Source organism: Moschus berezovskii, chromosome 17, assembly GCF_049115385.1.
Source record: "Moschus berezovskii isolate FMDL1 chromosome 17, NW_MosBer_1.0, whole genome shotgun sequence".
NCBI lineage: Eukaryota > Metazoa > Chordata > Mammalia > Artiodactyla > Moschidae > Moschus > Moschus berezovskii.
Genome location: NC_142476.1, coordinates 21,090,319 through 21,162,001, shown reverse-complemented (window position 1 = coordinate 21,162,001; position 71,683 = coordinate 21,090,319). Strand labels below are relative to the sequence as shown.

Below are 71,683 nucleotides of genomic sequence, written 5' to 3'. Positions count from 1 at the left end.
TCCCATGGACGGAGGAGCCTGGTAGACTACAGTCCGTGGGGTCGCTAAGAGTCGGACACGACTGAGCGACTTCACTTTCACTTTTCCTTTCATGCATTGGAGAAGGAAATGGCAACCCACTCCAGTACTCTTGCCTGGAGAATCCCAGGGACGGGGGAGCCTGGTAGGCTGCCATCTATGGGGTCACACAGAGTCAGACAGAACTGAAGTGACTTAGCAGCAGCAGCAGCAGCAGCAGAAAGAAAGAGAGAAAATGGATACCCATGAGCAGTAGAAAGTTCTGCCAAAACCATTCATCAGCTGTGTGACCTTAGACAAATGCCTTGAACTTTTAACCTTAGTTTCCTCATCTGTACAATGGGAGTGATACATGTCCCCTGGGACAGTTGAAGACTTAAAAGATGCACATGCTTGATACACAGTGTGCCCTTCCCTTTTAAATATATGGAAGAGCATGTTTTCTTTTCTCTGAGTAACCCCAAATACTGAATGGTTGAAAGCTGGCCTTCAACAAACTTCCTCCCTAGTTAGGAACACACAGAGAACACAGCTCCTCCCTCCTGGAGTGGAGGGTTCAGTTTGGATTATCTCCTCTCAGGGAAGCAGTGAGGTGGTCCCGGGATCTTGGGAAAGTTTATTTTAAGGTCTTTTCACAACGTGTGTTAAGAGTTTGCTGGAGTATTACCTTACAACCAGAAGCATCTGTACTCTAATTACCTGGAGGAAAGAACCAGAAGAAAATGACTTCTATGGCAGCATCAAACAGTTATGTTAATATACGGGAAAATATTCTCATGAAGCTTAGTGGACTGGTGGAAAGATTTTGGAAAAAAATCTTTTCTTGAAATCTTCAAGAAGTCAGTTTTTACCTTTTGGAGTTACTCAGCACATCCCAGCCTAGGGACAGAAGAATGGAAGCTGTTGCTTCTGGGGCCACTTTCTTCTCTCTTGTCCTTTCTTGGAGGGGTCTCCCTCTCCCTGTAAATGAGGTACCTAAGGCTTTGTGCCTGAGTTGACCTATCCCAGAGCTGTCCTCTGAGGCCCTTTTTGTAGGAACATCCAGACTGCTGCCTAACACCCCTGGCCAGATTCCAGAACATTCTGTTCACTTGACCAGCCATACCCAACGAGGACAAGTAGAAGAGGGTCAATGTAGGAGATGCAAGAAGAAAGGAGAATATCAGAGTGTTGTCAGGGGGAGTGGAACATAAATAACGACTCATTTCAAAGATGCTGTAAAGCCCTCCAGCATCGAGTGGTTTTGGCAGGCATGGGGCTGAACCAGAGCTCGCAGCCAAGAGAGGAGAGGGGAGGAAGGCTTGGCAGCTAGATGCTTTCTCTTCCTCTGACTTTTTCTCTTCCTCTGCTGGGTCACTTAGTAACGACATAGAACTCAGACTGCTCCTTCCTCCGAATGACTTCCAGCCACACCCCGCTCCAAACCCCAACTCAGGACACTCTATTTTTAAATTTCTCTTGGGAAGTAGATGCCAAAATTTCCCTACAGTCTTCTTGTCTTCTCGTCAGGGAGCCGCTGATTTCCAGTAAATCTGGGGTCACATAGCTTTCTATATTCATTTGCATTCAGTTTGCATAAATTAGCATGCCACCAAAAGCAACCCAAGGCATTAATGCAGAAGGACTCCCGCTCTGGAGTGGAGAAGGGCAAAGGCAGTCACCTCCCCTGAGAGAGTGCACCAGCCCTGACTTGTAGAGGGAAGTCCTGTCATCCAGCAGGTCTGCAGATCCTCATCTTGGGCCCATTGAGAGCTCTATCAGTGTTTTTCTTGTTTCCTGGACCTTGAAGCTTCATCCTCAAATGTGTTGGCACCCAAGGGAGGGGATTCAAATCACATAAGCAGGGTGGCTGGCCAATGGGAGGAGGGATTCTCAGATATGAGTAAAGGCAGAGGGGAACAAAGCTGGAGGCAGGAGTTGGGAGCAGAGAGACAAAGAGATGGAGCCAGCCCACAGGGAGGGGACGAAGAGGAGAGGAAGAAGGAGCAAGAGTGGGTGAGTGAATGCAGGCAGGTTGGTGGCAAATACTGCCCGGCCAGTCAGAACGGTGCATAGCGGACATTTGTTATGTAGCAAGTGAATGGTCCTAAGAGAATGTGGCCGGGCGGCTTTCCCAGGGTCCATTTCCATCCTCTCTTGCTAGAAAGGTGTTCAGTTCAGTTCATTTCAGTTGCTCAGTCGTGCCTAACTCTTTGTGACCCCATGGACTGCAGCACACCAGGCCTCCCTGTCCATCACCAACTCTCGGAGCTTGCTCAAACTCATGTCCATTGAGTCGTTGATGCCATCCAACCATCTCACCCTCTGTCATCCGATTCTTCCGCCTTCAATCTTTCCCAGCATCACGGTCTTTTCCAATGAGTCAGTTCTTCACATCAGGTGGCCAAAGTATTGGAGTTTCAGCTTCAGCATCAGTCCTTGCAATGAATATTCAGGACCGATTTCCTTTAGGATTGGCTGGTTGGATCTCCTTGCAGTTCAAGGGACTACCAAGAGTCTTCTCATTGGACTGGGGTTTCTTGTTGGGGTCTGGAAAGTCATCCCTTGAATGTCGGAGGTATCACAGCCTGAAAATGCAGATGGCAGCAGGACAGGACTTTGGGTTGTTTTTCTAGAAGAAGGAACATGCTATCCCACCCACTCACTTCCCTAGTGGCCCCAACTCTCCTGAGCCTGAGTGAAGGGTGCTGCCTGTGGCAGAGGAACGAGGGAGATGAAGTGTTCCCAAAGCCTGGGGGAGGTTGGTCCCTGGTGTAGTACCCACTGTTCTAAGCACCAGGGATGGTTCTAAGCCACAGAACTCATTGACTGTTGGCTCTAGGCTGGCCACTCCACAGTGGAGGGTCTGGTATCTTCTAAGGCCATACAGTCCATGGAGTTAACGTATGGTGGAGTCCAGGATCAGACCCTTGGGGATTTAAGCCTGGCTCCACCACTGGGGGTCTTGGGTAAGTTATTTGAACTCATCTGTGCTTCAGTTTCTTCATCTGAAAAATGGGAATAATATTGCCTACTTCAAAGAGTTGTGGATAAAGAACTAAACACAATAATCCCTAGAGTCCTTCGAACAGCAGCTGCCTGAGAGGAAGGACTCAAGCGATCCTACCACTATTATCTGTGGAAGTCCCAAGTAAGATGCAACGAGAAAGATTGCAGAACTTGCAGGGAAACATGGAGTGGGTTCCCAATTTCTTGGCCCTATGCCCAGGGCAGCAGCTGCTCCTAAAAGTTCTACCCAGCCACAGCAGCAGACCGTGTGGATGCGGGCCAGTCACAGGCTCTGGTCAACCACGGGCCTGGAAATGACACTGTTAGCTGATGGTGGTTCCTTTTTTCTCTCTCCAGGAGGTGGGTATGGAGGAAAGGAAACTGTTCCTTTATTTGTTTGGCAAGAAGGAGACATGGACTGGAGAAAGGGACCCCAGCAAAGAAGAAAGACACGGGACCTTCCCAGACTTGCGTCTACCACTCTTAGTAGAGGGCCCCGGGGGAGGGTCTGGCATCGCCGGCAGACACCACAGTATTAGTGGCGTCTCTCCATGTCCTGGGCTTCCCATCAGTGAGAGCTGGTAGAGAGCCGCTGGGAGGAAGGTGGAGGGACTATGCAAGGCCACTGTTGCGCTTGGATGCAGGAAAATAATGAATGATTTTAAACTGTGGTGCTGGAGAAGACTCTTGAGAGTCCCTTGGACAACAAGGAAGTCCAACCAGTCCATCCTAAAGGAAATCAGTCCTGAATATTCACTGGAAGAACTGATGCTGAAGCTGAAGCTCCAATACTTTGGCCACCTGATGCGAAGAGCTGAATCATTGGAAAAGACCCTGATCCTGGGGAAGATTGAAGGCGGGAGGAGAAGGGGACGACAGAGGATGAGATGGCTGGATGGCGTCACTGACTCAGTGGACATGAGTCTGAGCAACCTCTGGTAGATGATGAAGGAGAGGGAAGCCTGGCGTGCTGCAAAGAGCTGGACATGACTGGGTGACTGAACAACAACAATAAATGGACTGACTGGTGACTGTAAATCATTATAACAAACAGCTCTGGAGCCCTTCATATGAGCCAAGCCCTGTGCTGTACCTGGGGACCAAGAAACAGTAAGACTGGCCACTCCCCTAAATAGGCTGTACCAGTTAAAAGAATTAGTTCAATCCCTTCTTCTCAAGGGGCTTCCCTGGTGGTTCAGACACTAAAGAATCTGCCTGGAATGTGGGAGACCCAGGTTTGACTCTTAAGTTGAGAAGTTCCCCTGGAGAAGAAAATGGCAACCCACTCCAGTATTCTTGCCTGGAGAATTCCATAGACGGAGGAGCCTGGTGGGCTACCGTCCATGGGGTTGCAAAGAGTCGGACACGACTGCGCGACTGACACTTCTTGACAGACTACTGCACGGATACCATTTCTCCCTCCGTTCGAGGCACACCGATGGCCTTGGGGGTGACTCACTGTTGACCTAAAGTGACTTAGGTCACGAGGTGCTGCCTAAGGTGGCATCCCTGACAGCACAGCCATCCTCCCTCTCAGTTTCTCACCGACTCACAGAGCTGCTCTCTGTGGCTGAAAGCACTGGACTGGTGGGTCACAGAAAGGCCCCAGCTGGCTGTTCTTCGTGTCATTACTATCCAGAACCCAGAGCAGTGTGCCAGCCCCTTTTCTTTCCAGCTCTTGCTCTTCTCTCGATATCCAGCTGCTAATATGCTATGGGATGTCTGGTGGTCCTGCCTGGGATCTGTACTCCAGGCCCCAGACTCCTCTTGTTTGCCATGAACAGAGGAAATTGACTTTAATGTAACAGAGTTGCTATCTTTCGGGCCTGGCCTTAAGAGTTGAGTCTTCTTGTTTTATGTAATTTCTGATTTATCCTCAGCCTGACTTCAGTCATCGTCAGCCTAAGTTAGATCCTGGGTGGCTAGAAAATTTCAAAACTGGCTGCTAGTTGATTCTTGAATTCAGGGAATTCTTGGATTTGGGGATTAAAGGGGGCTACTTATGTCTGAAGTACGAGGTGGTGTTTGGAGGGAGGCTGGTTGTGTGGATCCCAACACGCTGTATCTGTGATCCCCCTTCCCCATTCATCTCTAAAGACTGAGACCCAGGCCAGGGCTGGGACAGGTTTCTCTGGGCACAGAAGCCTGCCAGCATTGGTTTCACTCCTGAGCCAAGAGGCCAAAAGGACATTGTGATGGTAAGGACATTCTGAATGTGAAACAGAAACCAGTGACTTTAGTTTCAGGAAGTCTGAAATGGAAAGCAAGTGTTGCCGTTCTTTGAGACCCATTGTAGGCTATCTTTTGTGCTGTGCTAGCCAGAACTCTGCTATTTACTTGAAGTTGGATCTTGGGAAAGTCCCTTTCCTCTGTAGGCCTCAACTTCCTCATCTGTAAAGTGCACATGGGATTAGCCAAGATCCTTCTGGGCTTGACCTGCTGTGGTTCTAGGTGTTCCAGTAATCTGTCCCTCAGAGGTCAAAGAGCTTGAAGTATGTGAAGAGAGATAGGGAGGAAGGGATGAAGAAAGGTCCAGCAGGAGCCCTTGTGAGTTTCATTAACCGAAAGGCGAAAGGAAGAGAGGGGAGTAAGACAGTAAAGTGAAAATGGGGTGGGGCGAGCATAAGAGGAGCGGACAGGCGCCCTCACCACAGTTACCTCAGGGCTCCTCGCAGGATGTGCCCGAGGAGCAGGCTTACTCTGTTAGGATGGGCGTGGGGTGGGAGTGGCAGACTCTAATTTCCAAAGAGGGCCATGGTGATATTGCCACCCCCATGTTCTTTTTCACTATCTTCCCATTTCCCTATCAAGAGGTGGAGTCTAGTTGCTCTCCCTTTAAATCTGGCCTGGCCTTATGACTTGGTTGTAACCACAGAATGTAGTAGAAGTTAGGCTGGGTTGTTTCTGAGGCTCATTCAGAAGTAGCTACCACTTGGTTATCTCGGGCACTTGATCTGAAGGAAGCCATTTGACTACCTGAGACCATCGTGCTGGAGAGGCCACATGTAGGCATTCCCATTGACCAGTTTCAGCTGAGTCCCACCTTCCAGCGTATCCCTCAAGTCACCAGACTTGTGAATGGTGCTACCTTTGACTCTCCAGGCCAGACTACTTGTCAACCTCGCTTGATACCACAAGGAGTGGAAGATTCACCCTGCTGAGCCCTGCCCATATTACTCAGGTAGAAGAATCTATGAGATATAAGAAAATGACTGTTGTTTCAAGCCGCAAAGATTTGGGGTAGTTTGTCATAAGGCAAAAGGTACTAGAATGAGATGATAGAAGATGTTTAAAAATGCAAACTCCCGGACTTCCCTGGTGGTCCAGTGGTTAAGAATCCACCTGCCAATGCATGGGACATAGGCTCAATCCCTGGTTCAGGAAGATGCCACGTGCCATGGAGCAGCTAAGTGTGTGCACCACAGCTATCGAGCCAGCAGACTGCAACTTCTGAGCCCACGGGTCACAACTACTGAAGCCCCTGCACCCTAGAGCCTATGCTCTGCAACAAGAGAAGCCACCACAATGAGAAGAGTAGCTGCACCACAGTGACGAGTAGCCCTGCTTGCTGCAACTAGAGAAAGCCCACAAGCGGCAATGAAGACCCAGCACAGCCAAATGCAAGCAAATAGATAATAAATAAACCCCCCAATGAAAAATCTTTTGAGAAAAACCCTTTTAAATGTTTAAACAAGACTCTTAAGAGTCCAGAGATGTGTGAAATTTCAAACTTAATTTGTAAACCAACTTCGAATTTTGCCTATTAAGGACATTACAACAAAACTACCATTTTCTGTAGGTCACCATATTATATATTTTAAAGTACATTTTTATCATGAAAAAGGGAGAAAAGGCATTATATTCCACCTGAATGGCTAAAATGAAAGCAATAAAAAGTATCCAATATTGGCAAGGATATGGAACAACCATGATTTTCATACATTTCTGGTGGAAATTGTTATTTTCATAGTCATTTTGGAAGGAAAATAGCTTGGCAGTATAATCAAAAGCTGAACGCATGCATACATTCAATTCCATTCCTAAGTTTATGCCCAGCAGAAGTTTATATTTTTACCAAAAGATCTGTATATAAATGTTCATAGTAGCACTATTTTCAATAGCTCAAAACTAATCATAACTCAAATCAACACAAAATGAGTAAATTATGGTCACACAATGGAATACTGTATAGCAGTGAAAATAAATGGATGATTGCCATCAAAGTCATGGACAAACCTCATAAATATGATCTGAAGGGAAGGAAACCAGAATCAAAGAGTACACAGTATGTGATTCTACTCATGTAAAGTTGAAAAGCAAGTGACATTCATCTATGGTGTTAGAAGCTAGGGTAGTGGTTACCTTGAGTGACTGCAAGGTAGCATGTCCAGGGTTAGGGAGATGCTCTGATTCTTCACCAGGGGCTAGTTTCATGGGATTGTTCATCTGTGAAGCCTCATCCAGTGGAATGCTTACGATGACACACGTTTTTGTATGAATGTTATAAATTGATCCTTGAACAATAGGGGTTAGGAATCCCACTCTCCCTTTCCAGGTGAAAATCCGCATATAACTTTACAGTCAGCTGCCTCTGAATCCACAGTTACAACATATCTGCGGGTTCAACCAACTGTGGATTGGGTTGTACTATAGTATGCATTCAGTAAAAAATTGAGTTGACCCTGGCAATTCAAACTCATGTGTAAAGCTCAACTGCACTTCAAAATAAAATGTTAAAAAATAAGGAGGCAGGACATGATCTCAAAGCAAAGGATAGATCTTCAAAAAGCTAATTTAGCTTTATAAGTTTTATGAAAAGCAGTGTATTTGTTCTTGTTTTTCTAATTTCTCCTTGAACCAGCATCTATTGTATTATGGCAGGGTCCTGGGAATGTGACAGTGTCGGTAGGAAGAAGAAAGAGGGGTGACATGGTGAACATCAATCAAAGCTGTGGGGAGCAGGCCAGCTCTCAGGGAAGGTACATCTCAGCAGCTCCTGGCTGCTGCACTCACAGTCCACACTCAAGCTGTATCACTTACATGTGCGTGCTTATCTAGAAAGATGTCTCCCAGTCTTTCACAGGCCACGTGCAGAAGATGACAACATTGGAATGGCACACTGGGGTAGCAGGTGGGGCTCCTGGTGGCTGAAGCCAACTGGCCTGGTCCTCCACGTGCTCCCAGGAGGAGGGATATCAATACCTCAGCACACCTGCGGGAGGCAACATCCTCTAGAGAGTGTGTGGGAAGCCATCAGCTTCCATTATTCATTTCACATGCTCTGAGCTGGCAAAGGGGGAGAGTCTGGGCTTCCATGGCCCTCTGCTCCTGGAGAAACCAGCTCTGCATGCCCTCACCCCTGCACTTCAGGTCCCATTTGCAGTGATGAATATCACGGGGTTCAGAGGGGTTGAGCGACATTCTGGGTTCTCCTCCACGCTGTGACCTCACTTCTATTTCCAGCCTCATTTCCCACTGCACCCTCGTCCCACACCTCACTCTCTCCCAAGCACATCACACCCTGGGCATGCTGTCCTTGTCTGTCATCTGTGAACATCTCCTCAGTCCTCCTCTCTCGGTTCAGTTCAATCGTTCAGGCGTGTCCGACTCTTTCTGACCCCATGGACTGCAGCGCGCCAGGCTTCCCTGTCCATCACCAACTCCAGGAGCCTACTCAAATTCATGTCATCATGTCGGTGATGCCATCCAACCATCTCATCCTCTGTCATCCCCTTCTTCTCCCGCCTTCAATCTTTCCCAGCATCAGGGTCTTTTCCAGTGAGTTGGTTCTTCACATCAGGTGGCCAAAGTATTGGAATTTCAGCTTCAGCATGAATATTCAGGACAGATTTCCTTTAGGATTCTTTCTCTCCATCACACTATTCCCTCCACCAGTGTGCTCAGCCTGTCATCTCTCTGCTAAGTCCTCCCCTTCTCTATGAAGCCTCTTTCTTTCATTCTTTTTTTAAAAAAATTTTTATTGGAGTACAGTTGCCCTGATGCTAGGAAAGATGGAAGGCAGGAGGAGAAGGGGATGAGAGAGAAGGAGATGGTTGGTTGGCATCACCGACTTGATGCACATGAGTTTGAGCAAGCTCTGGGAGTTGGTGATGGACAGGGAAGCTTGGGATGCTGCAGTCCATGGGGTGGCAAAGAGTCGGACACGACTGAGCGGCTGAACTGATGCTTGCTTTACAATGTTGTGTTAGTTTCTGCTGTACAGCGAAGTGAATCACCTATACCCATACATGTATCCCCTCTTCTTTGGATGTCCTTCCCCTTTAGGTAGCCACAGAACTTTGAGTAGAGGTCCCTGTGCTATACAGTAGTTTATCATAAAGCCTTTTTCTATACATTGAGGCCACTACCATACTGTGATTTGTGTTTATAAGTGTGTGTGCGTCTTTGTGAACATCCTTGTGGTCTCTGATTTTCTATTCTGCCCACAGAAGGTGATCAACAATTATTTCTCAAATGACTTCCAGGCTGCAGAGGGACCCTGACACTAACTCCACCCCTGTTTTTGGTGGTCACTCATTGTCCCCATGAGTCCAAATCCCCAGCTTCTCAGACCTATCTTCCAGCCATTTCACACTCTGCCGCTCCACTGGGCTTCCCTGGTAGCTCAGCTGGTAAAGAATCCACCTGCAATACAGGAGACCCCAGGTTGACTCCTGGGTCAGGAAGATCCCCTGGAGAAGGGATAGGCTACCCTCTCCAGTATTCTTGGGCTTCCCTGGTGGCTCAGACGGTAAAGAATCTGCCTGGAGTGTGGGAGACCTGGGTTCAATCCTTGGGTTGGGAAGGTTCCCTGGAGAAAGGGAATGGCAACCCACTCCACTATTCTTGCCTGGAGAATCCCATGGACAGCGGAGCCTGGCGGGCTACAGTCCATCAGGTTGCAAAGAGTCGGACATGACTAAGTGACCAAGCATACAGCAGAGCCCCTCCACTGCCAGGGGCCTGGAGCCATGCCGCCTGGATGAGACACACCTTCATTGTTCAGGCCCCCTCACTTCCTCAGCTCACAGCTCTGGGATTGGCATTAGGCTAATTGTGTTGTACAAAGGGAAAGGGTCAGCCTCAGTCCTGGCTCCGCTCATTCAAGAGCCAGCCTGCAGTACCAGCAGGTGACCACAAGGGGATCTCTGGAGGTGCCTCTTTGCCCAGGGGAGGAGGTCACTCGCGGGCAGCTCTGCCCTGATGAAGCCTTAGGGGGTCTCCGGGCTCCAGGGTCTCCAAATGCTGAAGCCCCATCATCCCTCTTGGCGGCCTCATCCTGCTGTTTTACCCGTAGCCATCTGTAGGCTGTTGTTTTTATCTTAACCCAGTACTCTCCGCTTTCCCGTGAGCCTCTCTTCTGGGCACCCCTCTACTCATCGCGCCCACAGGGGTAAGTCACCTCCATTTTGGTCAGTTCCTCTTCCTTTAAATGAGGGCCGGACCTGCACCATGAGCTCCCTGTCTTTCAGGATGTGGGCTAGGAAATTGTCCTGTTCCGTCTCTTCAGCACCTCCTGCCTGCCCACTTCTTCCCACATGGCCCGCTTCTGCCCCCAAGTTCGGGGCTCCCCGACTCTGGCCAAGATGAATGCAGTGGCTTCCTGGGGGATTTCCTGTCTCCAGACTGCTCCTCTGCCCATCCATTTTCCACCCTGGAGCCAGAGAGATCTAACTCTCACCAGGCCCTGAGTGGTTCCCCAAGTCCTGGCCACTCAGTACCCCAGGGCTTCCCAAGACCCAGCGGCCCGATTCTCCAGCCTCACCGCCCTCCTCTCTCGCCCTCCAGCCAGCTGCACCGAAATACTTGCAGCTGCTCAACACAAGTGACGTTACAAGACTTTGTACTTTGCCCGCAGTCTTTCCCGTGGCCTGATGGTCTACCCACCTCTCCCCCAGCCTCCCCCACCTTTACCTTTGCTCCTCATCTGTCTTCCACCTGGCAGAGCCCTGTTCATCCTCAAAGCCGCCAGTGCCCCTGCGAGGCCTGCCCTGAGCCCCAGCTCCTTCCCATGCCCCAGCACCCCTCCTCCGAATAGGTCCTGTCCCCCAAACACACATCTCTCGTCATGTCTGTCGCTCAGAGTTGTGATAATTCCTTGTAGCTTGTCCGGCCTCCTTCCCAGTCTCTGGACCTCCCTATGGGACTGGGGTGGCACACTGACTGAGAGCTGTTGCACCTGTAGCTGGCTCTCTGCACCATCACCTCCCACCTTGAACAAGTCCTTTAAATGCTCCTGAACTTCCCCCACTGCTGATCTGCAAAATGAAGAGATGTGAGCTTCAGAAGGGGCACGTAGTGAAAGAACCTAATAAACAGTTAAGGGCTATGCACGTGATTTTGTTGCATTTTCTTCCTCCCGACTAGTGTTTACCTGCACTTGCCTGTGTGGAAATCATAAGATCAAAGGAATGTGGATGTGATCTTTTTTGTAGTTTCTGCACCTTGAGTCCAGGGGAAAGCTGGTGAAGGGTAAACCATTAATTCTGTCCCCTCCAGCAGCTCCTAGTCTTCTCAGAAGCCCTGGGTTAATGATTCCGAGGTTGTTTTCCTCACAGGGTCAGCTTGTATCTAATCTTTGGCATGGCATGTCCTTTCTTTCTTAAGAAAAACTTGACTCACCCTGGGGTCAGGAAACTTGTTTTGCCGGGGAACGCAGTGCGTGTGTGTAGGTCTCAGGCTGTCTCCCTGTCTCATCGGCGGCCCCTCCATCACCAAGAGCCCACCATCCCCCCGCAAACAGAAGAGACCTCTCCTCTCCCCGCTCCCCATGCTGAGATCTGTGGAAGTCACAGGCTGAAGGTCCAGTCAACAAGGAAGCTGTCACCTAACAAATAATCTCCCTCATATGAGCTTTAAGGATTTGGTGTTGGAACCCCAGGAAGAAAAAAGTCCCTGAAGCTTGTGTATGAAGAAACCCTTCTGAGTCTGGCATTCAAGAGTTTAATTAGCAGCTCAGAAGGACTGGATTGCAGAAAAAGGCAGCTCCATTCAGGAGTGGGCCCTGGAATTCCAGGCAGGAGCCTGTTTATGGCTGCAACGCAGGTCACGCCAGAGGCTAGAAGCTTGGGAGCCAGACACAGCTGTGGAGATAAGGCCAGCTGTGGGTTTGCTGAAGTTCAAACACTGATTCACAGTGTGTCCCCAGCCCCCACTTCTCAATCCAGTGAAACTGATGCTCCTTTCCGTGGTTTTGGGACACGGTGGTAAGAATGCTGTCTAAGGCTTGTTTGCTTGCCTCCTTCCCACACTTCAGACAGCACTTTGCATAAAAAAGTGGCTGGTAGATCACTGTTCTGCAAAGATCCTGTTGTGAGACTGGAGCAGGTTACCTTCTCCGAGCCTCGGTGTCCTCATCTGTAAAATAGGCATATTGTTCCTTCTTTTCCTAATAACCAGAGTTCTTGTAATTTACTTTAAATAAATGCAATGTGAAGAGACCAGGTATTTCAGACAGGTCACTTTTGTGCATATATAAAAGTGAAAACATGAGGGAAAGGCATTGGCAATAATTTCACAACTGCCACAGCAATTGCAGGACCATCCGACTTCAGAGATAGTACAATGTGAAAAACACACCTGTGTGCCCACTGTCTTGCTTAAGACAGAACAGTTCCCAGCAACACTGACAGCCTTGGACCCACCTCCTTGATCTAGCCTGTCCACCCTAGAGAAAACTCTCCTGAATTTTGCGTTTACTAGTCCCTCACTTTTGGTACAGTTTTATGAAACCTACCCCCTATGCAATACATTGATCTTATTTCTGAATGGTTCTGTAAGTAGATTACATCCCATTCTTTGATGTCTTTAAAAATCATGAGAAGTTGATCTGTGATAATGTGTATAGCTCCATTTCTCACTATTGAATATCCCACTCTTCCTATCCTACTGTATTAATCCTGTTGATGGAAATTTGGGCTGTTTCCAGTGTTTTGCTATTAAATTCCTTTGCAATGAACATGCTCATAGTTGTTTCTTCAAACACGTGTGTTTCTCCTGGGTATATACCTGGGAGGGGAATGGCTAAGTCTAAATGAGAGTGCTTGCTGTTCTGTCTGCCAACAAACACTGCTGCACCTTATTCTGTCCACTGAACAGCCAGAGGGGATGGGAGTTCTGTTCTCAGTTTGTTTACAGACCTGCAGGGGTAATAAACATTTATAGAAAGGATAGGGAGATGGTGAAGGAGAGTTCCCCAGGCTACAGTCAGACTTTCAGCCTCGGCCCTGAGCAGCAAAGCCAGAAAGGAGTGGAGGCCGGATGGGGGCACCGCTGTTGGCACTGGGCATGTGTGTGAGGTGGGGCTGCCCTCGACTGGATCAGTCTCAGGCTGAGGCTCAGCTGACATCACAGAATCCACTGTGACGTCATGGCCGGGCTTCGGGACCTGGAAATGCAGAGAGAACGCTGCAGGCCATTCTCAGGTTGTCTGGTTCTTTTATTTAAACTGCAGTGAGGAAGCTGGCATATGCTCACCAGGGATATTTCCCTGAGCCCTGGTCCCCTTTGCAGCTTCCAGCTCTAGGTCCTTTTGATGAGCTGCAATGTCTCTGTGGCCTCGGATGTCACACTCCCAGCGATTTCCAGCCCCTGGCCACTCTCTGCCATCTCCATGATGGCCTCCATTCTTTTCGTTTCCACCGCCTCCGCCAAGATGTCCACATCTTTATCGTGTGACACGGCCACTGTCTTTGTAGTGAGATTGGCTCGGACATTCCTTAAGAAAGAGCTGATCCTGCTGAGTCTCTTGGTGGTGGAAAGTGGACTCCCGGTAGACAAGCTCCTGGCCGATTTGTGCGAGGTCCTGGACTCCTTGGTGATGGGAGCGTGGCTGATGCCTTTGTGCACAGTGCCCCGCTTGCTGTCCCCTGGGCTGCTGTGGCCTTTCTCCTTTTTGTCATCCCTTGTGGCTCTCCGGCCGCCTGAGGACCGGCCAGCTGTCTTCCGGATCGTCTTGTCCCCCACTGTCTTGTGGCGGCCTTCAGCTGACCCGCGGGGACGCGAGCCCCTGAGACCGCGCTCCTTCTCCCGGTGTTCCCTCCTCTCCCTTCGTCCCCTGTGGGCCTGGGACACTCTCCGGGGCCTGTCTTCCTGTTCACTCTCTTGGTCTTCCTGTGGCAAGGCTGAGATGAGGGTCCCCTCGTCCTCCTGATCGGCTTTTCCTTTGGCGGTCTTCCCGGTGGCCTCCACTTCAACCATAGTCATGCTGGCTTCGGGGGAGAGGCTGGTGGACGTGCTGGAAGAGTACTGCAAGTTTTTGGCAGCATGTGCCAAGGCCATTTTCCTGGTCCTTAGGGAGGTTTTGGCAGCGCCTGCCACGGCTATGTTGCTTTTGCTTCCTCCTGGGCCCTTGGAAACCGTGACTTCAATGGCCATGCTCCGCTCTTCAGAGGCATGGGACTTGGTCACATTCAGATCACCCTCTGTGGCATCTGCTGTGCCCACCAGCGTCATTGCCCCTGCTGCTGACTCTTCGTCAAGCTCCCTGGGTTTGGTGTTTGCCTTGGCCCCGTCGGGCACAGGATCGGGATTGTAGAAGTCCAGCTGGAGGCCCTCCCCGCCGGCAAAAGCTGCAGAGGTGGCCCCGGCCACCTCAGAGCCTGCGTGGAGGCTCCTGACACTTACCTGGTCCTGATCGCCCCGGCCTTGGAAATCCATGGCCGTCGGGCTCCTCCTGTCCTCCTCGAACATGGGTATGCAGATCATGTCCCCGGCTGGAATGGCGTAGGTGCTGCTCTGACTGTCCACCGGCGGCCGCAAGAGGTAGATGAGCTTCTCCCAGTAGGCGAACAGGTCTTCCCGCGAGTCCAGCGGAGGGCACAGATGCAGGTAGCAGGAGCGACCGGTGGCGAACTTCAGCCGCAGCTGTTGTTTCTCGCGGTCGTGAATGGAGATCCTCACGAACTTCAAGGGAAGGAGCCTGGTGAGTTCTAAGGCCTTTGCAGCCTTGCGGCTCTTGGCCTTCGTGGTCTGGCCGCGCCCCGCATGGTCGTCGCAGCCGGCAGCTGGCCGGGCCAGCAGCATGACATCTGGGAGGGGGAGGAGGGGGCTGGTGGACGCGATGCCCACGGTCACCATGCGGACGCGGTTGTGCACGTCAATCACTTCTCCCCTCTTGGTGATCTGGATGAAGTCGCTCTCAAAGATCGGAGCATACTTGAATATGTCATACTCACCCTTGTGCAGTTGCCGCTGCAGTTTGCCCATGGTGGTGTTGAACAGGCCCGCTCCGGCGCCACTCTGGGCCGTGTGATACGGTAGCAGATTCTCCCGGCTCATGGCTGGCTGTGATCACGACAAGCCAGGCGGACCCCTGGGTCTTCCTTTCCTTGGCCTCCTTGGTAGAAGAGGGAGCCGCGGTCTCCTGTGTCACACAGGCAGCTCCACGGCACGTCCCCCAACCCCACCACACCCCACAGAGCCTCCCAGAGGCAGGGGTGGGGGTAAGGGTGCGGGTGATCACCGTGAGGATGCTGCAGGGCGCCTGGACCCCAGGCTGTCTCTTCAAGGGTGTTGCAGAGGTATGGTAGGCTCCCCCTCAGCCTCACCTCGCTTCTACTTCTGGCTTTTTGTCTCTGCGAGAGGCTGTGAAACTGCAGTCCTAGTGAAAGAAGTGACCACTCTCTCAACCTAAACCCCCTGTGCAGCCATATTTATCCTTGCTGCCCTTTATGACCTGTCACATATGCCTTTGTCCCATCCCCCAGCCACCCCCTCCAGGCAGGGCCACCCCATTGCCCCGCACAGAGGACAGGTCCACCCTGCCAGGGACTCAGGCAGGTACCAAAATAAAAATGTCTACAAATGGGAAAGTTTTGTCTGGTTCTCTTTTACCCTCCCCCAAATTCAGCAACTGGATGGAGCCTATAGGAATGTCACAGGATGGGATGCATTTGAGCCATTCGACCTCATGGTTTAATTGTATCGAACAATGTAGAATTGGCAGTCTCAGTCCTTAGTCTGTCCATTTATAAAATCTCAGTAAATGTTGATGGTGATTTTAACAATAACATTAACAATTGCTTCTCCAAACCCATGCAGTGTTCTTCACGTCTGCTCGTAATAGTCCACTGAGTTTGGTACTGTTGCTCCTGTTCCCAGTTCACAGGTGAAGAAACTGATATGCCATCTCTTAGATCTGCTGCTAGCAGAGGCAGTATTTGAATGCAGGTCTACCTGATTCTGAACGTTGTTTAGAATCTTTGTTCTGAATGCTACAGTACTTAGCCTCACAAAGAATGCTTGGGCCTGCCAAATGTATTCACACTAGACTGATTTAACTACCTTTACGAGAAGACCTGTTTTTAGAGTTTGCATAATTCTGTGTGTACATATATTATGGAGAGAACCCAAGGCAGCACATGGGCTGGTTTGGGGATTGAATTATCTGAGAGATCCTCCCCACTTTCAGTTTAGTCACTCAGTCGTATCCGACTCTTTGTGACCCCATGGACTGCAGCAAGTCAGGCTTCCCTGTCCATCACCAACTCCCAGAGCTAACTCAAACTCATGCCCATAGAGTCAATGATGCCATCCAACCATCTCACCCTCTGTCGTCCCCTTCTCCTCCCGCCTTCAATCTTTCCCAGCATCAGGGTCTTTTCCAGTGAGTCAGTTCTTCACATCAGGCGACCAAAGTATTGGGTTTTCTGCTTCAGCATCAGTCCTTCCAATGAATATTCAGGACTGATTTCCTTGAGGATTGACCAGTTTGATCTCCTTGAAGTCCAAGCGACTCTCAAGAGTCTTTTCCAACACCACAGTTCAAAAGCATCAATTCTTCGGTGCTCAGCTTTCTTTGTAGTCCAACTCTCACATCTATACATGACCACTGGAAAAACCATAGCTTTGACTAGATGAACATTTGTTGGCAAAGTAATGTCTCTGCTTTTTAACATACTGTCTAGCTTGGTCATATCTTTTCTTCTAAGGAGCAAGTGTCTTTTAATTTCATGGCTGCAGTCCCCCTCTACAGTGATTTTGGAGCCCCCCAAAATAAAGTCTGACACTGTTTCCATGGTTTCCCCATCTATTTGCCATGAAGTGATAGGACTGGATGCCATGACCTTAGTTTTTTGAATGTTGAGTTTTAAGCCAGCTTTTTTACTCTCCGCTTTCACCCTCATCAAGAGGCTCTTGAGTTCCTCTTTACTGTCTGCTATTAGAATGTATCCTTTGTATATCTGAGGTGATTGATATTTCTCCCGGCAATCTTGATTCCAGTCTGTGCTTCATCCAGCCTGGAATTTCTCATGATGTACTCTGCATATAAGTCAATAAGCAGGGTGACAATATACAGCCTTGACGTACTCCTTTTCCAATTTGGAACCAGTCTGTTGTTCTATGTCTAGTTCTAACTGTTGCTTCTTGATGTGCATACAGATTTCTCAGGAGGCAGGTATTGTGGTCTGGTATTCCCATCTCTTGAAAAATTTTCCACAGTTTGTTGTGATCTACACAGTTAAGGGTTTTGGCATAATCAATAAAGCAGATGTTTTTCTGGAATTTTCTTGCTTTTTCGATGATCCAACGGATGTTGGCAATTTGATCTTTGGTTCCTCTGCCTTTTCTAAATCCAGCTTGAACATCAGGAAGTTCACGGTTCACGTAATGTTGAAGCCTGGCTTAGAGAATTTTGAGCATTACTTTGCTAGCGTGTGAGATGAGTGCCATTGTGCAGGAATTTGAACATTCTTTGGCATTGCCCTTCTTCTTTATGCTTGTGCAAACAGCCCCTGCGTGGAAACCTACCTCTTTGCACACGTCCTCCCATGGTGAGTTGGGGGATGGGTAGCCTGAAATGTAAGCTCCAGTTCCAAGAGTCTGCTAGGCGCCCTCCTGGAGGGTAATATCTCTCTACTGGGCAGAAATTGTTTGAAAGCCTTGACACCTACAGGGAACACGTACTGTTAGACACCCTGCCTCACTGCCTCCAAGAGTCTGCTAGGCGCCCTCCTGGAGGGTAATATCTCTCTACTGGGCAGAAATTGTTTGGAAGCCTTGACACCTACAGAGAACACGTACTGTTAGACACCCTGCCTCACTGCCACTCTCACAGAGCTAATCACAGAATAAGTGATTTCTAAATTGTGACTTGAAAGTTCTGAGAAAGGTTCCTGCTCCCAACTCTCTTATCCAAAGTTTGATGCAATGCCTGAACTCCCACCTTAGGGAGTCATACCTTGAGGATAAGGGCTATCTTTCCATTAAAATACACACAGATGCCCATCAACAGATGATTGGATAAACAAAATATCTATGCCATGAAATACTATTCAGCCAAAGAAAGGAATGAAGTGCTGATACATCTTATGACACGGATGAACCTTGAAAACATGCTCAGTGAAAGAGATCACGTATTATAATGATTCTATTTCTGTGACCTATCCAGGAGAGACAAATCCATAGAGACAGATATTAGGTCAGTGGTTCCCTAGGGCTGGAAAGAGGGGAGAATGTGAAGTATTGGATTTTTTGGGGGGGGTGTTGAAAAGTACTAGAACTTGATAGTGGTGATGGTTACACGGTACTGTGAATGCCCCTGAACTGTACAGTTTAAAATTACGGTTGTGAATTTCATGTGTATTTTACCACATACACACACACACTTCTGCTCAGAAGCTTTATAGTTAAAAAAACATAGTTTTCAGCTTTAGAAAGGTCACCTGTCTGACCTTGGGCACACTACTTAGCTCTCCACTTCCTCATCTGTAAAATGGGGATAATAGTTGCTGTGGGGATTTAATGAGATAATGTAAAGAATTGAGTAGCATTTCTTAGTAAATGTCAGCTATTATTAACGTCAGTCTCAGCTGGCCCTTTAAGCCTCGGTGTGAATTCCTTCCTGACAGCAGTTTTCAGTAAGACAGAGAAGCTTCTGTGGTTAGAGGCATGGTGAGAACTGAGAAGGATCCTCACTGGGCAAACTTGGCCTCCTCAGAGGTTATTCCTCAGGCAAATCCATGAAAACACTACTCCACTGAGAAACTGCTTGAACCCCACCGAAGACCATGGGATGCAGAAGACAGCAAAAGCTTACTGTGGGTTTGGATTTCAGGTTTATTCAAAGCCCATGGGAGAAATTAGGATAAAGATGGAAAATAGTTAGCCTTTTAGCTTCTGGCAGAGAGTGGAAGCTTTGATACCAGAAACCCTGTCCTGGGCCAGACCCTTTATGGCTCTTATACGCAGAACAAGTGTCAGGCCAGATCTCAGGGAAAGACATGGGGACAGGATGAGGGCAGGAGAGAGGGGGCAGGGTGGGCTCTCCATGCCTGGCCAGTGTGCCACTACCACCCCTGCAGGTGATGGCCCGAGGAAAAGACCTTGTCAACCAGGCGTCTGACTCCAGCAGAGGTCCCATCCAAGTTTATCCTCTCAGAACCCTCACCTCCCCTTGCTGCTGAGTGTGAAACAAGATGAACTAAGCAACTTGATGGTAAATACATATTAACCCTTTTTTTTTTTAAGTGGAAACATATACTTGGTGACAAGTATATGTTTGTTCAAGTTCATTTGTTCAAAGAACTTACAGTTCCACTGATGATTTACAGTGTGTTTCTCAGATCACTTTTTCTTGCAGCAGCCACCTCCCCCTTCCTTCCGCTCTAATTCACTGCTGTCCGTGGCAGCTTTAAAACTGTCTTGAGTTTCCTAACGGCTGATTGGTGGCACAAGCAGAAGGTTAATGTGAGGAAATTCGTCCCCCTCCACCAAGATAAAGGAAACAGATTATGTCCTGAAAGAAGCGGCGAATGGTACTTGCACCAGATGCTCTGCACGGATTAGGAGTTGCCCCTGAGATGCAGTTAAAACAGCAAAATTGTGTCTCAGGTGATAGTTTAAAGGAAACAAACATGAGTTCAAAGGAGCAGGCTCCATCCACATGAACACTCAACAAAGTCAGGATCACTGTAAAACGGCACTGATGACAGATGAGCCAACGTTTATTCCCAACCTGTGTCAGGTGTGTGCCCAGGGCAACAGCAAGGGACCGTGATTCTGTTGGAGACCTGAAGGAATCACACACTCCGGAGATTCCAGAAAATTAGGTGGACGACTTCCTCTGAATTATCACACCTATCCCGTCTGAAATTACACTCTCTCTTCCTCCCCACCATCCTTTTCCAAAATTTGAAATGCTTATCTGCAACACTGAGACACATATCTGGACATTACAAGAAATGTAATTTGAGTGAAGCCTTCATGAAGAGTTCTGCCACAGATTGTAAGGTTCAAGTTGAACAACAGGTATATATTTTAGGCTTTTGTATATTCAGAGAAACAGGAGGTTCAGGTATTCAGATTTTATATAAAATTTCTATCTTAGTACCAAAAGACTAAAGGATATACTTGCTGCTGTGTCCGAGTGTTTGTCAATGAGAGATTGAGCCTTAGAAACCAGAAATTGAGGAATAGGATTGAAAGTCAAAAAGCCCACCTAGTGGCACCCCAAAGAACAAAGAAGAACACTTGAAGAATAGTCAAATCACCCCCTACATCACCGTCTCCAAAGGGGAGAGGAGGACAATGGTTAGAGCTCAATGAACAACTGATTTAAAAGAACAGAGACCAGCACCACACTTCCGTTCACCAGGTCTTGGTTCCAATATTTATTATATTGACAAGTTAAGAATACTAGGATAAATAAGTAATATTTTCTCTTACAGAAAATTGTAATGATACTACTGAGTAGGATTAAACACTCTGAGGATTTCACAGAAATGTCAGAATTTAAACAGATAGTAGCCAGAGACCTCCTGGCCAGTGTGAGTAGACTTTCTCACAGCTGTAAATGCTCTGGGCCAGATTTCTACAAACATCTGCATGACAGAAACGATGCCATTAACATCTAATAATGCTAAAGCCTAGGCATCACCTGGCTTCAAATGCGTGTCCACTGAATGTGGTTTTCAATCGCAAGAACAGGAAAAATGGAATATTCTTTGGCTCTTCCAGCCTAGAAAAAAATTCCTGACCTAAGTCACTGAGCAGAGACTCCTAAGCCTTGGAAGCTGGACTCTTGTTTCTGCTTTCTTCCTGTGACTTTATAACTTGAGTTTGCAATAGAGGGCCCGCATTAGTGGAAGAGGTCTTCTCTGTTGGCACAAAACTGCACTCTGTGCTGCCCAGCCCAATTCTCTCCTCCCAGGGCTGGCAAGCCTTCTGGCCACCTGAACACTTGGCAAGACACTGCACGTGGCGACAGCCCCCCAAACTCTCAGAAACCAGGTCTGAGCTAAGTCACGAAAAAGTCACAGCAGTGTCGTGCAGCACAAACATCAGCAGAGCACAACGCCTAGTTTTGAAACGAACGCCTTGCACACAGCAACTCCTGTACAGAACAGCGTATTTGCTAGAAAGCACAACCCTGGCCAATGCACAACTTCACGAGATGCCATTCTCCATGTCCCCTACAAGTGACAGTGGCGGCAGCAGCGGAGGAGGTGGCCCCGCCCCACCCACCCAAGGTTACAGACACTTCTGCATGGATCCTAATGGTGGGAGCCCCGAATTTTGCAGAATCCAGATGCGGGGGAGGCAGGACCCCAACTGGGGGTCATCTGGAGAATCCAAGGGTGGCCGGGATGTTAAGGCGTAAATCCTGGAGTGGAGGCATAAGATGCCCTTGCCCCGGTCCAAACTCCACTCTGGAGTGGAGTGGAATGGCCCGGCTGAGTCACGGAGGGCACTCCCACCTTGATGGTTCTTAGCTGCTGGGATTCAAGAGGTGCGTAGGAAGTCAGATCTCCAATGGCTTCAGGGTTTCAGATGTAAAAGGAGGATTCGATGAGGACTCCCCAGTTGCCCCATACCACGGCTGCTTAGCTCTGCAATGTTCCCTCCTTTATCTGTTGGATAAAAAGGTTCCTCTCATCTTCTGGAGTCCGCCCGTTCTGAGCCCGTACAATACATGTGGGCCGGTGCAGGTTGAGCATGTATATCAAATGCTGCTTCTCATTCTTGAGCTCCTCAATTTGCGCCTTCAACTCAGCATTCACACTCTCCAGCTTCTCCGACTCCTGGGGCACAAGCAACAGAGGTATCAGGAAAGGAGCCAAGGGAACTTCCCTCGTGGTCCAGTGGATAGGACTCTGCTTCCACTGCTGGGGCCTGGGTTCGATCCCTGGTTGGGGAACAAAAGTCCCACAAGCTGTCTGGTGCAGCCAAAAAAAAAAAAAACAGGAAAGGAACCAAGGTCCAGTGAGGAAGGGGTGGCCTGCTGGTGGCCCCTGGATGGCAGGGGCAATGGCTGGGATACATCGGGGCTCATCAAGTAGGGAATGGCCTGCAGGGGAATGCCACTGGCACACTGCTAGAAGCCCCATAAAGCCAGGAGAGCAGCGTTAGGTTTGAGAGAGTCCAGAGCATGGAGAAGCCTTTGAACTTAGAGCTCCTTCAGAGATATCCTTGAGTTTCCACTTAAGGTGGAGGCAGGTTGTGATCCTAATAGTAATGGAAGAGCAGTAGAACCAACAGCAGGGACCTCCTTTCTAAGAATCAACCCGTAGGCAGGTTGTCTGGACCTGAAAGGACCTTGGGGGCTGGAAAGAAATCCAGACTCAATGGTGTTTATAGTCTGGTTTCACCGAGAAGCTCATCTCCACAGAAAGAATGTACGTAGAAATAAACAAAATGTCTTAATTTTCATTGGTCTCCACGATGCAACCTGTGGAACCTGGGACCTGTGGAACCCAAGAGAAGACTCTGCCCTGACCTGTCCTCACTTGGGGAAGGGGACACAGCCGCTGCAAAGACTGCACTAGGGAGGGCCCCGCTCCACCTGCCCGGAGACGCCCCTCCCACGGGTGCTTCTCCCTCCTGGAAGGGGAGCCTTGTTGAACGCAGACTATCAGCTGCACCAAGGAGAAGGGCTGCAGAGTTAAGAACCAGGTAAGAATGCAAAGAAAGTGTGACCTCTGCCTGCGGGTCAAGGAGAGAACTTGTTTGAAGAGGTTAATTAAAGGCTTTTCACAGTGAGCTGGATGAAAGCTGGCAGCTTCCTTTACTCAGGAAAATGGGCGAGCGAAGCCCCTTGAACTGGACGGACAAATCCGACAGCCTGGAAGCTTCTGGACATGTATGGACTGACTGAGGATGAGTGTGGGCATCAGAGGATCTTGTCGTTTTTAATTCTACACCTGCATCTTATACATCCAGAGACATTTATCTTACTAACAGTTTTACTACTTCCTCGTTCTGCAACTGGCATTTCTGCCACCAGCTACAATGTCCTTCCTGGGAAAGCACTTTCAGGTGGAGTCTTTCAAACTCCTCTTCCTCACGGGACGTGAGGTCGGAGGGGGCCAGGTGTGAGCAACAGGAGGGCAAGGCAAACAGGCACTCACTTTCTGCAGGCACTCTGTCTTTTCCTTCTTCTTGTTTCGGCACTTGGCAGCTGCAATCTTATTTCTTTCCCGTCGCCTCTTTTTCCTTTCATCTTCTTCAGGGGCTACCTGTAAAATTCAAGAAGCACAAGCTTAAAGGGAGGCCAGAAATTCAACCCACCTCAAATACACTGCCTTTTATTTCCAGCTAAAACTGACAAACCAGGGCAGCCCTGAAGAGAAGCAAAGCTCCAGACTTTTGCGTGAAACCTTAACACAGGCGCACATACTCACGCATGCATGCACAAGCACACACTCACACTTAAGAATAACGGAAATCAAAGAATCGTTAAAACTATATTGGCAATACTAGTAAACTAAAATTTTACCTTTAAAAAGCATTTATTTGGATTTTAAAATAGGAGTTTGATACTCACAGTGATAACTACTGGTCATAACTGTAATCAACTAGAGCAAGAAACAGATTTTGTTCAGTAAGTATGACCTTTCCCCTAGAATGAGCTCAGGAGCATCACCTCGCCACCCATTCCCCCTGCCTCTTTGATTCATATTCTATCCATCTCCATCGTCACCCGGAGCATCATCACAGCACCTCCTTCCTAAATTCAGAGGAAGCCCACGCAACTCCTAGAGAACAGGAACCCAAGCCTATTCCTCAATCAAAGAGGCGTCATCAGCCCATGGCTTGGTGCCACCTGTGGGTGGAGAACTAGAACCATCCATTGACTCATCCAGCAAGGATGGACGCTATTGATCTCTCCCTCTGAGCCCCACCCTGAGTCAGCCCTGGGATCCTCGGAGAAGAAAATCCCATCCGGCTTTAGGATCTGGTCGTCCGTGGATGATCACTCTGACTTTGTCTGAGGACTGATGGGGAATCAGCAAAGTCCAGTTGCTGGACTGACTCAGAGACCGGAGTCCAGCTGGAGTGAACTCACAGTGGGCAGAGTGGGTGATGGTTTAGGCCACTAATGTCAGGCCTTGCCATGTCACTTGTCACTGCTCCAGACAGCTGGAAAGGGCATGGGAGCCCCACCTCAAATGGAAGAGATCCTGGACCACCATGGTCACCTCATATCTGACTCTGGGTTAGATGACGCTGACTTAGCTTAGACTGAGATGGAGGCTTCAGAACATAGGGAAACCAAGCCCAAGGGGGAAACACAATGAGAGGCACTTCTACCGTTTATGTCTTAGATCCCAGAACCACACAGGCAGACGGTGGGTTTAGACTAAACTGCCTTTGACTCTCAGCTTCACTGCCTATCAGGTGTGAGCCCTTGTGCAAGTTATTACGCTCTTCTGAGCTTCAGCTTCCCATTTGTAAAGTGGGATCAATCATCTTACCTACCTCACAGGGTTGTGATGAGGGTCAAATTAATGTCAATAAAGTCCCCTGCACAGGGTTTAGCTTATGGTCAGTGCTATGGAAGGCTTCAGTTATCATCAGTAACTTCATCATAGATGTCTTCATCAAGAAATCAGCAACTCTAGTTAGTATCTCCATTGCAACTAACTCTACAGATATTTTTGTAGAGGAAGGATTCAAAGTTTTCTCATAAGAGGAAGTACTTGAAAGTAGAGGAAATCTCAAGAGTCACACACTGTCAGACATGGAAAAGCCTTTCTAAGGGCCATTTAGTTCAACCCCCTCACTTTTTAAAAAGAATCTATTTATTAATGTATTTATTTTTGGCTGTGCTGGGTCTTTGTTTGTTGCAGTGTATAGGCTACTCTTGCTCCAGAGCAGGGGCTCCAGGCACATGGGATCCTCCCAGACCAGGGATCGAGCGCATGTCCCCTGCACTGGCAGGTGACTTCCTAACCACTAGACCACCAGGCAAGTCCCAATCCCCTCACTTTATGGACATGGAAGTAAGGCAAAGAGTGCAAGAGTATTGTGCTCAAGGAGGCCCAGGAGTCACCAGCTCATGGCGACCAGACTAGCAGGCTGCAAAACCGGATGTAAACCCAGGCGTGTGTCTCCTTATCCCACATCCTCTCTGGGTCACAGCTGCCTCATCACCCCAAGCTGCCTTCCCAGAGGGGTCCGGGACCTGGGGAGGAGACTCGCACTGCCCAGACACACAGGATGCCTACAGGGTTGTGAATTATAGTCACCACCAAGGAGACCAGAACACTCAATTAGACCAGTAGGTGCATCCTGTTCCATATAGAAAAGTCTACTTGTTAAACTGATCAAAGATCAGAAGATCACTGGATGAACACAGAAGCAGAGTGGATGAGTGGCTTTAAGGAACATTTCCATGAAGCAAGAGGCCTGCTTCTTCCTCAGAAGAGCCCTTCACACATCCTTCTGAAATGCTTTCCTTCTTTCCATGGGCCCCACTACTTCCAGGGCATCCTGTTATCTCAAGGTATTTTTCTAAATTAATTTTTGTTGGAGTATAACTGCTTCTGTTATTTCAAGATATTTAATTAGAAAAAAAATTTTTTTTAAATTTTTTCCTTGAGGGTCCCATGTTTCACCATACACTGTCCAGTGCTGGACTGGGCACCAGTGACCTCCTCTGAGGTTAATTAGGGTATAGCCAATGCCCCTAACGATGTCTTATGAATACAGCATCATATAGCATCATCCTGCCTACCAGTCACTGGATGCTAACTCTCAGCCAGGCCCTCTGCTAGACTCTTAATAAATGCCATCTTATTTAACCCCTCGGATCAGTTCTATGGAGGAGACATTATTACCCCCTCCACCTCCCTTTTTAGAATCATAAAAGATTCCCTCCCAACTTCCTTTTAAACTCAGTTCTTTTCTGGCTAGGTCCACTACCTCTTGCCCAAAGGCAGTGATCATGCCAGATAAGTGAGCCAGAAACATTCCCATCTTGCATCCAGGAGGGCAAGGCCAACAGAACAGTGGAGAACTCAGCTCTGAAGTCCGTGAGAGCGCCCCCCTCTCCCGCCACCAGCACTGCCAGCAACCACCTCCCAGACTTCTCAGCATGCCTATTACTCCAGGCATCTTATAAAAGGTTGCGAAGTGGAGAACCGCACAGGTGTCGGAGACAGAAGTGAACTTCGGTCAGAACCTGCACCAAGGCGGTGAGCACGGCTGGCAGGTCCTTGTTCCACAGTCTGGGTTCTCGTGGTGCTGAAAACCATCATCACACTCTGCTTCTTCAGAACAACTGGGCACAGAAGGTGATCTTGTACAGATCCATGGCTTTCCGTACCGTCCACACTCTGATGGCTTCCCACATTATCTCTAACCCTGACTCTCCTCTAAACTCCAGACCCAATATCCAACCGTGGCCCCCCTGCCTACAACATGCCTGGCACAGGCCAGCTGTGCAACAAGTAAGCGCAGGAAGAACGGGCACCCCTGGGAGAACCCACCTCGGCTCTGGTGACCGACATCTCGAGGGGCCTGCCGCTGACGGTGACCGAGTCCAGCGCCGAGGACATCCGGTGGCAGAGGTGCTTGTTCTGGATGGCGAACCTCAGCTCTTCCTTGACAAAGGGTGTCAGGTTAGCAAAATCCTCAAACACCAGTGACCCAGGAGGGGACAGGCAGGGGACGATGGCAGAGGCACTGACTTCCGAGGCAGAGACCTGGCCTGGGTGTTGAAGCATCATTTTGCTGAAAAGACACATGGAAACCCAAACTACTTCAGGGAACTGGGGGCTTGGGATCAAGTCCCCCCACCCTCACCCCCGCACCTGCGACCTCCAATACCCAAGTCCCGCCTCCCCACCTCCAGAGGAAGGTCCCATTAGCCCTCGGGCTTCTGCTCTGTTTTCATTTCACGCCATCCTGTCTTAAGTAAAACAGGTTTTTAAAAAACCCAGCTCAGTGATGTGGATAAAATGCCTGGTTGAAGTTCATAAAGGGTGGCATTTCAGGCTATTCTGAATTCACAGGAGCTATTAGTGTTGGCTGGTGTGCATATATGCAAATGTAGCCTCAAACAGTCCTGAAAGAGGAAGAGCATTAAAAAAAAAAATCAGAGAGACTCTATGTAACCCCATCTGCAGTCTTTTTTATAAAAAGAAACTCGGAGGGTATCTGAAATGAAGTAGAATCTACCTGTGAGTGGTAAGTAAAAGCAAGGAGTGGGGACCCTTGAGTTTAGGAAATCTATCTCTGAAGCCTCTCCCTTGGGAAGTCGGATCCGAGTCAGTGAGAGTGAGGACAGTCACGATCGCAGGTGTATTTCTTCACCCCAGTTTAAGAGGGACTGGGTGTGGGAATTCAGGTCACCCCTCAAGGTTAAGGTTGGTGAAGCAAAGACCTCAGAGTAAAGAAAAGTGAGGTGCGCAGAATGTGTATTTGTTTGAGGAAGTGTTCAGCCCTGTGATGGTTGGAGGGGCGTGGGCTGGGGGCACAGGGGGCTGGCACTGGATCTGGCATGAGGGAGCAGGTGTGAGACCTGATCTTGGCCTCCATGTGACAACTGTCTGGGAGCTCCCGCCGCACCAGCACAGAGTCCTGCTGGGGATCCTTCCAGAACCTGACCGTGGCTCTGGCTGCTCCCAGTGCCTGCCGACTGCCAACCGCTGGAGACCATCTGACCGAATACGTGAAACTGGTGAGAGGCGGTCCAATCAAATGGCCTCTGAGGTCCCATCTATCTCCATCATTCTACAGCCCAGGGAGCCCCAAGGGAAAAGGTGCAGGGAGGGGGCAGAAATAATAATGGTTCCACGGTTCCGGTTTGGAACAACCCTCCGTAAATCTCTCCCTGCCATATACTCCCTCCAGGAGTGGCCAAGCCCCTCATCCCTGCAGTCACTTCTCCTGGGGCGATGAATGTGGGAATTGTCAGGGTGGGCGGTCCCCCAGGAGTACCCCTCTCCATGTGGGAAGCTGCGGTCGTTAGCAACATCCCCACAGACGAGAAGCCCTTTGGCAAGCTGCTAACGTTTCACAAGAGCCTCCTTACGTGCGTTATCTCACTTCACCTTCATGAGAACCCACTTAGGTTCCAGTCCCACTGTAGAGACGAGGTGACTAACATTTAGACAAGCTAAATAATTTGGCCAAAGTCACAGAGCTAGTAGGCAGCACCATCAGGATTTAAAATGAAGTCTGACTCCAGAACTCTTGCCCCCACTTTACAGAATATAGAATATGATTCTCTATGTTGCAAAAGCAAACAAAAAGCCAGAGCACAGTTTTCTTGGGGGTTGGGAGCAGGTGTGGGCAGAGGGTGAGGGCCCTAGGGCTGAAGGGATGGACAAGGAGTCGAAGCAAAGAGCTATGGAAGGCTTGAACTCTGAGATGAACTGCTGAGCTTTCTCTGCCTGGGTGCACACTCGGGCTGCCCCCCGCATTCAGGGAGTATGTGTTAGGGCATCTTTTATCCACAAAATTCCCAGACTGGGGTCAGAACGTCAAGACTAGAGGCCCATTTCCTCCTCTGTCATCATTATACCTCCCAGAGCCTTCTCTCTCCTCTGTGAGAAAGAAGGCTAGTAACAATCACCCTATTTTCCCAGAGAATTGGGCAAGGCGTTGACGAAAGAATGCCTGAATATGCCCTGAAAAACATAATGCAACTAGGAAATATGTTATTACCAGGCCTCCCAGGGATCTTTCCAGCCCAGGGCTGGCTCTGAGGGGGTCCAGGTAGATGGGTGGCTGGTCACTCTCTCTGATCTCAAACACTTAATGAATAGAACACTCTGACCTCTACATCCCCCAGTGGATCCAAGATCCACTGGTGGAGGCAAGAATTCCAGGTCAACAAACACCACCATTGCTGACTATTCAAAGAAACCCAGGAAATGTATGAATTGACCTATTCTCTCCCCAAAGCCATATGTCATGAATCAGAACTGATGCTGTCCTATCAATTTAATCCCATAATCTTAGGAGGAGACTAATCTTGGGAGGAGACTTTTCTGGCAGGTACTAAACTTGAGAAGCCAGCTTTCCAAAGCCAGAAAGACTTAAGATCCTCCCAGGCATTTGTGTTTTCCCAACGTTTCCAACTGTATTAAAAACCCAATAGTTCAGGAATGGAATTCAGAGATACCACTGGGCTGGCCTTTGTCTGGAGGACTGCACGGCTCGCTTCTACACAGGCAGTTTGAATTCCACTGCAGTTGAGTGTAGTTCCATCTCACCTCCCAAGTTTATTAATGAGCTTTCAGGACTTGGCGTCTGCTGTTTGGGAGCAGTCCTGATGAAAGAAACTGAAGAATGCCAGTGGTATGCAATGTTTTTATGAAAAACATTGGGTGGGCTTACTTGAAGATGCAAACTGGTTGTGAAAATGTTTAAAAGCTTTTCAGAAAGTAAAGCAACGGTATCTGTAGAGATTGGGGCTTTTCCTGCACTCGGCTAATATTCAATTTCTTGAGATACTTTCTTTCAGTGTCCTATCTTTTTGCCTTTTCATACTGTTCATGGGGTTCTCAAGGCAAGAATATTGACGTGGTTTGCCATTCCCTTCTCCAGTGGACCACATTTTGTCATAACTCTCCACCATGACCTGTCCGTCTTGGGTGGCCCTGATCCTGGGAAAGATTGAAGGTGGGAGGAGAAGGGGACGACAGAGGATGAGATGGTTGGATGGCATCACCTACATGAGTTTGAGTAAACTCTGAGAGTTGGTGATGGACAGGGAAGCCTGGCGTGCTGCAGTCCCTGGGGTCACAAAGAGTCGGACACAATTGAGTGACTGACCTGAACTGAGATACTTTCTCGTTACTGTTGCCTCATTCTCTTAAAAGTGTGATAAGCCTAGACTCAAAGCTGTGTCCCTGAGAAGAAAAATGAAGGTAAAGCTTCAGTTTTTCAGGAGGTTGAGACCCTTGAATATCTCCGTTTGGAGAAAAACATATCAGAGGATTTTCTGAGCTGACTTTCTATATTGATCTTAAAATTGTCCAGACTTGTTACAAAGAACCTGCATTTGGCTTCTGCATCATTATCTCTAGTCAAAAATCACGTCATATCATCAGTAGTTTCATCATTTTCAAGAAAGTGAAACTTTACTCATCTATGTCTCTAACTGGAAATTCAGCTCCCAGATTTTATTTCCCAGTAGCTGCTACTACATTGAATTTTCACTTTTAATTTTCATCTTTTTCCACTAAGCACTACTTGTAAAACATACTGGGGAGCCAGTTCCTTCACTAATTTCCTATCTTGGTCTCTCTCCTAGCCCCCTGGAAGTAGGTACACAGACACTCCAGTTGTAGGTGGAAGACTAGGCGTCAGCACGGAGGTGATGCCTGCAGGCCTACCTACCACCACTCACACGTGAGCGCTCAGTGATATGCTTCCTGGACCTCAGTCACCTTTTCTGTAAAGACAAACCAGTACTGCCTGCCCCAGTCCCTTCACAGGGCTGTCAGGAAGATCAAACACGAAGGTGGATTTATACACATCCTGGGAAACCATTATTACTGTGATGTGCCACTTTCCCCCATTTCAGGGGGGTGGGGGTGAGGGCTCGTAATGTTCCTGTTAATGAAATTAGGTCCTATTCATCAGAAATTAACTGGAGCCCTCAAGAAACTCAACTCAGTCACAGCTTCTTTTGCACTCTGATTGACCTCAGGGCTCTTGACACATCAGATCAATTCCACCCCACTCTTTGCTGGCACCAGCTTGTCTCCACTGGTCTTAAGTACTTGAGAAATAGCCAGCTCTCACACATGAAGCCATTTCTGGTTTCTCTGGTGTCCTGGCTGCGTACTTCCTCCCCCCCAGGCTGAGTAACACTTGGAACCACTGACCCTGTCCCCTGCCCAGACCATCTGAAAAAAGAAGAAATCATGAGCTCTGTACAATGGGAGTCATTTAGGTCAGATCTTCATTTTGCAACTGAGTAAAATGGGGTCCAGAAAGGTAAAGTGACTTGCTCAAGGTCACCATAAAGCTGGTGAGTGGCCCGGCCCAGGTCAAGCTGTTGACCATACACCTGCTGTTCATTTTGCTCCATCCCCAAGAAGGCAAACGGAGAAGAGAGCCAATGGCCAGGTAGGTGAACAGTCAACAGTCCGAGGAGCCTATGCCCACCAGAGAGGAAGCTTTGATAGGATTAAGACAGGGAAGGAGTATGGGGGTCGGGGGAGAGAATAATGGAGGGAAAAGCCCAAGGGAGAGAGAGAATGGTGGGGTTAAGACAGGAAGGATCCAGAGGCTGCCACAGGTGCTGGGTGCTGTATTTTATTTACACTGTGTGCCTGGAGTGCTTCCTGCAGTGCTGTGGCTGAAACCATTCAGACAGTAACAACTGCAACCCACCCGGGTCTTCATTCAGATAATCCTTACAGCAACAGCCTACCTGTTGCAGTGTACTGCAAAACAAGGGGACACTCATACCAATTTCTCCTTCATTTAAACTGAAAGAGCGGGAGGCTCCCAAACAGATGTGACTGTCATCCATACTGAAATAGATGCATTCAGAGAGCACCCACATTTTCTAGTGCCCAGTTTATTTTTTTTTTCTGGCTCTATTAAAGGGTGAGCAACTCCTTCAAAGGAAAGGCAACATACTGTGATTTGGTAATTAGGGGAAAGAAAACGGTTAGGAGGAAAGGAAGTAATTTGATGAGATGAAGATGGGGTTGGCGGGGGGCAGAGAAGGAGAACCATCCAGTGGAAAGCACCTTGGGAAGGGAAGAGGTGTCCTGTACAGAAGTCCCCTTCCCCTCACTGCCTCAGAGGCCGGCCAGCGACATCCAAACCCCCTCATCCAAATCCCGTCCTAGGTCGCTTTTCTTTCAGTTAACACCACTCCAGAATCTGAAAACCTCTGTCCAGAAAGGACCGCAATGGTTATCCGGTCCAACCAGCACCTCGTGCTCGCAAACAGGCGGAGCGGCCAGGAACCTCTATATGTCCACACCTCCCTGCTGGGGATGCTGAGGCTCCAAGTCACTAAGAACAGTGCAAGTTTCAGGGTCCTGGCTGCCTGGATCACAGATCCCGTCTCTCAAAGATCTCAACTGGCTTCGCACTCTCGCTCCCCCCGCGCCCCCAACGGTGGGTCTCTCAGGATGAAAAGCAGAGAAATCCGCGAGCCGCCAGAGGAAGAGCCCAGAACTGGAGTCACAGGTACGAGAGAAAAGAAACTTGGGACAAGAAGTCTCCGGCACCTGTCCGCGGTGCTCTCTCTCCGCCTTCCGCCCCAGGGCAGCGACAGGAGCGCGCGCCACCTCTTAAAACTTATCCTAACTAACTTTCGCCGCCGGCTACCGGCGCGGTCCTGCCGCCCTGCGCTGCGCGGTGGGCAGGGCGACCCCCGGCGGCCGCGCCCGCGACCCCGGCTCGCCCACTCCTTCCCCATTCATTCCGTTCCGCCCCTGGGGCACCGCACCGCGAGCCCCGGCCTCCGCGCATCCCGGGAAAGCTGGGCTCGGGAGTAGCAAGTGCCCGCGCACCGAACCAGGGATGGAGCCGGCTGGCGAGCCCTATTGGCTCGGCCACTCTGAGCACCCACCGATCTGAGCACCTCGATCGCCCCCGGGGAGTACGGAAACGCGAGGGCGGCGAGGAGTTGTGCTCCGACGCCAGCGGACGACCTCTCAGCTGCCAGGAATGTTTCGCGCCCCAAGTCAAAAGAGAAAGTTCTTTGCGAGAAAGTTTCTAAAGCGCGGAAGAGCAGCGGTGGCTGGGAGAGAGATTCTGCCAGAGTTCTTTCGAAGCTGGAGGCTGTGGGGCAAGTGCCGGGGAGGGGTGGGGGGCGGGGGCAGGGGTCGGGGACTGGTTACTAGAGGAGCGCAAAAATAATCAAAGCAAGCCACCCTCGCCGCTCTCACCTCCTGTATTCACTCGGGGCGGCCAGGGTCCGGAGGGCGGGCAGAGTCAGGGTGGGGTCGGGCGGGCTGGCTGGCTGGCTGCGGGGTCGGCGGGCGAGCACACTGGAGCTCAGGACCGGCGCGCGGGCTCGCGGTTCCCTGGGGCGGCGGCGCAGGGCGAGCGCTGTGCAGTGCGCGCCTCTCTGCGTGCGGCTGTGGCTGGCAGCGCGTTGCATCACCCGTTTTATAGCCCTCCGGCTGGCGGCGCGCCAATGTACTCTGGGTTACCAATCCCAGGCTGACGTAATGCTATTAATAGCTTCCCCGGCGAACCAGCAGAACTAGGCTGGGCCCGAGGGCGGGAGGGGTGAGCGGGGGGCGGGGGGGAGGGGCCAACGAGGAGGAGGGGAGAAGGGGGACCGGTGATGCAAGCTCGGGGAGGAGCCGGCCGCGGCGAGTTCTCCTGGGACGCACGCACCCGCCCGCCCTCTCGCTCCATATCAGGACCTGAGCCGCCCGGGCTGGCCGCCAGATGTGCGTACTCCAGGCATGAGCCAATGGTGCCCAAGCCAGCGGCATGACTCCACCGCGCTGGCATCTCTCCCTCCGCTAGGTTGGGGGGGTTGCGGGGGGCGGTTGAGGTTGGAGAGGTGGGTCCTGGGCACTGCCCAGACTAGGTGAGACTGGGAAGCTGGAAACGACCTTTCTCTAAAATGCGTGGTCATTTTCTGGAGCTTCGAGAAAGTACCCCCCCCCTTCCGCTTCCCTGTCAAAACCCTCCTTTTCTGGTAGGGGACGGGGTACGAAGAGAAGTGTCATTTGCCCAGTGTGGGAGAAGAGCTCAAAGGCACCCTACGGTGAATCCACACCGTTACCCGCCGGGGCTGACCTCTGCGGCCGGGACCGTGAGAAGACTTGTCAGCGATCGGCGGGCACGGTGCGCCCACGCCCGGGGCTCGCGCACACCCCACATGGGCGCACACGCGGAACCGCCTCCCGGCGGCGTGGGAACCCGACGCTGAGGCCAGGGCGAGCGGCAGGGAGAGATTTTTTTTTTTTTAACAGCCACAAAGCGTTTGAAATTGACAGTGAAACGAACAAGCCCGTGAAAAGATAAGCGACCTGGAAAAATCAGAGTCAACTCAGAGAAGGGCTAAAAGTAAGGTTGAAGCCTTAGAGAGTAGGAGGAGAAGTAAAGAGAAGGTGCTTTGGTCTCCGCGGGCCGGGCCGGGCGGGTGTCGCCCGGCTTTCTGGCAATGTTGCGGGAAAACACACCTTCGGCTTTCGCGTGTTTTCCTGAGCCCAGAGAGGATCGCTCGGGGACCGGACCGCCCGGGCTGGAGATGCATTAACCGCATCGCAAATTAGGCCCCGTAGCAGAAATCCTTTTCTCCCTAAAGTTGTGGGGCGGGAAGGGCGGGATCTCGCGGCAGGGACTCGAGCCGAGTCTTCATCAGAACTGGATCTGATTCTTAAAAGCGAGCTTCCAGTTCTGATTCCCCAGAGTCCTTCTCAACTGCTCATGGACGAACGTGGGTGGACGCGAGTGTGGCCAGCTCTGTTTGGCACCTGAGGGAGAGGGAGACCCGCGCGCCCGTTGCGTTTCGGGGTACCTGCTTCCACCTGCCTTTAGAGAGAGAGAGACGGTCCAGGGCCCTAGTGTGGTAATTTGGGGTAGGAATTAGAAGGCTCTGGGAGCCCAGAGCTCTCGCACAGCCTCGCCCCACTCGGCTGTTAACAGCCGTGATGGAAGGGCCTCCCTGTGTCTGCCTCCCTCCCTTACACACACAGAGTCCCGCACCCTCGAGGGCTCGGCCGGTCTCCCCAGCCTCTCCGATGGCCCAGCAGCCTGGGATAGATACCCTCAGAGCTATAGGTAAAGCTGAGTCCCCAGCACCCTGATTCGTCTCCCCAGAACCCGAGCCTCGTCGGGACACACACCCGCCCCCCAAGCTTCGGGGCCCAGGACCCCGCGGAGAGCGGCCTCGGAAGTCGCCCCCGACCCCACCCCCGCCCCCGGCCCATCGAGTAGCCTGGAGGTCCTACTCAGGGTCCTAGGGGATGCCGCCTAGGACCTCAGCGAACTCCCAGGGAAGTGGCGCGGGAAGCGTGGGGTCGTTGTTTTTGCTTTACTTTTCACCCTGGTAACGGACTTCCCGGCCCCACCTCCACGCCCCCACACCCCGCTCCACGCCCCTTCACCCTGCCCTCCTGCCCACGCACCGGCAGGTAGACCCAGGGCAGCCAGGTAAACCCCGGGCGTGTCCTAACAACCCGTAGAACACCGCGAGAGCAGGAAGGGCGTTTGCACATTTGCATGCAAGTCATTTGAGCGTCTCTACCACGACTGAGCGACTGAACTGAACTGAACTGAACATATCTTTTCTAGCTGCTCGTCCACTGCCCTAGAGTAAACGCCACCCTTATAAAGCGAAACAAGGAGATGGGGGGAGAACACGTGAAGGCTACCCGCCCTCTCTGTCCCCCCACCACCAGTTTTTTTCCCCCCTTTGTGAAATGCCTATAGACATTTAAATGCCAGTTTACATTTTAAACTAAGAATCCATTAATACACCCAAGCCAGATTTGTGGAGGTTTATGTTCTGTCGTTAAGAGGAAATTCAGCTTGGAGCGTAGGTAAACAAACAGCCAGACCAGCCTCCGCAACACAATACCACAGAAGGGTCATTGAGCCAGAGAAGTCCACAACCCCTGGTCGGTTTATTTTTTATTACCATGGTACCTCCCGCTTCTCTCGCTAAACCTGCTTCTTTCTAATAATTCTTGGTTCTGAATACCCAAGTCACACCTGGGTAGAAACGCTGTCAGCTGTTCGCAGAAGTCTGAGCGTCGCCCTCCCACGGAAACTCGAAAAGCGATAAGAATCTTGACAGAGAAGTCAGTCCACCCCCTTGTGAACGAAGCTCTTATCCAAGGAAAACAAAAACGACTGATGCGCTCCTCCCTGCCCCAGCCCCCAGGAGGACTGTGAAACCTCCCTGGTCGGAGAGAGACGCCGGGAAAAGAGCCGGGGAAGGGGATAGCCCCAGGGTGTGTGCACCGGTGGGGTGATCGACACCTGAGTTCTGTGCGCCCTCAGGTTACCCTGACTTTGAACCCCAACCCGTGTATCATCTAGAGGAGGGGCAGGAGAGGATTCCCAGACCACAGGGCTTCTCTGCACGAGGCAAAGAATGCTGTCCCCTCCCTGAGAAGGAAGGCTGGGTAGAGTTATTTCAGGGGTTAATCCTCAATGAAAGAGGGTTAAGCAGAGACTTGAATACTGCTGAGGTTTTACGCTGGAGAAAACGCCTGGGGAATCCACATTCAGAACCAGCCCCAGTATGTTTTGCTGAGTGAGATAAGAACTGGAAACTTCATGTTGGGGCAAGTGCAAAAGGAAGGGGGAAAAGTTAAAAGGGGAGGGGATGGAACTAGGCAGCTAAAAACAGCCCACTGTGGTAACCAAATCTAAACATCAAAACATTTGCAGGGAGTCAAAAGAGGGGGGGAAGGGGGGAGTTCAAGAGACATTTAAAGGTTTGAGCCCTTTCTTTGGTCCAGGGAATAGTCCCTTCCCACTCCTTCCCCCGCCCTCCATTATTCTTCTTCAAGTTCAGTTCAGTTCAGTTCAGTTGCTCAGTCGTGTCTGACTCTCTGCGACCCCATGAATCACAGCACGCCAGGCCTCCCTGTCCATCACCAACTCCCGGAGTTCACTCAAACTCATGTCCACAGAGTCGGTGATGCCATCCAGCCATCTCATTCTCCGTCGTCCCCTTCTCCTCCCGCCCCCAAACTTTCCCAGCATCAGAGTCTTTTCCAGTGAATCAACTCGTCGCATGAGGTGGCCAAAGTATTGCAGTTTCAGCTTTAGCATCAGTCCTTCCAATGAACACCCAGGACTGATCTCCCTTAGAATGGACTGGTTGGATCTCCTTGCGGTACAAGGGACTCTCAAGAGTCTTCTCCAACACCACAGTTCAAAAGCATCAATTCTTCGGCGATCAGCTTTCTTCACAGTCCAACTCTCACATCCATACATGACCACGGGAAAAACCATAGCCTTGACTAGACAGACCTTGGTTGGCAAAGTAATGTCTCTGCTTTTTAATATACTATCTACGTTGGTCATAACTTTCATAATTTCATGGCTGCAATCAGCATCTGCAGTGATTTTGGAGCCCAAAAAAATAAAGTCTGACACTGTTTCCACTGTTTTTCCATCTATTTCCCATGAAGTGATGGGACCAGATGCCATGATCTTTGTTTTCTGAATGTTGAGGTTCAAGCCAACCTTTTCACTCTCCTCTTTCACTTTCATCAAGAGGCTTTTGAGTTCCTCTTCACTTTCTGCCATAAGGGTAGTGTCATCTGCATATCTGAGATTATTGATATTTCTCCCGGCAATCTTGATTCCAGCTTGTGCTTCTTCCAGCCCAGCGTTCTTCATGATGTACTCTGCATATAAGTTAAATAAGCAAGGTGACAATATACAGCCTTGACGTACACCTTTTCCTATTTGGAACCAGTCTGTTGTTCCATGTACAGTCCTGACTGTTGCTTCCTGACCTGCATACAGGTTTCTCAGGAGGCAGGTCAGGTGGTCTGGGATTCCCATCTCTTTCAGAATTTTCCACAGTTTATCGTGATCCACACAGTCAAAGGCTTTGGCATAGTCAATGAAGCAGAAATAGATGCTTTTCTGGAATTCTCTTGCTTTCTCCATGATCCAGCGGATGTTGGCAATTTGATCTCTGGTGCCTCTGCCTTTTCTAAAACCTGCTTGAACATCTGGGAGTTCACGGTTCACATATTGCTGAAGCCCAGCTTGGAGAATTTTGAGCATGACTTTACTAGTGTGTGAGATGAGTGCAATTGTGCGGTAGTTTGAGCATTCTTTGGCATTGCCTTTCTTTGGGATTGGAATGAAGACTGACTTTTTCCAGTCCTGTGGCCACTGCTGAGTTTTCCAGATTTGCTGGCATATTGAGTGCAGCACTTTCACAGCATCATCTTTCAAGGTTTGAAATAGCTCAACTGGAATTCCATCACCACCACTAGCTTTGTTCATAGTGATGCTTTCTAAGGCCCACTTGACTTCACATTCCAAGATGTCTGGCTCAAACCTCCAGATTATATCTGCTTGCTGCTCTAGAGAGCCAAGTCAGTCGCCAGGGAAAGAGCACTTGGAGCCCTCTCCTGCTGGCCCAGCCCACTTCTGCACCTCAGGAAGGGAATTCTGTTCTCTCTCTTCTGCTTTCCAAAACCCACACTTTCTATCAAGTGGATTTGCATAGGGAGTTACTAATAAAAGAGGCTTCTCCCTCAGGAAACACGAGGAGGCATCATATCGTGGGCTCTGAAATGTGGCAGGTGGCGCTTTGATTCGGGATTCAGCTCATTATCTTGTGACACTTCTTCAGCTGTGTCATCTTGGATAAGTCATTTCACTCTCTGCTTGTTTCTTCAGCTGAAAAACGGCCCTCCTAATGGCTGTAAGGGTTCCCTGAGGATGGGACACACAGCCAGTCTTCAGTAGGGGTATCATTAATTACCAATCAAGGGAGGCATTCTGGGGAAACCCCTGAGTCTCTCCCAGAGACCATTCTGTCTCCCTGTGTGTGTGCTCAGTCGCTTCAGTCGTGTCTGAGTCTTTGCGGCCCTGTGGGCTGTAGCCTGCCAGGCTCCTCTGTCCATGGGATTCTGCAGGCAAGATTATTGGAGTGGGTGACCATGCCCTCCTCCAGGGGATCTTCCCGACCCAGGGATCGAACCCAGGTCTCAACACTGCAGGCAGATTCTTTTACCACCTGAGCTACCAGGGAAGCTCAAGAATTCTGGACAGAGTAGCCTATGCTATGCCTTCTCCAGGGTATCTTCCCGACCCAGGAATTGAACTGGGGTCTCCTGCCTTGCAGGCAGATTCTTTACCAATTGAGCTACTAGGGAAGCCCTTCTGTCTGCCTAGTCAGTGGCAGAATTGTGGATGAATTTGAGCTACATCCAGGAAATGACCATCTTCAGGGGAGCGGGCATAGGACACCACAAAGAAAACAATGAGAGCAATCCCCAGTTTCCATCTACACATTTTCCTTCCTTTCTCGTCCTCCCCCTTTTTCTGTCTCTTAACATTTCCAAGGAGTATTTCCAAGGCATTTTACCCATGAACTTGGTGCCTTGCTAGGTAGGAGGGGCTGTGAGAGGAGTACCCAAGGCAGAGATTGCATCTTTGGGGAACTTCTGGTGTGTAGTCCACCTTCTGTGCCATAGACACCCACTTTGGACCACAGGATCAAAGCCTAGGTAGCAGATTTTTGCACCTAAGAGTGGGGATTCTGGAGCCCCGGGACACCTGAGTCGCCGAAGTCAGGGGATTATCAGGACTCGGGAGACCTGGGACACAGTCGAAGTTTCCCCTCCAGCCAATGGCGTGACTTAGTGCAAGCCGAAACACTTCTCCCATGTTCTGGTCTATAAAATTTATTTCATATTTATTATCAGCTGAAGGAGGAAATGGCAACCCGCTCCAGTATTCTTACCTAGAGAATCCCATGGACAGAGGAGCCTGGTGAGTTACAGTCTATGGGGTAGCACAGAGTCGGACACAACTGAAGCGACTTAACACACACTCATTGACTCTTTAATATTGACTCCCTCCAAACTGTTGCAAGAAGCAGTGAGATAGGGCTTCTGTGGTGACACAGTGGTAAAGAATCCGCTTGCCAATGCAGGAGACACAGGTTTGACCCCTGGGCCAGGAAGATCCCACATGCCACAGGACAGCTGAGCCCACGTGCTGCAACTACTGAAGCCCGGATGCTCTAGAGCCTGTGGCTCGCAATCACAGACGGCACCGCAATGAGAAGCCCTTGCACCTCAACTAGAAAATAGCCCCTCTTGCCACAACTAGAGAAAAGCCCGCACGGCAATGAAGACCCAGCACAGCCAAAAATAAATAAATAAATATTTTACAAAAGAAACAGTGAGATAATAGCTGTGAAAGTCATTTGAAAATAATTTAAAAAATCATACTTTTAAAGATTCCTTTGGGGGATTTAGTATAATTTTTTTTAATTGTTATGAAAATTTGGGAAATGAGCAACAGGAAAAGATTACCCATCATCTCAGCATTATTAGAATTTTGGTGTGTTTCCCTCTGGTCTTCTTTCTCATGCATATGATTTTTAAAAACAGAATTGTGATTGGGATTGCAAGCAACGTTGAAATTTGCTCTTTTGCTTATTACTCTGAATTGAATATGGTCTTTATTACCATAATTATTTCTTTTCAAAAGTGTTGTTCATTTTGTTGTGAAATGTAGCTCACATACAGATGATTATAGAACATATGTACTCATTTTAATAGTAAAACTTCAAGGACCTATCATTTGAGTAAAGAAGTAGCCCACCAGATCAAGTCTTCAGAAGCCCCCATGCCACCTTTCCTGATTATGCCTGCCTCTCTGCCTCCCAGCGGTCACTGCTATCTTGTTAGCATAATGGTAACTCTTGTTACCATAATTTTTAATGGCTGGTGGTGGTGATATGATTTATTTAGTCATTCCACTACCTTTAGCAGAGTGCTGCTAGAGTGCTGTACACATTTAGCAGTAGATTTAAATCTTTATTATGGGGAGAGGCATCAGATTCCATCATTGTCCAGGTTGCTTGCACGGAGTTAGAGAAGGGTCTTCATTTCTGTCTTCAAGTGCTACACGGGGCATAGTGGAAGGATCCCGAATGATCGTGATTGCCAGTGTATTTTTCTTGGTTCTTAAACATCCAGAAAAAAAACTCCTGTAGGAACTTTCCCATGAGGCATCTCCTTTAATCCTTCCACTCACTACTTTGGGCTTCCCAGATAGTACTTGTGGTAAAGAACCCAGCTGCCAATGTGGGAGACGTAAGAGACACAGGTTCAATCTCTGGGTCGGGAAGACCCCCTGGAGGATGGCATGGCAACCCACTCCAGTATTCTTGCCTGGGGAATCCCATGGACAGAGGAGCCTGGCGGGCTACAGTCCATAGGGTCGTAAAGAGCCAGACACGGCTGAAACGACTTGACATGCACACACGCTCACTTCTTTGCCAGCCTCCTTTATTTTCTGTGTATCCACCTTAAAACAGACAATCGGGTCTGTGGCACGGGTGAGTGGCCACAGAGGCAGAACAGCTGGAACAACTGTGCCTTCTGGGCAGTTGCTCCCTATGGCACAGATTGCACCTCAGCTCTGGCGTAAAATCTATGCCAGTTCAGCAGCATGGGAGACATGGGTGATGCCAGGTAGGCGGCCACTGGAGCAGGTTCCCGGAGTCTGGTGGCACTGATTTTCTAAACTACAAAACACCAGCGCCAAAAAGACCTTGGAAATCATCTGCTTCCATCAAACTGGGCATGAGCTTATTCGTGGCTTCACTGTTGGGCACCAGAGCCAGGCAGTAGATAGAGGACGTCTGGCTGGAGGGCATCTGTCTTAATTAATACGTGCCTTAAATATTGTTTTATATGAAACGAATGTGGGTACGCTGAATTTAAACATGTCACACAAGAATTTTTAAGAAAAGGAAGAAGACATCAAAGACATTTTGGGCTTGGGATGGGCTACTAAAAGTTAAACTCCTAGGACCCTGGGGGGGATTAGTTCCCTCTCTTGCTGCTAAGTCGCTTCAGTCGTGTCCGACTCTGTGCGACCCCATAGATGGCAGCCCTCCAGGCTCCCCATCCCTGGGATTCTCCAGGCAAGAACACTGGAGTGGGTTGCCATTTCCTTCTCCAAAGCATGAAAGTGAAAAGTGAAAGTGAAGTCTCTCAGTCTTGTTCAACTCTTAGCGACCCCATGGACTGCTGCCTACCAGGCTCCTCCATCCATGGGATTTCCCAGGCAGAGTACTGGAGTGGGGTGCCATTGCCTTCTCCGTGTCTTTAAATATAAAGTAATATGAGCAAAGGCTATTGTGTAGCTCTCACAGCATTCCAGACTAAAAGGCTAAGCCCTTTACATATAGTTAATGACTGTTGACCTCATAACAGCCCTATTAGGTAATTACTGTGGACATCTCCAATTTGTGGGTGAGGAAACTGAAACACAGAGAGGGTAAATAATTGACAGAGGCTGCTCAGATAGTGAGTGGTAGGACAGGGTCTGAGCTCAAGTAGGCTGGCTCCCGGGCTTCCCTAGTAGCTCAGATGGTAAAGCATCTGACTGCAATGCAGGAGACCCGGGTTCGATCCCTGGGTCGGGAAGATCCCCTGGAGAAGGAAATGGCAACCCACTCCAGTATCCTTGCCTGGAAAATCCCATGGACAGACGAGCCTGGCAGGCTGTACAGTCCATGGGGTCACAAAGACACGACTGAGCGACTAACACACACAGACTGCTCCCAAGTAGGCTTCCCTGTGGCTCCGCTGGTAAAGAATCTGCCCGCAATTCAGGAGACCTGGGTTTGACCCCTGGGTTGGGAAGATCCTCTGGACCAGGGAAAGGCTACCCACTCCACTATCCTGGCATGGAGAATTCTGTGGATTGTATAGTCCATGGGTTGCAAAGAGTTGGACATGACTGAGTGACTTTCACTTAACTTAGGCTGGCTCCCAAGTCGGGGTGCTTGACCATGACACCTATTGCCTCTCAGCAAATGCTCACAGGAACACTTGGGGAGCTCTGACAAGTTTCAGTGTCCTGATTGGAAGCGGTGGGATGTTGGACTCACAGAAGAAAAGTGGCTCTCATACAAACCATAAATTGTTTTTATTTTATTGAAATATAGTTGATTTACAGTGTTGTGTGAATGTCTGCTGTACAGCTGTGATCTAGTTATGTATATTCTTTTTCATATTCTTTTCCATTATGGTTTATCACAGGACATTGAATGTAGTTCCCTGTGCTATACGGTGAAGTGAAAGTGAAAGTCCCTCAGTCATGTCCGACTCTTTGCGACCCCATGGACTTTCCAGTCCGTGGAATTCTCCAGACCAGAGTACTGGAGCGGGGAGCTGTTCCCTTCTCCAGGAGATCTTCCCAACCCAGGGATCGAACCCTGGTCTCCCACACCGCAGGCGGATTCTTTAACCACCTGAGCCACCATACGGTAGGACCTTGTTTATCCATCCTATATATGATAGTTTGACTCTGCTCATCCCAAACACCTCATCCTTCCCTCCCCCACCCCCTACCCCCTTGGCAACCATAAGTCTGTTCTCTGTGTCTGTGAGTCTGTTTCTGTTCCATAGACATGTTCATTTGTGTCGTATTTTAGATTCCACAGATAAGTGACACCATATGGCATTTGTCTTTCTCTGACTTATTTCACTTAGTGTGCAGAATCATAAATTCTTACACTGAAAGGAAGCTTAACAGAAGACTTCTGAGCTCCCCGCTTGCCCTTTGCCCCAGAAGATGCTCCATTTGCTAAGATGGGGTCGAGGTAAAGAACAGCAGCTTGTGAGAGGGATGGGCACCTTTTGGGGCGCATCCTGACTGACCATGTGCAACATCCCTGGAGCTGAAAGGTCAGTGGTAGAGGGGTGGGAGGCAGGGATGGTGGAAAGAACCTTGGACCTACACTGCTTTCCTTTCCTTGCTCTACCCTTGAAGCCTACACATCATAAAGAACCCTGATGCATCAGAAATGTCTAGAGCTCGATGAAAAACGCCATCTGTCAGGTCGACTTACCAACTGATTTTAAAAGAAATAAAAAAAATCAGTGGGAGGCTAGCTCATATTTAGCAATTACTATATACTGAGCACACGCTACCCGCCAGACACAATGGTAAGCACTTTAAAAAATATCCAGTATCTTATTTCATCCTTGTACTAACCCCATGAGGCAGGTATTATTATTTCAGCCTTATCGATGAGGAAACCAAAGCTCAGAAAGGTTGAATCTTAGGCACTTGACTCAAACACGGGTCTAATTCCCTTCAAAACTTCTATTAAGTTCCACTACCCCCAAGTCTTAGAGAGTTTTAAAATGTGCTCGTTTCCCTTTAGCCTTGCCTCTCTTGTTGAAAAGCCTCTCCCCTGCCGCCCCAAGTCTTGTTGAATGCCTGGAACCTTCTATTGTTGACCTTACCGTACTCCTAAAGTCTCAGAAGTCTCCCATGTGACAAATTCCAGATCCTTGTGCCCTCGTGATACTATCCTGTCTGCCAAATTTGCAATTATTCCATAATTTGCTTTAACCACAAACATAAGCCCGGCTATTGACTGAGTAAACTGAGTAGGGCTTTTCGGACTTTTGTTCCGTTTCCCAAAATACGGTGAACTGAAATCATCTGATGATGAACCTGTGCTTGAAACTGGAGTGGCTGAGGCTGGAGTGAGTCACTCCGGTGAGTTTTGTACCTGCCAGTCAATCCTTCAGGCTGTGTCCTATTGCCAGATCATGTGCTCGGCAGTATGTTTAGACATCTTGGGATTACAAGGGCAATGCCAGAGTATCCGTTGCCCTTGAAGAGTTTAAAATCTTGTTTAGGTGGCAAACGAAGATGCCTGAAACAGTATCCAGCACATAGCAGCTGCTGATTTCAGCAGACATTTAATGGGTACTTAACAATGTTCTGGGTGGTATGATGAGAGCTGCAGATACACGGTGCTGCTGCCCTCCGTGGAAGATGCTCACAGCTCATGGAGAGACACACTTTGACAACAGGTAAAGCTGATCTCATAAGGGCTAAAGTGGGGCAGGAAAGCTCTGCCTGGGAGAGCTGGCAAAGGCTGATGGACAAAGTGACTTTTCAGCTCAGATGTTGAAGCTGAGCATTTTCTGGGCAGGAGAGGAGGGCAGCATTCCAGGCGTAGAGAGAAGCATAGGCAGAGGCAGCAGATGCCAGGAAGTCAGACACTGTGCCCTGCTCATCTGTCTATTCATCCCCAGCTCCTTGCACTGTTCCAGACACAGTCTTGGCACACAGTAGATGTGCATGCCACGAGTGAAAACATGGAATTGTGAAAACCCATAGCAGGTCTGGAGAATGGTGAAGCAGCTGTTGAGCAGGCATGTGCGTGGAGGGGAAGGGGATTGGGAGCCAGTGGGTGGGGAACAGTGTGACCGGCCTTGAAGGTTGCAATAATCAGTTTGGATTGTGTCCCAGGACAAAGGGGGAGGGTGGGTCACAGGGTCTTTCGGCAGTGGATGGACACGGCAAACGCTGTTTAGGAAAACTGCTGGTTCAGGACTAAGGGGGACTGGATGGGAGAGGAGGCTGCAGAGGCGTCAGAAAGCCGCAACTGGTCAGGATGGACGGCCAGATGAACCGAGGAGATGGTGGCACCCCACTCTCATGTGCTGTTCATCCAAAATAAAAATTACCCATGAACCATAATGCTCTTACGTGTACTGAAAGTGAAGTCACTGTTTGTCCCCTCTTTCCATTGCAAAGTTGAAGTTCCTTCATTAATGTGGGACTTACCCCATTTGGAGGGCTGTCCCTCACTTGCACGTGCTTGTGCTTAGCCGCTAAGTCCCGTCTGACTCTTTGCAACCCCATGGACTACATGTAGCTGCCCAGCTCCTCTGTCCAGGGGATTCTCCAGGCAAAAATACTGAAGGGAGTTGCCATTTCCTTCTCCAGGGGATCGTCCCCACCCAGGGACTGAACCCAGGTCTCTTAACTCACTTATATAAATATAGTGGTATAAGAATTTTGTTGACAGTTCTTCAATTCTCTGATCGTAAGCTCTATGTCTACAGGCAGTGATGATGATGACCACGGTGGGGATGTGACACTTTAAGAGCCCCTTTTCTCCTGATGCCATTTTCTGTTGACTGAGGAGTCTAGAGAAGAGACACCTAACTGGTTGCATAAAAGCTAGTCATCAAGGAAGCCCCACGTTATCTCTGCCAGCCGGGGACACGCCCCCTGCCCAGACACATTATCTCTCTCCCTCAATTTCCAGCTCATAGTCTTGGCCTCCGTTTTCTGACCTGAAAAGTTGCTACAGCCGCTTAAGATTACTGTGGGCAATAAATTCATTGGCTTATCCATCAAATACTTCTCAAATGCCTGTTTCCTTCCATGTATTGTTCAAGGTGCTAGGAAGACAAGAAAGAACAAGGCAGAGGCACCACATTTGGCATTTAGCACATACCTGAACATTGATTTATCTTCTTACATTTAAGTTAAAATAAGGCTGGTGTGGAAACTGAATTCAAAAGAACCAATGTTGTCTCCGTCAGATTTTTTTCTAAAGAATTAGGCAACAAAATACTGACCTTTACCAGCTCATTGTCTATGTGTTGGAAGGAAGCCAACACCTTTTTTTTTCCCCTTTCATTTTGGCCTCGAAAGGGGAGAGGCTGGGCGAATGGGGACCATGTACTTTCATTCTTCCATAGAAAGCTTTAGTTTTAATTCTCACATTCCCCACAGCGCACCTCTGCTTTGGCTCTGCTACATGTCCTGACATGCAGAACTAAAGGAAACACGAAATGAAAACGAAACAGTGTTCTACCTGAGTCACTGTCTGTGTTTCTCCTTTATCACCAAAGCAATGCACTCCCACACAATTGAGACGGGTTCTATTTAGATTTAAAAACGTCATCTTTGTAATTAAAGCACACTATTATTGCTATAAAGTAAACAATTGGAAAACACGTTCTTAGAAACATCTCTCTGATTCATAAATACTTGGATAGTGAAGTCACAGAGGTGGAATGCTAACCTTGCTAACACGCTGATGATAAGGATCAGTAGATGCTAATATTACACAGTGAAAAGTTAGCCTTAGTCTGGAGCAGAAGAAAAAGGTGGAAAATTGGGCAGTTATTTTGTAAGGATCATTTGGAATAATACAGGTTTTAAAAATACTTTTTCTCTAAGGTTGCAATTCACTTGGCTTATATCTATTAATTCATTTAAGGAATACTTATTGAGTGTCAACCTCCTGACTTGCCACTCCAGGTCCTTCTCTGCCCCTCTTTCCAGCTCAGCTGGGGTCACTCCCACCAGCACTATCCGTCCCAACCACTTGAGGTGCTAGTAGTTTCAGCTTTTCACTGAGCCTTTCACATCACTACTACTGCTGCTGCTGAGTCGCTTCAGTCGTGTCCGACTCTGTGCAACCCCATAGACAGCAGCCCACCAGGCTCCCCCGTCCCTGGGATTCTTCAGGCCAGAATACTGGAGTGGGTAGCCATTCCCTTGTCCAAGGGATCTTCCCAACCCAGGGCTCGAACCTAGGTCTCTTGCGTTGCAGGCCAATTCTTCACCAGCTGAGCCACAAGGGAAGCCCACGGATACTGGAGTGGGTAGCCTATCCCTTCTCCAGGCGATCTCCCTGACGCAGGAATTGAACTGGGGTCTCCTGCACTGCAGGCAGATTCTTTACCAACTGAGCTATCAGGGAAGCCTATGTTTGAGGTGTTGCCGTACTTCCACTTAGTTTAGTGCATGCTGAGTCCAGATGACCCAGTGACAAGTTGATGGGTTGATTCTGCTCACAGGTGCTGACAACACTGTCTTCTTTCTCCTCAGGTGGGGGCCTGTGAAGGACCTACACCCATTAGCCCCTGTGTGTCCCATACAACCCTGGGAAGGGATCTGGGCAGGGAGAATTATCTCTGTTGTACAGACTGGAAGTTGAAGGAAGAGTCTGGGCAGTTTTGTCAAAATATAGAGCATCGCTGTCCAATACAATAGCCGCCTGCTGCAGGTGGCCATTGACCCCTAATTCAAATAAAGATGTGCTGAAAGTGTAAAATGCACACTGGGTTTTGAGGACTTAGGACAAAAAAAAAAAAAAGAATGTAGAACAGCACATTAATTTTTATGTTAATTGCATGTCAAAATGATACTTTAAATACATTGAGTGAAATAAAATGCATTGTTGAATGTCACTCATCTAATTTTACTTATATTAATGTGGCTACTGGAAAATTAAAAATCATCTAGGTGGCTCACATTCATGGTTCGTATTTTATTTCTTTTGGATAGCTGATCTAGAGCTAGCATCCTGGCTCCTGCTCTGTTTCTATCTATAGACTCAAGCTCTTCTCTTCCTTCTGGCCACCCTCATCTGAGGCTCGTCTGCCCCACTGTCTCTGCTCTGCCTTCTCCCTTCTTTATCTTCCATCCTTCCTCCTTAATTGGACAGAATGTGTAAGGGGCAGACTGACTCTTAAGCCTGTTGCTTGTTGCTTTCTACTAAGTTTTAAGGGCACAGAATAAGCACTACATCAACTTTGAAAAGTTATCAAGGTTTTTTTTTTTTTTTTTTTTAGTTTAATAGTATTCTCTGGATATTTACTTTGAAAAAAATAACCTGTATTTCATTTTAAAAGAAAAGTAACAAATGCAAACTGGGAAGTTACAATAAAATGTATTCTAATCCTTGCCATTCTTTCCTTAAATTCGTGAGGCATGCAGGCTGCCTGGGACGGGTCTTAGCCCGGGGCATCATTTCCCCAGCTCCCGTCTGCAAGGTCTGCTGGCCACCTGCTCTTCAGTGCTACTGAGCCCTAAACTAGAGGAAACAGAATTTAACTCCGGGAAGAGGGCTCCAATAGACAGAAGGAACATTTACTCTCATGAGAGCTTAGCCATTAGAACAGGCTATCAAGACGGTTGAGAGAGGACTCCTTGCAGGTAGGTCTCTGTGGCTCTGAGTGGGTACCCATTTGTAGGCAACTCAAGGACTAACGGGAAATAGACAGCTGTCTTGGGTGTAAGCTGAGAGCTCAAGAGTTCCAGGAGTGGCTATTCGGTATCATAGAATGAGCAGGACTATGGGGAGCTTTCAGAATCTACGGAACAAATAAGCGACAGCTCTAGGCTGAGCCTGGTGACTAAAACCACATACTCAGAGAGATAAATAGGCATGCTTAAGATCACTTACAAAGACTTGAGAACATTAACTTTTTTGAGGGGGAAACACTAATTTTTAAATGCCATATTATCAATGAGTGGGTCAGGCTGGCAGCACCTGAACCCACTGATCTTAGGGGTATCCCTAGAAGTGGGTCCGCCAGACACCACGGACCTCTTGCATTGGGAAGCACACAGCACATCAAGGAACTGAACTGGATCTAATAATACCCTACATCTGACCACTGGTTTTCAGGATAGGGGGCAGAGGAAATGATTAAATGATGCTATGAGGATGCAGTCAGCCAAATTCAGAATGGGGGAAATTCTGTGAGCCAAATGACCTTGTGTCTTCAACAAATAAATAGCATGAAAAAAAAACAAAGGAGGAATTATCACAGATTAAAAGAGACTGAAAGGACTTACCAGCAACACATTGACTTTTGACGCCTGATTCAAACTGTAAATAACAGCTCAAGCGATAATTTTGGAACCAGGAACATAGCACAGCCTAGCTCATCAGATGACTGGTAAAATCAGTGTTCATTTTGTTAGGTATGTTGTGATTATTATTTTAAAAGTCCTCATCAGTCTGAAAAAGTAACGAAATTCTGATACGCGTTAGAGCATGGATGAACCCTGAAAACATTATGCTAGGTGAAATGAGCCAGACACAAAAGGATGAATATTGTTTGATTTCGATCATATGAGCTGTGTAGAGTGGGTAAATTCACAGGGACAAAAAGTAGAACAGAATTTGCCAGGGGCTGTGGAGACGGGAGGATGAGCTGTTGTTTAATGGATGTGAAATTTCTGCGTAGGACGATAGTGTTCTGCAGACGGACGGTGGTGATGTTTCCACAGCAATGTGAATGCCAGTGGATTGGGTGCTTAAAATGGATAAAACGGCAAAGTTATGTTTGTGTCCTTTACCATGTTTTTAAAAAAGTACTTATTTATTAAAGATATATACCCTGAGGGATTTCCTTAGTGGTCTCATGTTTAAGACCCAGTGCTCCTGTTGCAGGGGGCGTGGGTTCGATCCCTGCTTGGGGAACCAAGATCCCACATGCCATGTGGCATGGCTAAAAGATTTTAAAATATATATATATATATATATATATATTTATATACCCTGAGATACCCATGATTTGCTTTAAGATGCTACTACTCTCCCTTCCCCTCCCCCATTAAAAACATGTGGAAGGACAGATAAATAAGACTGGCAAAATATTAATCATTGTTAAGGCTGAGTAATGGGATGTATGAGGATCTGTAAGTACATGTTTGAAAAAATCCCACCCTTTAAAACTTTTTAAAATGTCTAGCTCTCAAGAGTTGGAGAAGGCAATGGCAAGCCACTCCAGTACTATTGCCTAGAAAATCCCATGGATGGAGGAGCCTGGTAGGCTGTAGTCCATGGGTCGCTAAGGGTCGGACACGACTGAGCGACTTCACTTTCACTTTTCACTTTCACACATTTGAGAAGGAAATGGCAACCCACTCCAGTGTTCTTGCCTGGAGAATCACAGGGACGGGGGAGCCTGGTGGGCTTCCGTCTATGGGGTCGCAAAGAGTCGGACACGACTGAAGTGACTTAGCAGCAGCAGCAGCAGCAGCTCTCAAGAGTAAAAGCAATACAATGCAGATCTGTCATCAGATGTACCTGGGCCCCGCTTGATCGGAAAGGGCCCTGCCACGGACCGGGAGCAGGGCTGTGGAGGGCCTCTTCTGCCGAATCCCCTGCGATGCCCCATAGGCCATCGGTGTCTAAGGAGTGCCGGCTTGTTCAAGGCTGCATCCTCAGTGACAGTGTTTTCCTGACCTCTGCCCTTCGGGGAACACCTACTGCCTTTCTCAACCAGACTGATGAGCTTCTTGATTATATTTTTTCCACAAGCATAAGCCAAGATATTGCTTTAGATTTTTCCTTGCCATAGTGACCTGGTGATAATTGGTGAGTATAAAGAACCTCTATTGAGCAACAGGATGATACCAGCTGTTAAAAACACTTGGGAGGAGCCCTTGCTGCCTAAAGTCCCTGAAGAAGCTTCACGGGAGAGGTTGCCTTAAAGACAGTGAGTCTTGTAGACATACCCTTAAGACAATGGAGAAAGGCATTCCAGATAGAGGAATCAGGATCCACCAAGGCCTGGGGCCCAAAGGAGAATGTTTCCAGGTGCAGGGACCCAGGAGGGAAGAAGAGGCTGGAAAAGCTAGCTGGCATCAGATGGTGGATGCTTTGATATGTCTTGCTAGGAATTTCATCCTTTCAATAACCTGAGAGCCTACTAAGAGGCACATTCTTCGCAAAGATGAGCAGTGCCCCTTTCCTCCTAAGAAGTTTGATTGAGAAGAAAGATGATGAAGTGAAGTGATCACTCACTGTACAACCCGGGACACCTGGCTGTAAGGTCCAGAGTGATATGTTACACATTGACTTTCTAATCCTCCTCCACCCAGCTTTGCAGGTATGGGGTGGGACCAGGGCCAGTAAGAGACACCTGCTTAGGAATTAAAAGAAGATTCCAGACTATAAATAGAACTTGATGCAAGGAACCAGGTTCATAATAAAGAGAAGTTTCCCACTCTGTGCAGCCTCTCCTCCTTAAATAAGTGGTCAGCTCTTGTAGCCAGAAGTAAGAGCAGTGAAAATCACTATCCTGCTCCCTGAATGTTGCCCGTAGCCAATGGCAACTTCCTAAGTCTCTCAACAAGAGACCCATTAAGCTTATATTACCATTTAAAGAAGTGCCTGGAAAGTGTGTGGTTTTTGAAGGAATAGTGACACATGGTCATTGCAAAATAAACGTTTGTAGTTTGGGCTCCTGTATTCACACTGAATTCAACTTTTAAAAATGTGTGTTTCTTCCATTAAAAAGAATGAAATAATGCCATTTTGATTATTTAAAATAATAATTATTATTATACTACTAATAATAATTATTGCATGGATGGAAAACCATGCTGTCATGCTGAATGAAGTAAGTCAGACAGAGAAGAAGAAATATCACATGACATCCCTTATATGTGGAATCTAAAAAGAAATGATACAAATGAACTTACAAAACAGAAACAGACCCACAGACTTAGAGAAAGAACTTATGGTTGCCCGAAGGGGAAGGATGGAGGGAAGAGATAGGGAGTTTGGGATGGATATGTACACATTGCTGTATTTAAAATAGATAACCATCGAGAACCTACTGTATAGCACATGGAACTCTGCTAGATATTATGTGGTAGCCTGGATGGGAGGGGAGTTTGGGGGAGAATAGATAATTGTAAATATATTGCTGAGTCCCTTCGCTGTTCACCTGAACCTGTTACAACATTGTTATTCAGCTATACCCCAATATAAAATAAAAAGTTTAAAAACCTTAAAAAATGTGTGCTTCTACAAGGCATTTCCCTCTTTTACATTTTTAACATTGAAGTAACATATGCACAAGATGAAAAAATTTTCCAATAGTTTGGAAGTGTTTTTAAAGAAAAGCAATAGTATTCACCCTGATACTCATGCCATTTTTCAGAGACTACTATTTTCACTTGCCTGTCTTAAAAATTATTTTTAAAAACCATTCAGATTTTTTAAAAAGCCAATTTCTTGGTCAGTTTAAGATACTGACTCTTGTTGACTCAACTCCATAAAATATAAGGACGTAAGCGTCCTACTCCCTGCCCCCAGCTTTCTGATTTATAATTTAATTCTATTCGTCCCCTTTGTACACTGATACAAGCTTACTCCTCCAGTTTCTCTTCCACCTATGCAGTACCTTTTAACTCTCGCAGCGTAAGCTGAGGATATTAGGCCAGTTCCTGTCTTTCAGTCTCTCTCTTTTCCTTCCCATTATCTGCTATCTGTGCCTTTACCTTTACATCCAGAAGGAAAGCATCTTTAGTCAGCTCTATCACCATCATAAGTCGTCCTTGCCTTGTGGGTAATTTGACTTTAAGGGTGAAAAGCTAATAGACAGGGTTTGCATCATTGCAACTACGTAAATTGGGATTAAAGATCTTCCTCAATTTATGCTGGGGTTACATCCCAATAAACCCCATCATTAGTTGAAAATATCCTAAGTCAAAAATGCATTTAATATACCTAACCTACCAAACATCGTAGCTTAGCCTCGCCACTCTGAAACATGATCAAAATGCATACATTAGCTTTCAGTTGGGCAAAATCATCTAACATAAAGCCAGTTTTATAATCAAGGGTTGAATATCTCATGTAATACAGTGAACATTGTGCTGAAAGTGAAAAATGGAATGGTTTTAAGTGCTGTTTACCCTGGTGATCACGTGGCTGAATAGGAGCTGCGGCTCACTGCCCCTCCGCAGCATTTGGACACAGTATATGCTGTGTATCACTAGCCGGAGAAAAGATCACAATTTAAACTTTGAAGTGTGGTTTCTATGGAATGCATATTACTGTCAACCCATCATCAAGTTGAACAGTTGTTACATAGACCCATCATAAGCCGACACTGTCTGTACTATTCCCCGGGACTTGCTAGTATTCTATTTCCTTCTCTGCTAGCTCAGAATCACCACCTCTCTGCAACTAAACGGAAAACATGCTTAGTCAAACCAGTCAACTGGATTGTTTCTTTTGCTCAAAGTGATGCTATGTTTATCTGGCTTCAAGTTCAGACAATCACTTTCTTTAAAAATATATATATATATAACTATGTCTACACGTTTTTGAAAAGGAAGCTATCGATCAACTTTGAAGACAACTAAAATGTGGCATTATTTTGAGCATTTGAAGGAGGGATTATGCGGATGGTGGAGGAAGAGAGCCACATCCAAAATGTCCAGAGTTAGAATCAATACATAACTTCCAAAAAATGGAAAAATAGGAAAGTTAGCAGAATAAACATGTTATTTATAAATACAGAGAAGAAATAGCTAAAAGAATGGAAAATAATTGCCCTTGGGGAATAGAATTCAGGAAAGGGGCTGCCTGAGCTGGGAGACTTGTATTTTTCATTTTGGAGCCTTGTAGTATTGTTGGACTTTTGAAACTTTGTGCATGTATTACTTTGATAAGAATTACAATTAAATCTGAAAAAAGAGTAATTATCCCTCTCACCTCACTTTCAAGATACTCACCGCTGACCCCATGTAGCAGGCGAGAGTGAGGCGCTAAAAGGAGGCTGTGGGGGCTCTTTTGCGTGGGGGTGAGCTGCACGGCCTGGGGGTGATGCCCCAGGGTGATGTGACAGAGTCTTCACTGGAAGACCTCAATGTTAGCATCCCTGTCTTTTCTCCAACTTCCCTCTGATGGGGCTGTCTGTGAGTAGGGTAGGAAGCGGTACTGAGCATCCCAGAGTTTAGAATGTGCAGAGCCTTATTGAAGCTGCTGATTTTCATACAAGTCCATGCCTTGCCTGGAATCTTCATGTCCTGAACCTCCCCAGTTTCAATTTTCCTTTAAAAGAAGCTTCTCAGGGTGGGAGGGTAGTCACCTGGCAGTTGGGGGTCGGATCAGCTACTGAGGGGGTGTTCCTCTTGATTCAGAGTTGTAAGTTATCTCCCTGGTTTCAGCCTCCCCCCTCACTCTTACTCCAGCTCTCTGGTGCCCCCAGATGCTGAGCCTCACAGGGGCCTGTAGGGAGACCTCCACCCCCACACCCGCCCCTCCCCCATCACCCTCTACAATAAGCACCTCACTTGGGCTCCATCTGCTCTGCTAATTATGTGTGCCCCACCCCACGCCCACTTTCTGTCTTCCACAATTCTGCTGATATCTCTGTTGCTATCTATTATCCTGTCCTTTCTGCCCTTATCAGTTCAGTTCAGTTCAGTCGCTCAGTCGTGTCCGACTCTCCGCGACCCCATGAATCACAGCACGCCAGGCCTCCCTGTCCATCACCAACTCCCGGAGTTCACTCAAACTCATGTCCACAGAGTCGGTGATGCCATCCAGCCATCTCATTCTCCGTCGTCCCCTTCTCCTCCCGCCCCCAACCTTTCCCAGCATCAGAGTCTTTTCCAGTGAGTCAACTCATCGCATGAGGTGGCCAAAGTATTGCAGTTTCAGCAAAGTTAATGCAATTTTTAAAAATCCCTTTGGTGTTATTTTCAAAGCATTTGTGGAGAGAGAGAGAATGGAGATTACCCAGTTATTTTTGAATGAGCAATGAGTGAACGAATGGTTAATGGTTAATTAAGTTGCAATTGATTTTCAAGCAGAAAGGCTGGGTTTATCATTTTCCCACTCTCTGTTGAGTTTACATCCTAGGGTATCACCCTGTAAGCAATACTTTGTCCCTCAGCCAATGGCTACTTCCCTGAGCTGACCCCATAGGCTTCTAAACGTGTGGGTTGGTCACAAGAGGCCCAGGCTAGAGACTGTGGTTTGTGTCATGTAACCCACCCCCAAGGCAGCAACCCCAACTTCTGCAAAAATCCAGTTAAAGTCAGTTGTTTGGAATGCAAAACATATTTTTCTATAGAAACAATATAATAAAGGAATATTCTAGCTCCCAGACTAGCTTTCTCAAGATCATAGGTATGAATATTCATTATTTATTAATGTACTCATGCCCCAAATTTATTGAACACCAGTTATGTGTGATTTGAGAACTATATTATCATCATAAGATCTTGTCAAACACAGTCTTTTAAATACATCGCTTTGCTCGGTTTTTGGCTCTCACTGTTTTAACTTCCAGATGGTCACCCCTTTCCTAAACATAACCCTCTTCCTCTGTCCTCCAACTCACCCACCTCACCTTAAGAGAAGCAAAGCTGGAGTCAGAGTCAGTGCAAATGTTCATTTGTCAAACGCAAGGTCCCCAGCGATGCTTGCTGCACCCAGAGGGCTCCTGTGCCCAGGGAGGGCCCTTCTAGAAAGTAATCATCCTGCTTTCTCCAGGGTATTGCAGGGACTTGGGTAAAACTGGGAATAAGCTTTTTTATCGGCTATCTTGGAGATTCCTGAGTCTTTAGAGCTGACATGAACAGAGAGTCCATTTTTTTTAAGGCTTATGGCTGATAACCGATGGTTATTTTTTGCCTTCCCATAAAATTCAAAGGTGATTGGAGCTTGTGGCCAGTGCGACACTTTGTGTGTTTATTTCACTCCTGGCTCACAGAGAGCAGCGCTCTCACCCAGGAGGAGAGGGGACGACAACTTCGCAGGGGACATTTGAAACTCTCACCAAATTAAGGTCTTTGGCACTTTCTCCAAGGTTATTCTGGGCAGGAGTTATCCTCCAAGATAGAAAACTCATACTGATATGAGTACCATCTGAAACCCTGTACCACCAACTCTGTATCGTCAACTCTGAACCATCAACTATGTACCATGGTCCAAGAAGAGTATTCCCACCCACTAACCTCCCCCTACCCCAGATAAAACTCTGTCAGCTTGGGACAGAAGAGAGAATCAGGAGACAGAGAAATGGGGATGCTGCCTTGTGGGCCCCTCTCCATCTCCAGTCAGGTTCCAGACTCAGCAAATCAGAGAAACCCGATGAAAAATTGGGTAACCTCAGAAGAGAGGAGACTTGCACCCCCTACCATAAGTCACTTCCCAGAGAAGCCTGTGTGTGAGGGTAAAGAGGTGTGGCTGAGCGATATACAGGATGGGCCCAGAGCAGACTCATGGCGTGGTGCAGAAAGAGTAGCCAAGAACCCCGTGCCCACAGGCAGGACCCAGGAGAGTCGAGAGAGGCTGGAGAACCAGGAAGTTTGGGAAAAGGAAGATGCCAGAGACCATGGGAGGCCACAACAAGACCTGGATCATTTGCGAGGAAGCCAGCCCGATGAATGTCAGTGATCAGTGGCTAAGGGGACCCTGCTGCTGCTGCTGCTGCTAAGTCACTTCAGTCGTGTCCGACTCTGTGTGACCCCGTAGACGGCTACACCTTAGCAAAATCAATATTTTGAGAAAGAGACACAAGGGCAGAATGCAAAATTTGACTGAATGGATAAAGTGAAATTATTTAATCATCATTAAGCTGGGCAAGTTTATCCCAAAAAGACTAGATTGCTTTTCTTATGACAAAGAAATTAATAATTACAAAATATAATTGACTACATTTTATACCTATAAGTATGCAGCCTGTAAAATTTGCTCTCGCTTCACTTCACATTTTAAAACTCACACATCCTCATAGACTCTCCGGGGAAAACGAACAGGTGGTACAATAGAGGCTGAGAGGAGCGTCTGTGTGGAACGGGGTGGGTGCTGAGGGCCGTTTAAGAAGGCTCTCCTTAAGGTGAAGCGTGAAGGATGAGGAGCCAGCCACACAGAAAGGTGTAAGAGCGCTCTAGGCAGAGGGAACAGCACAAGCAAGGTCCTGAGGCAGGAAAGAGGTCGGCTATTTGAGGAACTGCAGCATGTTCAGCGTGACCAGCATGGTGAGCAAGGGAGGCAGCAAGGTGAGCTTGGAGTGTTGAAGTAGGCATATCCAGCTGGGCCTTCAAGTACTTCTGTTGTCAGCAGCCCCAAAGCCACGACAAACAGAAGAAGTCCTTCTTCAACCCATGGCTTCATTCAGAAGCCTCCTTCTTTCCCTGCTCTGCTTGAGGTTCTGTCTCAATACAGAGGCCCTTCTCCCCTGTGCCTTTGGAGGCCTCCCTGGTCCTCAGAATAGACCTTCCCCTGGAGAGTTTTCTTTACCTCCTCTTGCTGGTATCTGGCAGGTCAGAGAGGGGACACCGTTAGATAGTCAAAGGTCTTAAAAATGGGCCTATTCCTCAGTCTCCCTCCCATGCAGTCTCATGCACGAGGCCTGGCTGGGCCCTGAAATCTATACAATTAATGAACTCCTACAAGAGTTTGAGGCAGGTGACCTGGAAGCTGCAACTGGAGAAACTCCAGGTGAAAGACAGGGGGCAGATTTAAGCAGGAAGAAGACAGAGGGGCAACTTAAATAATTTTTGACTCTAGAGCAGTGAGATAGTTAATTTTCTGTGTCAACGTGACTGGGCTACACACTGCCCAGATATTTGATCAAAACATTATTCTGGATGTTGTTGGATGAACTTAACATTTTAATCAGCAGACTGAGTAAAGCAGATTGCTCTACTAACTTGGATGGGCCTTATCCAATCAGTTGAAGTCCTTTCTGTTAAGACTTGAACAGAAATATCAGCTCTTCCTGGGTCTCAAGCCTGTTGGCCTTCAGACTGAAACCATACCATCAGCTCTCCTGGGTCTTCAGCTTGTTGACTGCTGATCTGAGAACTTGCCAGTGTCCATGATTGCATGAGTCAATTCCTTATAATAAATCTCTCTTGCTCCCTCTCTTTCCCTCCTATAGGTTCTGTTTCACTAAAGAACCCCAACTAATACAGATAGTAACAGCTGCTTTCTCTTTTCAGGGTGTTCAGAACTTTGTAATACAGTGGGGAAAACTAGCCTGATGGTAAAAGTTGTTAATAAATTTTGTTGTGAGAAATTGAAAAGTATAATGTGACATGAGACTTGAAAAAATAATTACAGCTACTATTTATGAGTACCCTCTGGTAATGTTTTATCTCCTCCCCCTTGTACTTATGTAACGTCTGGCTTTCTTGTATGTATAATTGCCACGAGGGCAGAGATACTGTTTCGGTCACCACTGCCTCTGCGAGAAAGAGCCTGGCACACAGTAGGTGCTTGCTAAATACTTGTTGACTCTGTCAGTCGATTTATCCCTCATCTTCACAACAACGCCACATGCTCGGGACTGCGATTTCCATTTTTAAAAAAAGCAAACCGATGCTCAGCTTGAGCTCTCTGATTACAACACCCCACCCCCATCCCTTCCATCCATGGCCGCCTGCTCTGGGCCCAGCGAAGATGACCTCTACAGAGAGATAACCTGGGCTTCTGGCCAGAAAAGGAGAGGCCAAGGTTAAGACCTCTGTTCCAGTGCATGGTTCTGACAGTGACTGTGTCCTCCGAGGCTGTGGCTCCTGCAGGCGGTCCCCCTATTTTATGGTCTCGACTTTCAACAGGATCCAATAAAATCTTCCCTCCCTTGCCCTGCAGGCCTGGGTGGGGGTAGGGCGGATCGGGCTTCCTGCTAGTACCATTTCTCTGTCCTTTGTCAGGTAACATTCCCTCCATTAAACTCTCCTCAGTTAAATCCCCTGTCTGTGCACTCATTTTCCTGCTGGAATCCTGACTGATGAAGAAAAATTAGGTAACAAAACTAAAAGGTGGTGGAGGCAGGATTTGAACCCAGGTGTGTCTAGCTCAGCAGTCTGTTTTCATTTTGTTTTACCTCACAACCTCTACTGCCCTCACAGAAATAGATTAGGGATGAGCCTACCCCACGACATCCTGTAATCTCTTCTAGAACCATCTACGAACCTGGCATTCTTTAGACCTCCCTCTTCCCAGAGAGGAATACTGGTGGTGTGGCCCCAGAAGCCAGAATTTGAATCCAAGCTCTGCTAGGAGCTATGTGACTCTGAGCAAGGGGGCTTCAGTTCTCTGGCCTCTGTTTCCCGATTTGCAAAGTGGGGCCGTGCACAGCAGGAGGGAGTGAAGAGTGAATCGGCCCGTGTACTCACACCGCCAGCTCAGTAAAGTAGGTGTCTCCTACGTCTCCTCAGCCCCGGTCTTGTGGCAGCGCCTGAACACGTCCCTGAAATCACTGTCTCTTTTATAGGTTAAAAAAAAAGTGCTGCTCAATCTCTGTGCAGGGAAGCTGTCAGGGGTTTTGACTGCCAACAAAATACAGGCCTGTTTCAGAAGGAGGAGTCCAGAGACTCCGGCTCAGGAGACAGATCTTTTCTCCCAAGCTTTCTTTCAGGCATTTAGTTTTGACTCTCTTGTGACATGGCCCAAGGTGAATCTCATGACCAGTGTGTTTCTTCTCCAGCGCTAATGACAGTGACTAAAATAGGGCGTTATGGGGCCAGCCCACACAGCCCTCCCTCTGGAGAAGTTCTAGAGGCTGCGTTGCTTTACAAGGGTGCAGTGGGTTTGATACCAATTGGTTGGTGATCTTGTTCCCTTTATAAGCCTCACAATGTGTCATTGAAAACACATTCATGCAAGCTCACTAGTATCAAGTTTGGGGCAGAGGCTGGCCAACTTCTTTCCTGGTAACAGTGCAAAGTGAAGGTTAAAAAAAAGTGAGGTGAGGTGGGTAAGGGCTGCCAGGTAAAGTACAGGATGCCCAGGTAAACCTGAATTTCAGATAAACAACAAAAAGTTTTGAGTATAAGTATATCCTATATACTATGGCAACCCACTCCAGTATTCTTGCCTGGATAATCCCCATGGACAGAGGAGCCTGGCGGGCTGCAGTCCATGGGGTTGCAGAGTCAGATATGACTAAGCAACTCAGCACGCACGCCTGCGCTATGTGGGATACACTAAAAGGCCTTCATTTGTATCTCAGATTCCCATTTACGTGGGCGTTGTGTATTTTTATTCACTAAATCAGGAAGCCCTATGGGGTGGGGAAGAGAGATGTTTCACTGGCCTAAGAGAACACTGTTTTCTGGCTCCTCATACACATTCTAGAAGCTTTCACTCAAAAATCACTGTGCTTTTTATAACTTGCTCCATTGAAAGATGACTCTATATAACATTTTATTAGCTGAGTATCTCAAATTCCCACTTGAGTATCTCAAAATTCCATAGAATTTTCCAGGCAAGAATACTGGAGTGGGTTGTCATTTCCTTCTCCAGGGGATCTTCCCCACCCAGGGATGGAACCCCCATCTCTGGTGTCTTCTGCATTAGCAGGCAAATTTTTTACCACTGAGCCACTTAGGAAGCCCATATAAGCAGAGAATCACAATGAGGAAGACTTTTGTGACTTGAACAGGAAAGCAGGCCATATTTTGTTTATGTTGGTTATTTCCCTTAAATCATTAACAATTATATCATGAAGTTTAATATTTATAGCAGATCAAACATCTATGGAATCACAAGTACTTTTTGCCTTTTAAATTCAAAGAAGCATGCTTCCATTGGTAAAAACAACAGAGATAACAGCAAAGAAACAAAAATCCACCACACCCAGAGGAGAGGCCTTGGGCCATATGCACTTTTCTCAGGGCACTGCTATCAACTCAGAACTGAATTGTGTAGTCATCGTCCTTCTGTATTCTTAGTTTTCTTGTTTTCCACCTTGAGGGAATGTTGGGGTACAAGTTAGGAACGTGGCTGGGTTCTCCACCCCAGGCCGCACACCACCATCAGCAGCATCCGCTCCCCAGAAACCCAGAACCAAGCATCACCCTCAGAGGGCATTTCCTGTCGGGGCCAGCAGACCCACACATTGTGTTGGTCCCTGCTGGCATCACTGAGTCACCGAGGCATGTGATAATATTGCATGTCACCATGCAAAACTTAAATTATGTTCAGGTCAAAAGTTTTGTCTTCCCGTTTCCATGAAGAGTACCACGACACTTCTGAAAATAGTATTAGTGTCCTAAGGATTCTAGACAAATGTCAGTTTTCTCAGAAAGTTGAAAGACTGCAACTGTGGGATAATTACTGGCTTTTAATGTGCCTGTCCTTAGTAGTAAAAATAAAGTACAGTTATCATATTTACATATGATATAAAATTTACATATTTATTACATATTTACATACTAAACTGAATACTGGGGAACAGTAGTGCAAAAAAGAGGCTCTTCCCCCCAGTAGTTCAAAATCTGTGGAGAGGAGGGATACAGGTCAGTAATTGTGTCATCAGGATAGCCTGGGTTATTTAGGTAAGAAACAGCTGTAAATATCTCAGTGCCTTAAAAACAATTGTTTCTCGTTCACACTACATATCCATCAACCGCAGATCTGCTCTATTATTCTCACTCTAAAACCCAGGCTGACAAAGCTGGACACCATCTGTGCAGAGTGCTGCCGTCCAACCATGGATGTTCATTTTATAAAAGAGGAATTCTGGGCTCAGGATGATTAACTGATTTAGCTAGGCAAGGAGCAGAGGCATCCTGAAACCAAGGTCTTTAAACTCTTACACCAGTGTCCCTTCTCTTCTATAGATGCAAGTTATCCTCTGTATTAGATTGACCATGCTCCAGGGGGATTGGGAGTAAACAAAATTCCAGGTTCAACTCCAAAATTTTAGTCGTTTACAGTATACTGGGGCTTCCCCAGTGGCTAAAGGGTAAAGAATCTGCCTATAATGCAGGAGCCACAGGCATACGCGGGTTCGATCCCTGGGTTGGGAAGTTCCCCTGGAGAAGGACCTGGCAACCCACTCCAGTATTCTTGCCGGGAGAATCCCATGGACAGAGGAGCCTGGCAGGCTACAGCGCCTAGGGTCACAAAGAATGGGACAGAACTGAAGTGAATTAGCATGCACACACGCATGACGTGTTAGTCATCATTCACTCGGCTTAGTACATATTGGCATTACTCACGCACTGGGGATACAGTGGTGATCAAAATACATACAGTCCCTCTCCTTATGGAGCTTATGATTTTATGATGGGAAATACATGGAGTCCCTGATGCTGGGAAAGACTGAGGGTAGAAGGAGAAGAGGGTGTCAGAGGATGAGATGACTGGATGGCACCCCCGATGCAATGGCCGTGAACTTGGGCAAACACCCAGAGGTGCGGAGGGACAGGGAGACCTGGCGTACATGAGGTTGCAAAGAGTTGGACACAACTGTCAATTGAACAACAAGTACATGGAATTCAGTTTCCCAAACTTGGGAAGAGAGGCTGAGGTTGCAGGGAGTTGCCTGGGCTCTAATTGCTAGAAGTTGCAGGCCTAGGGGTGTGGAGGATACAGACATGGCCTGCTGCTTGGGAATGAGTCAGTGATTGGATCTGCTGTGTCCTTGCCATTGCCATATACCAGTGACCCTGAAATGCCAGCAGAAGCTCTGGTTTGAAGTCGAGAAGTGGAGGACTGAGTGGGAGAGCTGAGATAGTGGAAGAAAAGGGAGGGATGAGTGAAGAAGAGGGAGAAGGAAAATGGAAAACAAACATGACTTCCACCTGAAATGGGCCTGCACGTTCAATTCCAAAATACATGGAGAAATTTAATGCTCAGAAAGACAGTCAATGAAGTCGATAATCAGGACAAGATTTTATTCCACATTGAAACTAACTTTATAAATCGGCCTAACGAAGACTTTAGGATAAGTACATCTAAGGTATCTAAAGAGAGGGATAAAACATATTAGGAAATTATAAAACAAACTAGATAAAAACTATACCAGGTTTATTATTATTTTTAAAGACCCAACTAGAAATCTCAGAAATGAATAATGCAATCATTGAAATTTAAGATGCCCTGGATGAGAAAATCGATGGTCTGAGTAAAGTTGAAGAGCACGGTAGTAAGGTGGAGAGGGTGACAGGAACACACCCAGAGTCCAGGCAGAGAAAGAGAAATACTCAGAGGTGTGGAGGACTGACTCAGAGACACTCACTGACCACTATCTAAGGGGAATCCTGAAGGAAGAACAAGGAGAGGACAGCCAAGCAATAGTTAAAGAGATCATTCTGAGACATTTTCAGACTTGAAGATTTCAAATCAAAATTACATTTAAGTACCAAGCATGGAAATAAGAATAAATTCATACCTAAACACATGGTAGCAAAATTTCAGAATATTAAGGGAAAAGATACTCTGAAGTTAATAGAGATAAAAGATGAATTACCTGCAAAGGAATGAAAAATTAGTTTGATGGCAGCCTTCTCATGACAACAATAGATACTAGAAGACAATGAATATGTTCCAAGTGAAGAGAGAAAGTCATTGTCAATCCAGAGTTCAATATCCTGAGTGAGACATTGCAGACCAAGACATTTCATGCCAAGACCAAGGGTTTGCTAATCACTGACCATCAATAAAAGAACTACTAAGCTAAACTTTAGTAAATACAGCTAGCTATTGATTGCAAAAAAAACCCTCTTTAATATTTAAGAGTGAAATTACAACTCTGAAACAAAAATAATAAGATAGGAAGCAGGATTCACCAGCTTACTAAAAAGTGCTGAGATATGAATGGAAGTCCAGAAAGATGGTACAGATGAGCCTGTTTGCCGGGCAGGAATAGAGACACAGACTCAGAAAATGGACATGTAGACACAGAGAGGGAACAGGATGGTGAGGCAAATTGGGAGCATAGGACTGACATACATACACTACCATGTGTAAAACAGCTAGCGGAAGCTGCTGGATAGCACAGGAGCTCAGCTCATCCCACCTAAAGGGGTGGGATGGTGTGGGGATAGGGTCAAAGGGAGGGGCTGTGTGTATACACACAGCTGATTCATGTTGTTGTATAGCAGAAACTAACACAATATTGTAAAGCAATTATCCTCCAATAAAAAATAGTAAAGAGAAAAAAAGTGCTGGGGCCTTTGTTGTAGTCAAAAGAACAATGGATACATAATACCTTAAAAATATATTCAGTAAATAAAGTGATCAACTTAAGAAAATAGGAACAGTAGAAAAATCTAAACTAGAAGTATGAAAATCATAAATATAAGAGGAAAAATTAAATAAACATTAGTTAGGGAGGATGAATAAAACCCAAAGTTGATTTCTTGAAACAACTTACAGAAATAGACAAACCTTGAGCAAAACTGAAAAATGGGAAAAAAAGAAATTATACCCCACAAACAGAAAATTGGAATAAAAAGAGGTTAGAAATAGATTCAATGGAGATAGAGAAATATGTAAAAGAATGCTATTAAAAACTTAATGTAAATAAATATGGAAATGTGAAAGAAATGGGCAATTTTTAAGAAAGAACAAATTTTGGTTATTTATTCAGATGAAATCAGAATAAAGACTTAGCTAATAAAAAAATTGTTAATCAAAAGGTCTCCATCTTTCAAAGAAACAAGGCCCAAATAGTTTTACCAGATCTTCAAAAATATAAACATTATTTAGAAACAAAAATAAATAAACTGTTTCAGAGAATGAGGGGGAAAAAAAGAAGAGCATTATTTAACTTATTTTTTGAGATACTGAAGTCAGACAATAAAGTACAAGTAAAGAAAAATTTATTTAATCTCACTTTTCCTGTAAATATAAAATCTTAAGGAAAACATCATGACCAAATAGGACTTAGTCTGAAATTGAAAGTATAATTTGAAATTACAAATCCTACTAAAGGTTAAAAGAGACAAAAAGCCTTTTCCTTTATTTTTTATATTTTAGTGTCGTTTTGATAAATGCAGAAAAGACATTTCATGGAATGCAGAATTCATTTGTGGTTAAAGAAAAATGTTTGCAAACTAGGTATAGAAGTTAACTTTCTTTACCTGACAAAGGCTATATGTGAAAATTTTACCAACTGGTTATATTTTAGAGGCATGTCCACTAAGTCAGGAATAACATGAGGATACCAGTTATAAGCCTGTAGTCAGCATACTGAGGGTCTTGACTGGTCTTCTTTGCAATAGCAAAGAAAGGAGGGAGACAGAGAGCAAAAGAGAAACAAAATTGTTCTTGTTTGTAGAAAACATAATTGTCTACATAAAGAATTCAAGAAGATTCACAGAGAAATTCTGAGTTAAAAGTTGTTCAGTGAGGATGCTAGATTAAAAGATCACACAAAAGTAACATCATTCTTAGCAGTAGTCACTAATTAGAAAATATAATAGGAAAAAAAATTCTATCCACTATAGTAGAAATTATGTGACACTTAGTATTGATTAAAACAAGTGCAAGACCTCTGTGAAAAAAATTATAAAAGCATTATTGAACAATATAAAGACCTAAATAAATTTAGAGAAATACCATGTTCATAGTTTAGAGTATTCAATAACATAAAAATGTCAATTTTCTCCATATAGATTTATGGGCTTACAGCAATTTTAATTTTAAAAATACTCAAAATGTGTGTGTATTTGTGTGTGATTCTTAATAAGATAATTCTGAAATTCTTGTGAAAGGGACAAGAAGAGTCAAAACAACTTTGAAGAAGAAGGTAGAGAGATTTGTCTTATTAGATATTTTGATATTTTAAAAGATCGTGATGGTATTGACTCAGGGGACAGATAAATAGATGAATGGAACACAACAAAATCCCAGGAATAACCTATACACAGGAGGAAACTCTCTGTACATCACAAAACAATGGGGGGAAATGGTGGGACTGAGAAAACTGGTTACCCTTGTGGGAGAAAGGAGAAAACAGACTCCTACTCACCCAGCCATAAAGACTAAACACCTAAATGTGAAAACAAGCTTGCAACTTTGAGAAGAAAATATAGGAAAATACATTTATTATCACCAAGAAGAGAAAGATTTCTTATATAATATACAAACATACAAACAACCAAATAAGAGGGATATATTTAATTACATTAAATCAAAAGATTATGAACAAGAAAAAAGACCTATGAACACAATAGAAAAATTATAAAACAGGAGAAAGTATTTGCAATGCATACAACCATAAATAAGAGATAGTCTAAGAAACAGAAATTACACAAGCTGAATTTGATCACAGGGCAATAACACTATGAATAAATAGAAATTAAAACAAAATAACAATTAAAGTATAAGATCATGGCAGTTAGAAGATAACAAAAATAAGAACACACCATATTAAAATTTATGAAATGTTATTAAAGTATCCTGAAAGATGAAATCTTTCTAAGTTTTCATTATCTTTAAGGAAAGGTAAAATGAAGGCTTTCAGCCCAAGAATTTAATAACAACAACAAAAATAAAATCCCTCAAAAGTCAAGAGAAAGAAAAAGAGAAAGGCAACAACAACATTAAATGAGTTAGAATATAGGAAAATTCATAAAATTAACTCAAGGGCTTATTTAAAAACAACAAGATAGACAAACTTTAGAGAAAGTAAAGAAAGGAAAAACTTGCAAATAATAAAATAGAAATATAAAGGGATTCAACGTCAGATGAGGATATAGTTTAAACATAACACTTAGCAAAATTGTAAGTTATGAATTTTAGCTTAGATGAAATCATCTTCTGTAAATACACATACTGCAAAAATTGGAAATATTAAGCCTAAATACATTAATCACACTGAAGAAATTAAGGGAAGAAAAGATGGAGAGAATTCCCTCCTGGGAAAAAATGTCTAGGCCTAGAAAACTGTATAGGGAAGATCTTTCAGATCTTTAGGATTAGGTCATTACTGTGCTTCAGTAATTATCTAAAAACACTGAAAGACTTGGAACGTGTGTCTAATTTACTTCACAAAGATAACCCTGATATCAAAACCTAAAAAAGACAGCTTAAAAAAAGAAAATAATGAATCTATCTAAATTATGAACATAGAGAACAAATCCAAACACAGATAACAGTATCAAGAGAATAACCCCAAAAGGATTTAACCTAGAGTGAAAAGGTTTTATGTCTTAATATTTGAAAAATCCAACAGTATAATATATCACATCCACCAGTTTAAAAAGAAAATCCAAATGAGATTCTCAACAGATGAAGAAAAGACAACTTGTCCTTATTTTAAAATGATCGGACATTTAAGAACTCCACAGCTAGTCCTTATTTTTAAATGACCAGAAATTTAAGAACCTCTTAACAATAACAAAATATTTATTTCAAACAGTCAAAAACACCTGTGAGAATGAAATAATAAGGTAATAGTATTAAAATCAGGAACAAAGCAGGGATACAGTTCATTGCCAATTTTATTTGATTTTTAACTGGAAGGAAGTTCTCACCAATTAGAGTATACCTCCTAGCAGAAAACTGCTAAATGTACAAAAGAGACACAAAAGCCAGTAGCTTTCTACATAGAAATACCATCCAGTTAGAAGGTATAATTTTAAAAAATCAAACTACTGTAGTAAAAATGAGCAGTGATGACACTGAAAACCTCTATTAAATTCCTTGGGATAGTTTTAATGAGAAGGTAAAGGATCTATATAATAAAAACTACAAAATGTTACTGACAAATACAGAAGAGAATTTGGATATTGTTCCATGGCAACAATGTCAGTATTTTTCAAATTAGTTTGTATCTCAATATACCTTCGATAAAAATTTCATAAGATTCTTTTCAGAATTTGATATTATCACTATAATGTTTACTGAAAGAATAACTAGGTATAAACAGCAGAGAAAATGTTGAACATGGAAAGGAATGATGAGACAGTGGCCCAGCCATGTATTAAACAATTTTAGAAAGCAGGTGTAAATAAAATGGTGTGGAACTGACAAAAAACAAATATATAAATGTACAAATCAGAATCACAAATCTATTGCACAGAATAGATATTCTGAAACTATATTAACCAAAAGAGCTTAATCTACAATAAACACAGCATTGCAAGTCAGTAGGGAAAAATTATTATTTAATAAACTATGCTGGATTAATTATTAAGAAAGTATAAATTTAGATATTCAGATGGCTCAGTGGTTAAGAATCCACCTGCAAAGCAGGAGACATGACAGAAGCCATGGGTTTGATCCCTGGATCAGGAAGATACCCTGGAGAAGGTAATAGCAACCCACTCCTGTATTCTTGCCTGGGAAATCCCATGGACAGAGGAGCCTGGTGGGCTACAGTCCATGGAGCTTCAAAGAGTAGGGCACAACTTAGCAATTGAGCATATAATAAAAATAACATTAGATGGATAAATAGGTGTAAATATATAAATACAAAACCATTAAAACTAAAAAGACTAGAAACACATAAAAAAAGTTTAGTAATTTAATTCATCAAGGAAATGTAAATTATAACTATAATAAGCCACCACTGCACACCCAACTTTGGAGAAGGAAATGGCAACCCACTCCAGTGTTCTTGCCTGGAGAATCCCAGGGACGGGGGAGCCTGGTGGGCTGCCGTATATGGGATCGCACAGAGTCGGACACGACTGAAGCGACGCAGCAGCAGCAGCAGCAGCACACCCAACTGGAGAAGGCAATGGCAAGCCACTCCAGTACTCTTGCCTAGAAAATCCCATGGATGGAGGAGCCTGGTAGGCTGCAGTCCGTGGGGTCGCTAAGGGTCGGACACGACTGAGGGACTTCACTTTCACTTTTCACTTTCCACTTTCACACATTGGAGAAGGAAATGGCAACCCACTCCCGTGTTCTTGCCTGGAGAATCCCAGGGACGGGGGAGCCTGGTGGGCTTCCGTCTATGGGGTCACACAGAGTCGGACACGACTGAAGTGACTTAGCAGAAGCTTAGCAGCAGCACACCCAACAGAAAATGGCTAAAACGAAAAAGACTGACAACATCAAAAGTTGACAAGAACACGGAGCAATTGAAACTCTGATGCATTGTTGGTGGGAGTATAAAATGACACAACTACTTTGGAAAAAAGTCTGGCAGTTTCTTATAAAATTAAGTGTGTGTGTGTATATATATATGTCCTCTGACTCAGCAATTCCACCCCTAGGTATTTCCCCCAAAGAAATGAAAGCATATATTCACACCGTGTGCTGTGTTTAGTCACTCAGTCGTGTCTGACTCTTTGTGACCCCATTGATTGTAATCCACCAGGCTCCTCTGTCTATGGAATTCTCTAGGCAAGAACTAGAGTAGGCTGCCATGCCCTCCTCCAGGGGATCTTCCCAACCCAGGAATTGAACCCAGGTCTCCCGTATCACAGGCAGATTCTTTACCTTCTGGGCTACCAGGGAAGCCTATATTCATTCACAATATGACTCAGCAATTCCACCTCCAGGTATTTCCCCAAAGGAAAGGAAAGCGTATGCCCATAAAAGTGCATGTACAAGAATGTTCATAATGGCCCCAAACTGGAAATAGTTCAGATGTCCATCAGTAGAGGATGGATACGCAAACTGTAATATAGACACATGATGAAATATTACTCTTGACAACCAAAAGAAACTCTTGGAACACACCAACACAGATGAATTTTTTTAAATATCATGTTGAGTGAAACAAATTTTACACAAAAGAGTTCATGTTGTATGGTTCCATTTATGTAAAGTTCTAAACCAGGTAAAACTAACTGACAGAGAAGAAACTAAACACTGTTGTTGCCTTTGGTGTAAAGTAAGAGTAGGATTTATGGGGGAGAGACACTGGGGAACTTTCTGGGATGATATTAATTTCTTTATATACATATTTTAATAGTTTTATTTGGATAAAATTCACATGCCATACAATTCACCCATTAAAGTGTACAATCCACTGATTAATATGTGAATATATTAATGATTAACATATATTCATCAATATGTGCAACCACCAGCTTAAAGAGAAATCGTACCCTTTGAATTTTTAAATCTCCGTAGATTTTAGATTTATACATTTTCATTTGTCAAAACTCAATGAATAATCCACTTGAGATTTGAGAATTTCACTGTAAATATGTATGTAAATTTTATCTTTAAAACTTTTTTATTAGAGGGAAATATGAAATAAATCTCAAAGTTCTATGTGGAAAGGGTCATTCTTCAGAAAAGAAAATATTGATAGATCTGAGCCACTAGGGAAGCCCTGATTACTTTAAACCCAAAAATCTTTGTGTGTCAAAAACATATAAATATAACCAACACTAAATGCAAATATCAAGCCAGAGGTTAATTATCTTTTAAAAAAATACTAGAAAAGGAGGGTTTTGTCTATATATTTGATATATGTGTAAAACATTCTAAATCATTGCAAATATTAAGCTACCAACAGTTATGAGGGCAAAGACCCTGAACACAAAGTTCATAAATTGTAAATAAAACTTAACAAACATGGAGGAAATTTCCTCTTGTTTACAGAAATTTAAAATTTTATCAGGAGCAATATACACATCAAAGGCCCTAGGACTTATATGGCTTTTGATTTATTTTCCTTTGAGAAATATATTTATTCTCCTTTGAGAAGAGATATTTAATGTGAACAAGAGCAGTTAAGAACAAGGATTTAGCTACAAAAATGTTTATTGCAGCATCATTTGTAACACTGACAAATCTGGTGTTACACAAATGTTTAATACAGAGAGTTAATTAAATAAATTACAGTACAAGACATTAATATAACTTAGCACTCCTGCACAACCATGTGAAACGATGTCATAAAATACTTAACGGTGTGGAAATATGTTTACATCTAGTTAGGAAAAAAGGCCAAAACTTCCTTGATCCTGTTAGGCTAACCCATTCCCTTGTATCCATGCTGTGGACACACAGGCATTTGGCTATCAACTTTCTTTGTTCCCCATTTCCCTTTGGAAGCTGTTTTGGGAAGAAGAAATAGGCTAGCCTCAAAATCGGGGTCGGGGGGGAAGACATTTAAAAAAACAAAAAGAGAAAGTGTAAAATACTGTTTCAGTTAAACTTTTTTTTTTTTAAATTCTAAATTGGGAAAAAGTATATAGGCACATGATCAGAAATTGAAACAGTCAAAAAATGCATGATGAAAATAATCTGTCCAGTCCCAGGAGACTTAATTAGCTTTTCTTACCTTCTTCTAGATAATTTTTTAAGGAAGACATCTACTAAAAGGAACAAACAAAACATAAGAAAGAGAAAAGAAGGAAGGAGGGAAGGAAAGAAGGGGAAAAGATATAAAGGGAGAATAAGGGGGAAAATTAGAATGAGTTTAGTCTATGAGGGGTCTAAACAGCCCAAATTTATTTTAGAATATATGTTAAACATTTGGACTTCAAGTGTTCAGCAACTTGCTACTAACTTAACAACATTACTACATGAACATTTGGAGAAGGAAATGGCAACCCACTCCAGTGTTCTTGCCTGGAGAATCCCATGGACAAAGGAGCCTGGTGGGCTACAATCCATGGGTCTCAAAGAGTCGGATATGACTGAGCGACTAACACACACATGAACATTAAATCATTTACAAATATTTATAAAATATATCAAGATCAAAAGTGAAGAGTCTTTTTACTTGAGAAGCCTTAATGTATAGGAACTGTG

The 71,683-nt window shown here is 46.3% G+C and overlaps 2 protein-coding genes across 2 annotated transcripts; both read right to left on the bottom strand.

Annotated features, from left to right (window-relative positions):
* Window positions 1–11,050: 11,050 nt before the first annotated feature.
* On the bottom strand, window positions 11,051–20,448 carry GARIN4 (golgi associated RAB2 interactor family member 4). The gene has a single exon (XM_088845256.1). The coding sequence runs from the start codon at window positions 15,283–15,285 to the stop codon at window positions 13,528–13,530; it is 1,758 nt and encodes a 585-aa protein (XP_088701382.1). The 5' UTR covers window positions 15,286–20,448; the 3' UTR covers window positions 11,051–13,527.
* Window positions 20,449–20,589: 141 nt separating this feature from the next.
* On the bottom strand, window positions 20,590–33,328 carry ATF3 (activating transcription factor 3). The gene is made up of 4 exons (XM_055419049.2): window positions 33,099–33,328; window positions 26,718–26,961; window positions 23,355–23,462; window positions 20,590–22,028 (listed from the first exon to the last, which is right to left on the bottom strand). The coding sequence occupies exons 1-4, from the start codon at window positions 33,311–33,313 to the stop codon at window positions 21,831–21,833; spliced, it is 765 nt and encodes a 254-aa protein (XP_055275024.1). The 5' UTR covers window positions 33,314–33,328; the 3' UTR covers window positions 20,590–21,830.
* Window positions 33,329–71,683: the final 38,355 nt, after the last annotated feature.

What these genes read in the sequence shown, in the direction of transcription:
- ATF3 (XM_055419049.2), bottom strand. Translation starts at nt 33,313, where the DNA reads ATGCAACGCGCTGCCAGCCACAGCCGCACGCAGAGAGGCGCGCACTGC. An exon ending in GCCCCGAGTGAATACAGGAG is followed by an intron (nt 26,962 to 33,098) that starts GTGAGAGCGGCG and finishes GTGTCTTTTCAG; the next exon opens with CAAAATGATGCTTCAACACC. An exon ending in TGTCGGTCACCAGAGCCGAG is followed by an intron (nt 23,463 to 26,717) that starts GTGGGTTCTCCC and finishes TGAATTTTACAG; the next exon opens with GTAGCCCCTGAAGAAGATGA.
- GARIN4 (XM_088845256.1), bottom strand. Translation starts at nt 15,285, where the DNA reads ATGAGCCGGGAGAATCTGCTACCGTATCACACGGCCCAGAGTGGCGCC.